Source organism: Thyridium curvatum, assembly GCF_004353045.1.
Source record: "Thyridium curvatum strain D216 chromosome Unknown NODE_7_length_750237_cov_83.650653, whole genome shotgun sequence".
NCBI lineage: Eukaryota > Fungi > Ascomycota > Sordariomycetes > Thyridiales > Thyridiaceae > Thyridium > Thyridium curvatum.
In genome coordinates this window covers 36,619-103,368 of record NW_022156762.1, presented here as the reverse complement: position 1 = coordinate 103,368, position 66,750 = coordinate 36,619, and the positions used below count along the sequence as shown (strand labels likewise).

Genomic DNA, 66,750 nt, shown 5'->3' with positions numbered 1-66,750 from the left:
GGGCGTGCGAGGTGCGCAGCTGGAGGGCGCGTCGACGAGGGTGTGCGCCGAACGATGGGAAAGAATTCCAAGACGGCAGGCAGAGGAGTCTTGTCTGTATCTTGGGGGTGGGTGTTGTCTCTTGCGCGGCGACGGAAAACGCGTGGCTGTCAGGATTGAAGCCAGTGAGTTTTGCTTCTGCGGTCTGTCTGGGGAAGAAGACAATTAATGGTAGGGTTGCTTGTTGTATGAATCGAGAAGGCTTTTTGGGCCGGCGGCGCAGAAAAGACAGCAGCAGATGGTGCGGGATCTGTGTCAAAGGACCACGGAGTAATGGAACGCACTTGGATGACTTTTATGTCAAGTCGTGTGTTTCGACGACCTTGGACAGACTGCTGGCAGGTGAAGGTGGGTTTGATGCTGGGTGGAGGTCACTTGAAGATGGGTCGCAGGTGAGGTAGGTACTTCCACGGAAAGATTCCTCCCCATATTTTGGACATGGCCGACTGGATTACCACATTACCTGGCAGGTAAGCAAGGTCCAAGTAAATATGATGGCAGCATTACTTTGTACCTTACTCCGTGCTTTACTTTGAAATGTCTGGGAAGGAACCCCGAAGTATCCCCTCCTCGCGCGGCTGGTGGCGCAAGGGAGATGGGGATGGCCTAAACAGGCACGGCGCATGTCAGTACCTTCAGCAACCAAGCACAGTAGTAGTTAGACATAGACAATGTACAAGTAGCTATCCTGCGAGGCATCTCCGAACGCGACAGTCAAACTTGAAATTCTATCTACTTGTACTGTAGGTGAGTTGCCAAACATGCGGAGCCAATGCAGGTGGGCCCTCTGGGTCATGATGGGCTTGTGACGTTAGAAGTCCAAGCGATTGCCAGGGGAATTCCCAACGACGCACGACTCTTGCTGGGCGGGCTGCTGGGCGATCCAAGAGGCGAAAAGACGATTGAGCCAACAGCAGAGCGAGGAGCGCCGCGCCCGCGAGGTTCCAGGCCTGGACGTTATTTGATGTGCAGGGCTGACCACCGTTGCTTGCCGAACGACTCTCTGCTCTCCACCTACAGGTACCTTACTATGTACTACTTGTAGTACCTAGTAAGTAGGCTCGTAGGGTGCGACACAACAGCCGGTAGATACATTCCTATTGTCCTACTGACCACGTCGCCTACCAGCATCCGATCCGCCTCTAGATCCATTCTGGCTGCCTGCATTCGTCCTCACAAAGGAGGGCGGGCGTGCGTAATGGGGAGGCGATAAATGTCGGGTACCTACCTCTAGTGGCTGGACGGAACTGTGCTGTTGTTGTTTTCCCAAGGTTAGGTGCTCCGCGAGAGAAGGGAATGGATGGGCCAAGGATGCATTCTGCTATGCTAAGAGGAGCCACTAGCCGAACTCACTCAATCACGGGACTCTTTTGCGTTGATTGAGCAGAGAGGATGGGTAAGCCAATCTCGATGGCCGCAAATTGGCTTTCCCAGAGCTGGCCGTGCCTTTCAGTTGTCGACAAAGTTCCCAGGTTGCCCAAATGTACGGGAGGGAACACTTGGAAGTTTGTTATTTTAGCGGGGAATGAGGGCCACTCGGCAGGCGGAGGGTGTTCCCTCCCAGCTGTGATTGGCACCCAGCCCCCAGTGGGGCGTGCACTTGCAGTGGGGACTAGGCCCTGCCGGGCAAGGCATGCCTTGGACAGAAACGCTATTTGGCCACCATCTCGGTCAGTCTGGTCCAAGCTTGCGAGCTGCGAGACAGGCTCGCGAGAGATATCAGCTGAGCTTGAAGCTTGGGAGAGATAGAGTGAGAAAGAAAGACAGATAGATAGAACTTTCTAAACTGTCAGTCCATAGCCAGCCAGCCACCCTTGCCACCCATAGAACAGTTAGATGCCAGGCCGTTCTGTTCGACAATGTCGGAGGGAACGGTCAAATCTGTTTGTCGATGCGATCAGAAACCATCCAAAACAACAATCAAAACAGCAGCGAAGAAGCAGCTCCGCGAGGTCGAGGCGGAGCTTTTGCTCCAGCCTGAGCCACGAACTGACTGAGGCACCAGCCAGGCCAGTAAGCTCTTAGCGCCTTACCTGCCGGACACGCTAAAACCCCCACTTTTGGCTGAGGTACAAGGGGCAAAGAGGCACCCGTGGACCTTCACTATCAGACTATCCAAGGTCCCGGGGCCACTCACCACACACCATACCCCGGCGTTGTGCCCGTCGCGTCTCACTGGAGACTGGCAAAAGAGTTGCATCCATTGCCATCCTGCACCCGCGAAACAACAGTGATCGGCGACAAGCATCTCCCTGTTCTTGCTCTTCGCAGTGCGGCAGCCAATCTCCACGACAGGATGAGACATCCGAGAAAAACCTATCTTTGATGACTGGACTCGTCAATGTCGTCATAACGCTTGAGCTGGCTGTTGTCCGATACATGCCCGGCAATGACGGACGGATTCAAGTAGATCTGAGACTTTGCCTGTCTACTTCCTATCCCTATCTGCTAAGACCATCCAATTGAAGTGAAAATACCCCGTTGCGCCTGGCCTTCTCGTCGGCATAGTTACCGTTCTTCCTCATTGGCCGGACCACAGTGGCATTACGACATGCCCTCTCCGAGGCCCGCATCAAGAAAAGGGTCTACAAGTACAATTCGAGTCCGGCAATGCGATTATTCCCGTCCTGAGCTTGACTATCGAATGGCCATCAGTACAGTCGCTCAACCTCGACAGGCTTACCGGCGCGAGGCCCGCACTGCTTGCCCGTTACTAGCCGTTGATTAGTGCACCGCCTCCCCGAAGCTGCGTTGTTCAACCCTTGCCAGCTCTTCTATTTGACTTCACGCTCCAAAAGCATGTGCCTTGCCTCTGTTGTTCTAGGCCAGCCCCCGCGCTTACACTGAAGAACGTAATCCTCCCTCATCCGCACCATGGGCGGAAAGCCTCCTGAATTGTCTGAGTATGGAGGGGCGCAACCATGCCGAAATCACATGGCTGTATCGGTGGCAAGCACGAGGTATTGTGATTAGCCCAGGCTGGGAGTACCTTCAAACATGCTCTTGATGCCCTATTTACTTGCTGAACTAGAGATGCTTGCCTAAGGTAGCTCCGTATTATCAACCTGACCTCCGAACCTCGAATGCGCTGCATAGACGCCGCCAAGTTCATCCAATGCCGCTTTATATATTGACTAATCCTTCAAGCTTTGAAATCGGAGTTGAGGATCTTGCCTGATAACACAAAACTCTGCGAGGACTCTCACGCCTTTATATCTGGGTTCAACATCGTTCCCCTGTGCAGTTCCACCGTGACAGCCTGTTCCGAGCTGGGTAGCTTTCGGACTGTCCTGGGGAATTACTGGTTTCAATAGACTATCCGTAACAACTTTGAAAGCACACGGCGGCAGCTTTTGCCCGAATATACACAGCCATGTATAACTTGTATCCAGCACTTGCTGTTGAGCAATTCTATAGCGAAAGCCGGCAGGCGCACTCACTTACACCCCGATGTTGGCGTCTTTGAACCCCATGCTGACCCATCCCCACATTAAAAGAATCCTTATCGCGAAACCAATTAAAGCCCCGCGACGCGCTGATACGCTCCGAATCGCGTCTCCCTCACTTCCAAGCCCATCAAGTCACATCATCATCGTCGTCCTCGTCACCGAATCGCCATTGCCTTGTTCGATCCGCTCGCCTCGAAGAAGTATTTCCCACCACAAGTAAACAAAACACACTCTCCACCATCATGGACCAGGTCACCCCGCGGATCACCAGCCGCTACCTCGACTCCTTCGTGGGCCAGGTCGTCATGATCGTCGGCAAGGTCGCGCAGCTGCGCGGCGACACGGCCGTCGTCGACTCGGACGGCAACATCACGGCCCAGCTCAACCGGGTATGTTTCGGACGGCGGTTTCCTCGTTTCACCTCTCTCTCTCTCTCTCTCCCCGCTCTCTTTTACTCCTTTGCAGAAACAAGACAAAGACAAAGACAAGACACACCTTGCTTACCTAGTATTTGACTGACGTCCTTGCTCCCAGGAATCCCACCTCACCACCGGCAACGCCGTGCAGCTCATCGGCAAGGTCAACCCGGACCTCTCGGTCAAGGTGATGGACTCGCTCGACCTCGGGTCCGGAGCCGCCGTCGGTAAGTTTGAAATATTATATATGCCCCCTTGTCTTCACACACACAGCCCCCCCCCCCCCCACCTTGTCGGGTAGTGTAGTGTGTAGCCTGCTGCGCAGAATGGCGACAAAGAGTTTTGGAGAACTGACCTTTTCGATTTCGATCGGCGGCGGGCGCAGATATGGGCGTCTACCAGGCCCTCGTGGAGGCTTCGCACCGCGTGAGGGAGATCCACTTCTAGACCAGACCACATCCATACATACATACGTACATACGTATCCCGATCGAAGCCAGCTTAAAAAGTCGCTTATCAAAAACGCCGCCTTGTTTAAACAACAACAAAAAGGGGGCACGTTATCGCCATTTCACTACTGTATCGAGAAGCGCGGTGGAGAAAGTCTCAAGGGACATTTGCCCGTCTGAGCATCTGGGCCGGGCACGTTGTCGTGGATGTTCTGCTTGTGGCCTGCTAGACACCGGGGCCGACCGTGGCCGATAGAGGGAACAGGGACGGCGTTTGGCGTCCGGATGATGAAATGTCAGGCTGGCTACGGACGGATCGGCAAGGGAAAGGCTGTAATTTGGTAGTAGCCATTGTGGGCAAGAGACCTATCAACCCGAAGCTATCTATCCAGGGTACCTAGGGTAGCCCAGGTAGTGTTCAATTCCAAGAGCCAATCCAATAACATAACCATGTAATGAAGCATTTTCCTGCTCTGGACATGTTCCTCAGACAGCTTACCAGGGTTGTCAACTGTGTGGAAAGGACGGCTGTCCTCCCACAAATCACAAATCAGCATCTGCGTCACACTCCTCCGAAAGTCTGGGTCTGGTTCAACCGCCGGGCCAGGCGAATCTCTTCGTATTACAGCGACGAATAATATTCTCATGTCTATTGAGTTGTCTGGGCTTTTTTTTTTTTTGCACCAAACAACCTGCACAGAATAGACAGGTATCTAAGCTAACTGTAAGTGCGAACAACGCAGAAATCCCTTCATGGCCCGGCCTGTCATATGTTCCCCAATGACCTCCTCGGAGTGTGTGTAATGCAGGAATCAACACACTCCAATGGTATCTATGCACACACTCAGTCGCAAACAAAACCACCATGATCATGACCAAACATGTACCATCATAATCCGAGACAAATAGCCTCTTCTGCACAGGCTCTTACTTCTTTGCTCTTCCAAATCTCAAAACAACGCCATAATGCACGCTCTTTTCCCTCTCCTCGCTCAAACAAAAGCAGCAAACAATCCACCCCGGGACCGACGCTTTCGCTCACAGTGAAAATGCATTCGAGGACATAAAACCAAACAACAACAACAACAGCAGCAACAACAGCAGGAACATCCCTCTCTCCATTCTACATCTGCCCATGGATCGCCCCCACATCCGTCTGCAGATCGATATGCGCCCACAGATGCGAACCGTCATCGCCCAGGCCGTCCGCACTAAACGACACGTGCTGGTGGTGGTGGTGGTGGTGCAGACGGCCACCGCCGCTGCCGCCGCCGGGCGACGAGCTCGGCATGACCATGTCGGTGCTCAGGTACTGCCCAAAGTCCATCGCCGCCACGCCGGCGCCGCCCATCGCGGCGGCGGCGTCGCTGTCCAGGTTCGGCAGGCTCGCGAGGTCAAAGTCGATGAGGCCGTGCGCCGAGGAGCCCTCGGTGAAGTCGTTGGCCTCGGAGACGAGCAGGTCGATGGTCGCCGTGAAGGGCGAGTCGAGGCAGCTGGGCGCGAAGTGGGCGTGCAGGCCCTGCAGGTGCTGGTGGCGGCCCGGGGTCCGGCGGCTCTTGGACGACGCGCTGCCTGCCCCCATCATCATGCCGCCGCCGCCAGAGCCCGAGGTACCAGACCGCGGCGTCTTGGACGGCGTCCTCTGCAGCTGGAGCAGGGCCTGGCTCGGCGACTTGGGGATGGAGCGGACGGACCGGATCGACTTGGAGATGCTACGCGTGATCGGGCGGTGCGAGGGCGTGGCCCGCGTCGGCGTCTTGAACGCGTTGGGGTTCGAGCTTCCCGACTTGGGTGGCGGCGTGGAGGGGCGGGCAGTGGGCGGTGTCCCAAACAGATCGGCCATGTCGTCGTTAACAACTCGCATGCCGGGCGTGACGGGCACCGGTGGGAGCTCCTCTCCCACGTTCTCCTTGCCCACAGGCTGCTGCTGCTTGGCGGCTCTGTTGGTAGGGGAGTTCTTGGCCGTGTTGACCGAAACATCGCTCAGAACTTTTGGCTCGCCGTCTTTTCTCGGGGAGGGGAAGAGCAGCCTCCGCGTGCCGCCGAGATCGTCCTCTATGGCGATCGGGCTGTCGGCGGTGCCGCTCCCCCTTGAGTGGGTAGATCCCGGCCCGTTCCGGTTCGGGGATCCCCGGGGTTCAGGTGCCTGGTTAGACCCTGATGGAAAAGACTGGCTGGCTGAGTCGTTGTTGCTGTTGCCGGAATCACCTCCCGCCATGCCGTTGCCGGCAGCAGCTTCAAGGTCGAAAGGCGAAGGCACCGCGTCGGCCGGCCCGATTGGGTCCGTGGTGAAATAAGCCTCAGACGTCAACTGCAGCTGCGGGTCGCTCTTGGTGCGCGACTTCTTGGACCGTGAGTTGCCAGCGCCGCTCTTGGGCTCGCGCTTTCGTCGCGGCTGGTTGAGCCTCGATGAATCCTTTTCCCATCGGTCCTTGGGACGATGGCTCTTGAACTTCCCCAGCCAGATACCACAGGCTAGAAGGGGGGTCAGAATGATGGCTAGGGGATGGACATTGATTCAAACTCACGATTGCACAGGAGCATTTCAGTCCACTTGCTCTTGTCCTCCATGGGGCCAAGGGTCTTCTTGACTAGCCGGTACCGCTGGGGCCTGCCATCCGCATCCCGGTCCAGGATATCGATAGCCGTCACAAAACCAGGTTTTTCAGAGTACTCGTAGTAACCGGGCACTCCCTCGTGATCCTGAGTCCACATCTTGCGCCATGTCGGGGTCTCGATCGCGCCGCAGTTCATACAGTATGGAGGCATCTCGCCGCTCTCTATGGCCTTCTCCAGACGCTCCTTGATCGTGTTCTTCTTCACGAGGTTCTTGTTCATCCGCGCAGTGGGCTGGTCGATGTCGCTGGGCGGGCACGGAGCTTCGGAAAAGGACGTGGGCAGCGGGGGAGGCGGCAGTGTCAGCGCGTGGACGACCGGGGGATCGCTGGCTGGCACGGCGCTCGTTGACGCTGCTCTAGCAAGCTGGCGTGGTAGCGGCTGTAGTTGAGGTTCTGGTTGAGGGGCAGGGAGTTGTTCGACTTCCTCAATGTCTGCTGGGGCATCCTCGATCTTAACGGGAGGCTGGTCCACAACCTGTGGGGTCTGGGACTCCCTACGGGTTGGCATTTCTCGAGACTCCTGGGCCATGGCCAATAGCCTCAGGTTCTCGACATCTGCCTGTGTAGGGTCTTCTTGAGTTTGTTGTTGGGTTGGCATTTGAGGCGCCCCTTGGGGTGCCATAGTTGGCGCGGGTGCTGAATGCATCTCGTTGCTTTCAGGTCTCGGGGTGGGCTCGGTCTGAGAGCGTTGAAGTTGGGGCGGTGCAGGCGGAGGCTGGCCAACTTTAGTGGACCTGGCGTTCAGACTCTTTTGGTTTGGGGGGTTATAGATGCTCGTAGCAGGGAGAAGTTCCGGCGGGCCTGGATTCTCCATCTGAAAGTTGAAGCTGTCGCTTTGCGGCGCGTTGTTCTTCTTCCGGCCGCCCTTGGTCGCACGACGGGGCTGAGCCGGGGCCTCGTCCTGGACGGGTTGTTGAGGTAGTGTTTGCGGGAGGTCCTCATCATCGAACATTACATCGTCAATGCCCCCGCTCATGAAGCCAGAGTCAGGCTGGTGTCTGGGCATGGGCGGCAGGATCGGACTCGAGGGCGGCGGGCTGGACCGCAGGTATGGCGTCGTCCGGGGAACAGGCGGTGATGATCCGAGATCGGCAGGACTGTCCTCTGGCGTGTAGATACCTGGAGAGTTTCCGAATGACTCGGTTGGGGAACGGGCATCGTGGCCGTGCATATGCATATCGGAATACGTATTCGCGTACATTAGCTGGCCATCAAAGCTAGCCACCGACCCCTGTCTTGATCCCTGAGGGATAGGTCGCTTCCGCTGCTGACCAAAAGGATGACCCTGCGGGACGGGAGTTGGTACCCGGGGTGCTTCTTGCAGGTGGCTGGCGCCAGGTCCTTCGCCTCCAGCCGCGACCGGCCGCATCGTGCGTAGAGACCCCGAAATACTAGCAGCGACCCTGAGGGAGTCGGGGACCGAGTCCAGCGGGTTCCTCACCGGATAGTCTGCCTTGGTGGTCTTGGCCCGCTTCTTCTTGGGCCCTTCGTCGGCATCGGTCGGTTGCTCCTCCGCAGCTGAAGTGTTTCCATCGCCAAGCGGCTTCTTGCGTGGCCGGCCCCTAGGTCGTCCGGTGGGAGCTTTTGATCTAGATGCTCTTGATGATGGCCGCGACGCTTTAGCGGGTTCCTTGTGCATCTCGACTGGTGTTGACGTTGGCGCCGAGGCAGGCTCCTCACTGGGGCCCATTTGCATAGGCGCAGGAGCCGTGGGTGGCCGCTGGGGTGGTGCCGGGGCTGCAGACGAAGGCCTGGACATGGGCCTGGACATAGGCCTGGAGTCCATGGACATGTTCATGTTCATGTTCGTAGGCATCTCGGCTCGGTACGGACCCAGATTGGGAGAAGGTACCGAAGCGACGTTGGCGGAGCGGCCAAGAGCCGGGTTCGACTGGATGAATGAGTTCCACTCGGTGGTGTCGGTCGGCGTCGGTGCATTTTTCATGGGTGCCTGTTGCATGTCGCTCATGCTGTTGTTTTGAGGCTCGGCGCGTTGCATTACCCTCGGCACGGCGGTAAGCTTGAGCTTCACCTCTAGCGTCTCCCTGATGCCGTTCCCGAAGATGGCCAGCAGATTCTTGGTGACGCGACCCGTGACCCATTTCGGCTCGTCCGCCGCACCCGCCATCTCCAAGGCCCATGACAGCATGCCCTGTCCGACCAGCGGCATGTCGGGCTCCGAGTAGTCGTAGGCATAGACGGTGTAGTCGGTGTCGGGCTGGCCGACAATCTCAGGGCTGCATTGGGCGAGGGCCTGGAGGCACAACTTGAGGTCGACGACGCCGATCCAATTCCTCTCGTCGAGAGGAATGGCTTGGATCTGTAATATTTGTGGCCAACGAGCCAGGCAGTTCACCTGGCTGTCTCTGTCGAAGGTATAGTGAACCTTGACTGCGAAGGAGAGAGAAACATGTCCTAGGTCAGCAAACAGCCAAGATCGAGGGCAAGGTGATCGAGGTGGGCCAGGCGGTACTCACGTCCCATGGGCCTGACCTGGAGCCCATACTCGTCCGAGTCGTTGGCAGGCGGTGCCGAGTGCGAATGGCCGCCTGCCCATTGCTGGTTGTGGGAACCCATCGTGAGAGGCGAAGCCATGGCGCACTCGGGGGGATCGGAGAGCGTGTCGCACGGCGTGAGCTGTCGTCTCGGCGGGAGATGAGGAGGAAGAGAAAAAGAGAAAGCGGTGATCAAGGGCCGAAATAATAATTGTTAGAGGGGAGAAGACATCAGGCAAGTACAAGCAAGGAATTGGAGATCAAGGTAGTCCCGGGCCACAATTGAACCTTGCCAGTGTTTTGGCGGCGGCAGTCAATTAGAGAGGCTGGTGGGCTGGCTCGTGTGTGTGATACAGCGCGTTTTGGTCGCGTCGGTGGAGCTCCCGACGATGCGAGAAACGGGCGGCGCCTCGACCGTCGACCTCAACAGCCGGTTCCGCTTCTTTTCTCTGCAGACACTTTAAGAAAAACCGGGCCCGGTTTGCCCAATTGATTCAAGGCAAAGTCGAGAAATGAGCCGCTAGAAAAGAGGAAGGGAAAAAAAAACGATATGATAAAGGTACAATATGGAGTGCAAATGGCCTTCTCTGTTGTTGAAGACTTATGGTTCCGTCTGTGGTGTGTGTGTGTGTGTGTGTCTCGGTATCTGCGTCGCGGGCGGGAACGCGTGCAGAAAAAGGGCCGGCACGACGACGTCAGTTCAGGCTCGAGGGGGCCCGGACGGGATCGTTAGCTGGCGTTTTGGCGTTGCAACAGCGGGCGGGTACAGGCATCCAGGGCACCTGACGCGCCTAGAACGACACGTGCACGGGCCAGGGCCAAACACTCCTGGCCTGAAGCCGACCTCGAGTACAAGTACTGAGGGCTAGTGGGTAGCTCGGCTGTTACTGGCTGGGCTCGAGCTTCTCAGTCAGCTCTCTGCAACAGCAAAAAAAGAGAAGCTCCCCACCCAACCAACCACATCGAGGCCTCACCCTCCAGACCACCACAATGACTGCACGCTGCCCACCAGAATGCCGTGCGCCTTCTTTGCTCTTGTTGGTTCTTCTTCTCCTTCTCCGCCGCTTTTCCCACACACCGATCCGGCTTTAGCGTTTGGACGTTTGGACAACTCCGGAGCCCGCCGCGGGAAGCTCTCGAGGCAGCAACTGCTCCTGGTTTCGACTCGACAGAATTGCTGAGAGATCCTGGGAAAGGTTTCCAGTCGACCTTTGCCCGGGAGAGGAGATGGGGCCTGCCCCCTTTTATATGTTGTCCGAGAGATGATGCCTCGATCCTCGCCGTCTCTCTCTCTCTCCAGAGTCTCTCTCTTCCCACTCTGTTCCCCCACCCACACACCCATCTACCTACTTCTACCTATCCATCCATCGTTCCATCGTTCCATCATCTCCCATCTCCCGGCCACCCAAGATCCATGCCCTGCTTGTCGTGCTTATTGCCCCTCTTCTTGCTCCGAATCCATCCCATCCCATCCCATCCCATCTCCCAACTATCTCCATGACTCAACCAGGCATCTACGCCCGCTAGTAAGCCCGGCAAAAATGACTGCCCACCACACATAAAATTGAAGCATTCCATTTCCCTTCTAAGCCCTTTTCAGATCTCGCTCACAACACACCGTACGCCATCCCGTATTTGGTCCACCAGAGAGCCTCCCCGCCAATCACATAACACCATTTCTCCCATCCCCGTCCCAAACCAGTCGAATGTGAACAATGCTCATGACGCTATTCCGAACTGACTTTTACCTTGCCCAAAATGACCCCGCGATAGCACATTTCGTGCACGCATGATTTTCGGTTCCCAAAATGTCTCGGGGCCCAAACACAACCAGAACGACAGCACAATACAAGTAGAAGTATCTTTTCCTTGCGTGATAAGAAAAATATATGACGATATAATACAATAAAGTCTATTGACAGTATCCCTCTCTGACAAAGCGATTGCATTTTAATCCTCGCGAATCCAGACAGCCTTGCCTTGCTCGTTCTTGGTCGTCTTCCTCGCCACAATCTCCTCCACCACCTCCTTGACGCCCTGCTTGCCCCGCGTCTTGCCCACCAGCTGGTTGACCACCTCGCGCTGCGACTTGGTGCCCTCCACCACCAGCTCCTCCACCTCGCGCTCCGTGGGCAGGCCGAACTCCCTGAAGGGGTACTCGGCGTAGTCGCGGTCGTTGAGCAGCTCGATCGCGCCCCCGTCGTCGTCCTTGGGCTTGGCGAAGAAGGGCTCCGTCACCTTGTCGTCGGGCCCGATGTCCTCGAGCGTCTGCGGCTTCCACTCGGGCTTGGTCGACGGCTTGTTGATCAGCAGCGCCGAGACGCCCTCGGTAAAGTCCGGGTGCTGCATGAACTTGGAGGCGATCTGGTGCTCGCGCCTGAACGTCTCGGCGATGGTCCACTTGCCGCCGATGCGCATCTGCCGCAGGCTCACGTGCACCGCCGTGGGCGACCGCTGGTGCAGCGTCTGCAGCGTCTTCTCGGCCCACTGCTTGGTGGCGCCCTCCTCGGCCTTGAGCGCCGCGATGATGTCGGCCACGCTGTCCTTGCTGAAGCACCTGTCGATCGCCTTGCGCAGCTCGCCGCCCAGCAGGATGGGCTGGTCGTGCGGCAGCCCCGTGCAGTACTCCTCGATGGTGCTGCCGATGACGGCCAGCCTCTTCTGCAGGCTGTCAAAGTCCTTGAAGCGGAGCTCCGCCAGCCGGGACTCGAGGGCGGGCAGGCTGGAGGAATGGAGGTAGTGGGTGGCGACACCCGAGTAGAAGACGTTGGCGCCCTTGAGCCTCTCGCTGGTCAGGGCGAGGTAGGTCCCCACGGCGCCCGACATCCTGGGCAGGAAGAAGGACGCGCCGACGTCGGGGAAGAAGCCGATGGTCGTCTCGGGCATGGCAAACACGGTCCGCTCGGTCGCGATGCGGAAGGGGGCGTGGATGCTGAGGCCGACGCCGCCGCCCATCGTGATGCCGTCCATGAAGGAGATGTACGGCTTCTGGTACGTCGCGATCAGGTGGTCGAGCTTGTACTCCAGCGCAAAGTAGTCGGCCGACGCCTGCTGGCCCTCGGGCCCTTGCTTGTTGGACTGCGCCAGGGCGGTCACGTCGCCGCCGGCGCAGAAGGCCTTGTCGCCCGCGCCCTTCATCACGATGACGTTGGCCATGTCCGACTTCTCCCACTCGAGCAGGCGCGGCGCGATCTTGCGGATCATGGACCCGTCCAGCGAGTTGAGCTTCTTGGGCCGGTTGAGCTCGATCGTCCGCAGGCCGTACAGGCTGTTGAAGAGGACGTCCTCGGGTTCGTCGCCGGGCAGCTCCTTGAAGAGCTCCATGGCCGCTTTGGTAGACATCTGACGGGGTTGACAATGGGCTCGAGTTAGCAAAATCTAGATGTGCGGGTCACGAGCCCAGAGCTGTTCTCATCTCTTCCGTACCTGAGCGCCCGCAGCACCTTGCTGCGAGAGGATCTTTGCGCGGAGAGGCATGGCAAAGGGAGAGCCTCCAAGACGGGCCGTGCAGCCGCGTGATGCCGCGATGGCTGCTGGGCCGGCGCGACTGAGGAGCGCCTTGCAGAACATCTATATCGTCGGGGGGCCGCCGTGAGAACTGTGGTCAATTGGAGTCGCGCATCCAAAAGGCTCGGGAGAGGTTGGGTGCGGCAGCTCCAAAGGCGTTTCTCGTATCTCGAAAGGGCATCCGTCGACAGACAGCTGTGAGGTCGGCAATGGTTTTCCACTTTCCTCCACCTGGGTGCATTCGTACAGCTTTAGCTCCAAACCCGAGGTTTCGATTTTCTTTCCTCGGGACCCCTGGTCAAATTGGGCGGCCTAAGACGGCTCCTGACGGGGCGTCGCTCTCGGTACTTTAGCGTGCTCTTGGTCACTGTCGCCTTGCTGTAGTTAGTGGTCACATCAAGTGCACTGTGAGTGCTGTGTGCGCTGCTGGAAGTATTTTTGGCCGGAGTAGAATAATGCCGCTCCGCCATAGCGACTCCACCTTTGAATAAGCACCGTCCAATCACACTACATCGCACGAGGTACGTACCTCCACGACCGCCAAACACCAAATCCCAATCAATCCATCGCCTTGGGAGCCATCTCGAAAACTTCCAGCCTTGCTCGACACCACACAGACCCGCGACCGCGACCACATCACACCCACCATGGCGGACGCAAAGATCCAGTGAGTCTATTACGCGTGTATAGCAAATATATGTATCGAGACTGACTGGCGTCTTCAGGGAACTCCTCACCAAGCCTCGCAATGAGCTCACGTACGAAGCTTCCCTCCCCCCCGGCCCGCACGGGATACAGCCGCGACGATACGCAATGCTGACCGACACCATTTAGGGAGTACGAGATTTCGCAACTAGAGGAGCATGAGTTCAGTGCAGGACCTCGTACGTTTCCACAGTCCACCAAGCTTGCCGCCCCGCTGCGCGCGCCACAACCGTTGACTGACCGCATCGCAACGTGTAGTATCTATCCTTCAGACCGCCGTGCGCACCCACAACCAGGTCCTGATCTCTTGCCGGAACAACCGCAAGCTTCTCGCCCGGGTAAAGGCCTTCGATCGTCACTTCAACATGGTCCTCGAGAACGTGAAGGAGATGTGGACAGAAACGCCCAAGCTGGCTGGTGGGAAGAAGGGCCGGCCGATCAACAAGGACAGGTTTATCAGCAAGATGTATGTGTTCCTGCCGAATGAAACCGGTTTTTTTTGGCGTTTCTACTCCACGATGGGCAAGTTTACTGACGGTGGGCTATACAGGTTCCTGAGAGGAGACTCGGTCATCCTGGTGCTGCTGAGCTGAGCGAAAGAATCTACTGTGCTTTGTTTTTCTCTGCGGGTTTTCTGGGCTACGACCATAGTTATGCTCTAGACGTGGTTATATCAGGGGGTATGGTTCGTTCATCATCAGGACTATGGCGTTATAAAACTTCGAGAGTTGTGTATTCACTGGTCATCATCACGGCATAATCCACCAATCTCACGAGAAGAGCATACCTCCTCTTCTCAGCATTATTGGCAATTATCTGCCCCCCTTTTTTGGTGAAATTATTCATTGACAAATCAGCGCTGATTCGATGACTATCCCGCTCGTTTTTCAACCTTTTACTTCTGCACGACAAGTATTACTCATTACAATCACATAGGTCAACCCCTCCGCAGAAATTGCTGACTGCTCAGACAGTCTCCCACCCGTCCTCGACCGGCTTCAGCCCGGTCAGGCCCAGGAAGAAGCTCGCCAGGCCGTACGCCCCCGGGTCGGGCACCTTCTCGAAGCCGGAGCCGCCGACGTAGACGGCGCGGCCCAGGCTGGCGTGCATGCCCTTGGTGCCGTCGGCGCCCCTCTTGGCCGCCTCGGCCGCGCCGCGCACGTCGCCCGACGCGGCCAGGGTCTCGACGAAGGGGTACAGCGCGTCGACGAGGGTGCGGTCGCCGGGGCGGGCGGGCGTGTAGCGCGACAGGGCGTCGCAGCTCTGCCGCAGCGCGGCGGCCCAGGTCTTGGGAGAGGCGTCGCCGCTGCCCTGCGTCCGCAGGGCGTGGACGAGCGAGTTCATGAAGATGGCGTACAGGGCGCCCGAGGTGCCGTCCATGGTGTTCTCGATGACGGGCACGAGGCCGGCCACGTCGACGACGACGTCGCCCGTCAGCTTGGTCTGGGAGAGGTGCTTGAGGATGGCTATGTTTGAGACAAAACAATGTCAGCGCGCTTTTCTTGTCTCTTTTTCAAATGGCAGTGACTGTCACGCTACGAACGTACCCTCGGCGCCTCTCTTGAGGCCGATACCGCAGTCGCCGTCGCCGACAATGGTGTCGTATCGCGTGACCTCGGGCTCGACCGAGATGACGCTCTTGAGCCCGGCCTCGAGCTTCGACCTGAACTCGTCCGGGTCCGTCTTGAGCCCGCTGGGCTTGGCCTGCTCCTCGCCGCCGGCCTTGGCCTCCCTCGTGGCCGCGTTCTTCTCCTCCCAGGTCTGCTTGGCGACGGGCGCCGACCAGCCCGTCGCCTCGGCCGGGTCGTCGAGCAGCTCGACCATGCTCGGCCCGCCGATGTCCGTGTTGACGACGTTGAGCAGGGTGATGCTGAAGCCGAGGCCGTTGAGGCTCGTCATGTAGGTCCCGCTAAGGACGCGCACGGGCTCGATCCTCCAGTCCCGCGCGAGCTGGTCCACGACCTCGGCCGTGATGCCGCCGAGCTCGAGCACGCTCACGCCGCCGAGGTTGTTGACCAGCAGCACGACCTCGTTGGAGTTGACGTTCAGGAAGGCGCGGTCCGCGTCGCCCTGGTCGAGCATCTGCGCCAGCATGCGGCCGACGAGGGCGGGCAGCTCGACCTTTTCCCGGCCGGACCCGGACTCGTTGTGGATGCCCATGCCGATCTCGACCTCGCCCGGCGCGAGGGCGTCCTCGGTGGGGGCGACGGCCCGGCCGGGCACGTGGACGCGCTCGAGGCTGGCGCCGACGCTGACGAGGTTCTGCGCCGCGAGGCGCGCGACGCGCGCGACCTCGTCCAGAGACCGGCCCCGCGCGGCCAGAGCGCCGGCGATCTTGTGCACGAGGACGGTGCCCGCGATGCCCCGGCGGCCGACCTTGCCGGCCTTCTCCCGGCCGACGCCGACGTCGTCGCCGACGACGACCATCTCGACGGGGACGCCGGCGGCGCGGGCCTTCTCGACGGCCATGCCGAAGTTGAGGACGTCGCCCGTGTAGTTCATGACGGTGACGAGCACGCCTCCGCCGCCGCCGCCGCCGCCGTGGTGGTGGTGGTGGTCGACGCGCGCCTGGATGGCGACGCGGACCTGCTCGGCCGAGGGGCTGGCGAAGATGGTGCCCGCGACGGCTGCGTCGAGCATGCCGCGCCCGACCATGGCGGCGAAGGAGGGCTCGTGGCCGGAGCCGCCGCCGGAGAGAATCGAGACCTTCTTGCCGGCGTCGTGGGCGGCGTGGGGCCGGCGGTAGACGACCTTGTTGTCGGCGTCGAGGGCGAGGGCCGGGTTGGTCAGGGTCGCGGCGCGGAGGGCCGAGTTGACCAGGTGGGTCGGGTCGTTGATGAAGTGCTTTGCTGAGGAGGCCATGGTGGTTCTTTGTTTTTTGCCCTGGTCTCCGGGGTATCTATTCAAAGAATTGGGTGTTTGGGATATGGAATTGTCTCACTCGCTGCTGCTGGTGGATTTCAACGGAGGGTTCTTCCTTCCTGTCTCCTCAGTGCAGCGTGGTCGAATCTCGCTCAGTCAGTCAAGAGGCTCGCTCAGGTCACAATCTCACGGCCGCGGGTTTTCACAGCAAGGTTCCGGAGACGCGGAGAAGAAGGACTGTCAACTTTCCGGGTCGCAAGGCACCGGCAACTATGGAATAAGACCGTCCAGCGGTCTGGGGCCTGGGTGGAGGGTTCTTGTGTAATTTAAATCAACGAGAGAAGCGAGCAGCAGCCAGGCCCGGAGGCGTGGTCACACCTCTCTCTCTCTCCGCGCACACTCACTCGCGGGCGAAGCTCGGCGGGGTACAGACAGCTCTGCTCGCTCGCCTGCCCTCAGTCCACGCCCGGCCAAGAAAGAGTGCGGGGCAGTGGAGATGCAGCTTCGCTCCTTGGTCTGGCACTCTCCCACACGCGCATGCACGGCAATGGATGATCCTGCTACTGCTGGGTCGTCTACTTTATTTGGTGATTGGGGTCGGGCGGACCCCCTCCATCGGATCCAACGCTGTTGGACTGGGGCGGCGGTCCTGCGAGGGTCGAGAACCTGCCTGCCTGCACCAAAACGGATCATGCCTCCGCAAGCCGGGGGGGGGGGGGGACACCGAACTACTGAATTGACCCGTGGAGGATTTTCCCACCACCGAGGCATGCCCTTCGCTGCCACGAGACCCGGGATAATTAGTGCGGCCGCCATTTTCACGGCAGAGAGTGGCGCTTAGCATTTCTCCTTCCGGCAGTCGCAGCACTACAGAGTAGAAAGCCGTCTTGTTGGGGGAAATGATTGGCCTTTGCTTGGAGAGAAAGCTGGTACGTAGTGGTAGCAATCTTGGCCAAAAATTACACTCGAGTCCCTCTTTGCAAAACCTCCAAAGCGCTCTCGAGGCAATCGAGAACCCTAGGCTTTCCCCCCAAAGCTCATAGAGACCCTCGCTCTTCCCGCGGAAACCCTGCTTTCCAGAGGGAGAACAATCCAAGAAAGAAAAAGAAGAAAAACGCCGGTATGCGGGGAATATCCAAGGTGTCCTGACCTCCCTCCTGGTGGGGAGTAGAGACACCCCCTTTCCAAAAACACACACACTCACACACACATATGCAAAGAATAAAAAGAGACAACACACACAAGCGCCTGTCTGCCTCCCCCTCCCTCCTGACGACCCCAGAAAAGAGGTGTACGAAAACACCAAAAAAAAAAAAAAAAAAAAAAAAATCACAACATGACAAAGACGCTGCCGCCGATGACGCTAAAGACAATGGCCGTCGTCGCAAACGCGGCGGCGACCTTGTCGCCCGTCGTGATGGGCGCCAGCTCCTCCATCGGCGCCGCGATCTTCTGCCCGGCGTTCTCGTCGCCCTTGGAGGTGCCGCCCGTCGTCGACGTCACGGGCGCGGCCGACTGCTTGCTGACGAGCGAGTACATGATGGCGTCGAGCGCGTTCATCTGCGCGCCCACGCCGACGAGCCCGTCGAACCCGCCGGCCTCGGGCGTCCACTTGAAGCCGCAGGCCGTGCCGGGGGCGCCCTTGAACCCGCCCGCCGCGGTCGACCCCGTGCAGGCGGCCGCGGCGGCCACGGCGTTGCGCCGGATCAGCGGCATCATCTGGTCGAAGGTGTAGGGCGCCATCTGCGTCGTGCCCGCCATCCAGCGCGTCAGGTAGCCCTTGAAGCTCTGCTGGTCGACGTTGCACAGGTTGGCGGCCTCGCACGCGCGCTCGACCAGGATCGTCTTGTCGGCGCCGCCCGTGAAGAAGACGGACCGGGTCTCGTTCCACACGCCGTCGACGCGGGCCCTCCACCGGGGGTCCCCGCCCGTCAGGTTGTACATGACGGCCGCGCCGTGCAGGAAGATGCCCGCGTTGTAGCTCCACTGTATCGTGTCGTGCTTGGTGCAGTTGAGGTCGTTGTCCACGCCGGCGCCGTCAAAGACGCGGAACTCGCCGTCGATGAGCCCGACGCTCGCCTCCCAGTCCCACACCTTCTCGGCCCACTCGGCGTACGTCTGGTTGCCCGTGAAGCGCGCCAGCCGCGCCGCCAGGTTGAAGAAGCACCCGTTGCTGATCGAGTTCTTGTAGTTGAACCCCTGGTTGAAGGGGAAGATCTGCCACCGGAGCCCCCCGTTGCACTTCTCCGTGTCCCACCGGATCATGTACTCGTGCACGACGGCCTGGGCCAGCGCCAGCCACTGCGGCTTGTCCGCCGGCGGGTCCGGGAACTTGTTCTCGGCGGCGCTCATGGCGGCCATGGCCCAGAACCCCTGGTCGTCGTTGCCCTCCGTCCGCGTCTGGTTGCCCGGCATGAAGTCGTTGCTGTCGCCGACCTGGTGCTGCAGCGCCTGCATGATGGTGTCGCTGTACGACGTGTCCCCCGTCAGGAACTGGTAGTCGATCATGGTGCCGAACATGGCTCCTGCCTCCCACCCTGCAGTGTTCCACCGGGGAGGTTAGTCCGCGCCCCTAATATCAAAATGGCATGTGTGTGTGTGTGTGTGTGTGTGTGTGTGTGTGTGGCTGCTGGGGGAGCAACTTACAAAAGTACGGATCCGGTAGGTTTCCCGGTACATCGCCGGTGTTGTTGCCCGTATAAAACTTGAGCAGCCCAAAGGCTACCGTTGCGGCGGCATTCTTGATCGAGTCTGTGACACGCAAAACTTGAACATTAGAACATCCGGACAACGTCTTTGGAATTTCCCACGTGGCAGGAGCCGATCCGTACCTGTGCTGTCTATTGATAATTGCACTGCGCTGGCTGCTTGTGAGAACAGGCAAAGAGTGCCAGCAGTTCGGAGGAATCCCCTCATGATACCACCCCCCGAGAAAGAAACAAGTAAAGAAGAAAAGAACCAAGACGGTCGGCTCGAGAGAGATCGGCGAGGGGACGTCTAGTGCGTCTGGATGCGAGGTTGCTCAAGTTACTCAGTCGACCTCATCTCGTGTAAGTCGGGTCGCTGCCAACGCCGGCAAAGGAACGCAGGCCTTTGCAGTTGTCACAGTAGCCGGTGTCTGGAATTAACTTCAGACGCTCGAACCAGTGCTATAAATCGTGCCAGATGGGGGGGGAATCCGTCAAATACTGTAAAGTGTCGCCGGGACTGTCGAAAGAAACAGATCGTTTTGAAAAAGAAAGGCGTTTGACTCGACCTGGAGTGCAGCGGTTCGAAAAAAAAAAAAAAAAAAAAAAGACACAATTGCGAAGAGATCGAATGAAAGGTAATAAAAATGCCGCCCAGGGCAATGATCTCGACCAGCGCGAGGAGAAGAAAGGAATGAAGAATCGAAATGGAATTTCGATGATGTTTGGAAAGCTCCAAATTACGGATACCCTACAGAAGAGAGAGAAAGGAAACGAAAGAAGGAGAGACAACAAGAGTATGCAATGTGTGGTTGGAGGCATCTCTCAGCCAAGAGGTTTGGAGACTCTGCCCAGTGCCCAGCAAACACCAAGATCCAATGTCCAACATGCCCCTGCGAATGATGGATCCCCGGCCCCGCGTACACGTAACTACTTGTCACTATTGCCCGCCCGGCACTCAAAGAGGGGAGGGCCACATACAACAGCAAAGTCTCGTCCTGACCACCAGAGAGAGGGGGGGGGCAATGGCAATTCTCGTTGCATCATTTCTTGATGCGTCGCTGGACCCTTGGGCGGGTAAAACTCCAGATCTGTGGCGAGGCTGTGCCCTGCGGGAAGTCCAAAGCTGAAACGCTTCGAGTTGGACGTGGTGGGCGCCATCGTCTCAAGAGTGCGGAGGCGACCCTGGTCCGGGCCTCGCCCCCCCTCAGACCGGATTGCCCCGTCCGTTCAGAAACAACAAAAATAACAAGCTGCAAAATGGGAGGGTGTTTGTCGATCCTTTTAAGACGAAAGAGGCCACTTTTACTGCTTCGGACCGGAGTCTGTTCTGTCTGGTGTATCAGCAACAAGACAGGCAGTGAGGGCATCATCTCACAAGACATGTTGGGGACCACGATGCAACCCACAATTCGCGTTCTCGGTAACATCGCAGACTTTGTACAAGACCTAGTTAGTTGGGTCATCACCCCTGTCTCGCCTGTCCCATGTGGCAGTCTCATGTCCCGCAAGTAAGGAAGAGAGAGAGAGGGGGGGGGGGGGGGTGGGGGGCGGGATGGGCAACCTGGACAGTCACCTCATCAACCCTGATGTCGAGATCAGTCCCTTGTACACCGTAAGGTAGTTAGTGACCGACTGATCCTGGCAATTGTACCGGTCTGTGCGAGGCCGGCCAAGCCTTTCCGAGATCTGGTTCGCATCGCCACCAAGGGCCTTTTTGATCCTTTGATGTGCCTGCAAAACAAAGTGTGCCAGCGCATTGCATAAGATCTGATCTAAGCCGATCCCCCAATTTCCCTCTGATCTGGACTCATCTTGTCCCCGTCTTGTCCTGTCCTGTCTTGTCTTGTGTGTAAGCCAGTGCCCAAAGGCAGCAACTCTCCAAGGATGCTTGCTCACATGCTTCTTTCACTTTGGAACCGGCCGCGATCGAGTCCAACTGCTCGAGCAATCTTCAAATCAAGTCTATGGTAAAGGTATCTCAGCCGGGAATTGTATACACACAATCTCTTTTATCTACAACACGCCAAAGAAATCCCATCAATTCCTCACGCCTTGCGCTTCTTAGGCGCCGGCGCATCCTCGTCACCCTCCTCGTTCTCGCTCGCGTCATTGCTCGCGATGTCCATGCCCTCCTCGTCCGACTCAAAGTCGACATCGCTCATCATATCATCCTCCTGAGCTTGAGCTGTAGAGTTGCAGGTCATTAGCCAAACGAGAACCTGGCATCGGCTCAGAGGGAGAAAAACATCCCCGACATTGGGTAAACTTACTAAAGTACTTGAGCGCACTAGGCCACAGGTCCTCCGAGATGGCGATGGCGAGGGAGTCGCCCTCGGGGAAGATCTCGAGCTCTTCCTCGGTGACCTCGTCGTCATCCTCGTCCTCGTCCTCCTCTTCTTCTTCGTCCTCGTCCTTGGGCTCGACCTTCTTGCCCTCGGCCCGCAGGCGGCGGTTCTCGCGCTCCTTCTCGGTCGCGATCCTGCTCTCCTCGGCCGTGATCCTGGGCCCGCAGTAGCCGAACCAGGCAAAGAAGCTCATGCCGCCGATGCCGGTGCCGTCGAGCTTCTCCTTGAGCGCCTTCTCCTCGGGCGTGAAGTCCTTCTCCGTCCGGGGCTTCTTCTTCTTGTCCTTGTCGGCGCCAGAAGCGGCGCCGTTCTTGGCGGCGGCGGCCTGCTGCTGGTCCCAGACCTTCTTGGCCATGCCCAGCAGGCCCTCGGTCAGGTCCTTGCCCTGGCACCACTTGATCTCGACGGGCTCGCTGACGAGGCCCGCCCAGCCGTCCTCGTCGCGGCGGTACCAGAACTTCTTCTCGAGCACCTTGTCTTCAAAGTAGTCGTTGTCCTCGAACTCGAACCGGATGGCGACGCTGCGCGGGTCGCCGCCCTTGCTGCCGCCCTCGCCCTCGCCCTCGCCCTCGATCTCGAAGCGCGAGACCGACAGCGACTTGAGCGAGGTGAGCAGCACGTTGGAGTCGGTGGGCTGGATGAACTCGTCGATGTCGGGCGGCGCCTGCTCGAAGACGAGGGACCAGAAGACGGGGATCTGGGCGATGAGCTTCTCGCGCTTCGCGTACAGGTCGCGGGTCATCTGGACCTGCTGGCGGACTGCCAGGGGAGGTGGTTTCTTGTCAGTAGGCGGTTTCATCTTGCGACGCCGTTTGGCACATCGCGGCGCCACAGCCGGTAGATGCGAAACGGCGGGCGCGCGCGCGAGAGAGAGAGCAGGACTCACTGATCTCGGTCTCGACATCCTCAAAGTCCTTCTCGAGGTCGGCCAGCTGCTCGTAGGTGACCTGGAGCTCTTCCGGGATGGCAGTCATGTTGATTTGTCGTCTGTGATTTGCCAGTGAAGAAAAGTGAGGTGAGGTTGTTCCTTGCAAGATTCTTCAATGCGACGTGAGCTCGATCTGGTGGGATAAATATTTTTTTTTTTTCCACTGATATTCCAGGGTCCTTCCTATTACAGCGCGGAAGTGGAAACCAAAGCTCCAGAAGTTTGGGGTAATCGCAAAGAGCTTGCAGAGCTTTGGGAAGTCGCCAATAGTGGGGTTTCTGACAGTTCTCTTTTCTGTCCCTCATGTGCCAAACAAGGCACTCAAGATGCACACAAACATTGAAGGCTTCTGCTCTCCGTTCGCAAAAGGAACTGCATGGCCATGATAGTTATATTTTTCTGTGGACCGCATGAAGAGCTTTCAAGTAGTTTGAGGCATGCTTCTTTGGTATAAGAAGACAGGTCATGGTGAGTGAAAGTTGTTCAAGCACAACCATTCTTCATAGAGAATGAATCACAAGCCGAAGGAGCTTGCTCTTAGAAGTGAGAACATAAAATAAACTTACAGATAAATTCAAAGAACCTGGGTATATGTGATGTGCCAAAAATATACACATCCGTCATTGACTTTCATATGTCTGTCATCGGATTGGCTCTGCACCCTGCAGCCTTTCGTACGGCAAGTGATATTGGAAAAGGGGTAAGCATTTCTCGATGACTAGAAGCCACTAATAACAGCCATGTTGTCAGATCTCACCTCGAAGAAAAAGAGGTGTTGGCTTCAGCTCCCCATCATCCATCCACCCAACCATGCTTGTTCCAGTTGCAGCCCTCCTAGTCGAACTGGGGGCTTGACTAGCTTCCAGCTGAAAGGACCTGATATCCTGCAACCCCTGGAATAGCGAGGTTCTGGTCCCTACCTAGTCTGCAGGGTTTCCGTGGAACATCCTCCTACCGAGTATGGCTGCGAGGGAAATTTCAAGATCTTCACGCACAAGCAAGCGAAAGAACGCATCGTTCAGTAATCCTCGTGTGGCTTCCGGGCTGGCTGGCTTGGCTGGCTAGCCCTCAAGGCAAGGGGAATGCCGCCACATTTTGCCATCTTCACCGGTCCATACACCATGTCTCAAACCAATCATCTGGAGCTGGAATGCGGTCTGTCTCAGGGCAGTTCATCTGCCGGGGGGAAGGGGAGGGGGAGGGGTGAGTCCGGAGCAAAACTTCCCCCCTTCCATCGAGACGCCACACACAAGGGCAAAGGACAGACAAGCGGCGGTGAACACGTCTCTCGACATTCTTTGGAGACAATTCGACGTTTGGGCATGCCACTTTCATCAAAAGCGCTTATTACCTACCTTAGGTAGTCTGAAGCGTGTGTGGTGTGGGATAGATTAGCTGAACAAGATGCAACTTTTGCTTTTCCCCTCTGTCCAGCACACCTCACACGCCTGGCCCAGTTCCTTGGCCTGGCCGGGGAAGTGAGACAGCCTGACTCGGCCAGCCAGGAGAAAGGCGCCCTATTTTGTCTCTGGGTGGTTCATGCCAAGAGCGCCACATTCGCGAGATCGAGACATCTCCAGAGGCAAGGCAGGTACCGTCAAGTATCTCTCAAGGGATGGGTACCTCACGTATTTTGTCCTCAGAGCAGCCCTTTCCGACGCGGTCATCTCTCGTTAAGGCCCGGAGGGAGGATTGCATTTTGCAAATGCTTGAGTCTGGAATTCGTTATGCCTCGCTGGGCGCCGTGCAACTGGATCTATGGATATAGATTCTGGTTGTCACAGAGTCTGTCTATGGAACTCGCTCTCAACTCCAAGTATTGAAACAAAAAAAAAATCAAAAAAATCTCGTGAATGGCTTCTTTCATCGAAGCATCCTGCCCCGGACACTTGAATGTTTTCTTCTCCTGGGGACTTCCCCCGGTGATAATGCAATTCGCCATGCCACAAGTCTCTCGTCAACACACCCAAGGTGTATCACAATCCAACCCCTCCCCCCCCTTTCGCTCCATTATGAACGCCGTGAAAATGTCCCTTCTCCTTAAAGCTATGCAAGCAGAAAATCTCTCTATACAAACGCCCAACCAATCCAGCCTTTGTAACGTGTGTCACAGTGTGTGATAAACACCTCCATGGGTGCGGGCAGAAAGAGGGTGTGTGTGTGCGCAATCACGGGCTCCTGCCAGCCACCTTGGCCATCGTGTCGTCGAACGTGATGCCCACGACGAGCATGCCCACGATGAGCAGGGCCATCGCGGCGATGAGCGTCTTGCGCACGAGGGGCGACAGGCGGGTCTCGTCCAGGCGCGGCGAGTCCATGACGCCGCGGGCCCAGGTCGACGCGCCCTGGACGTGCTCCCACTTCAGGCTGTCCGAGTAGAACAGGAGGCCGCCGAGGGCGACGGCATAGCCGAGGAACTGCAGGGCGGTGATGTGCGTGTGCCAGATGAGGACCGAGACGAAGATGAGGAGGACGTTCTTGAGGATGCCGGTCAGGGTCAGGACGAGGCCCGAGGTCTTGCCGATCTGAAGCACACAAAGACAAAGTTAGTGCATTGAATTTCTTTGCTTCTTCCCAGGACCAATGCTGCCAATCTTGTGTGATGATCTGATCGGGTTGCCTGGCTGGGTATGTGTGTGTGAGAGAGAAAAGCTTACCAGGAAGACGCTGGACACGTTCAGCATAAAGGCAACGCCCGCATTGAGCAGCAGCATGCCCAGCCCCGTGTTCCACATGTCCTCCGACTTGAAGGTGCTGAACTCGGTCGCGGCGGCGACAAAGAAGTTCATGACGGCGCAGACGGGCGCGTAGTAGTAGAGGCTGACGAGGGGGTCCATCTTCTGCAGGTCTCCCTCGCCGCGGAGCAGGACCTCGATCATGACGACGCGCATGGCCTCGAAGACGATGCCGCCGAGCTGGAAGACGAAGCCGAGCCAGTTGAAGTCGATCTCGCCGAGGCTGGCGAGGATGACCCCCGAGACGATGATGAGGATGTTCCAGAAGGAGCGCCACGAGGGCTCCTTGACGCGCCAGACCCACGAGGCGAAGAGGACGGCGACGGGGGCGGCGGCCTTGAGCATCTGGATGAAGGCGACCGAGAGGTAGAGGTAGACGAGGTTGGAGCAGACGAGGGAGCCCGAGTAGAGGACGCCGATGGGGACGACGGCGCGCAGGTAGATGCGGCCCGTCATGCGCACGTTTTTCCTCGAGTCGAGCAGGTGAGTCGTCTTAGCCAGCACCTGCGTGGCCAGGGTCGCAAAGACGAGATGCCAGCATGTTAGAATGACGGCTAGAAGGCCACAACAAATGTTAGTTGAAGGTGTTCTCTACCACCAGGAGCCGAGGGGAAAGTCGCGTACGGTACTCTATAGAAGGCAATGTCAGTAGGTGTTTCGACACTGTTAGTTGTAAAAAAATACTCACTAAACCCTGCCGTATCCAACAGCCACTTGTTGAACAAGATGGTCAGATTTGAGAAGAAGATCCAGCTCCTGTTTGCTCCATGATTAGACACCACGCCACAGATGTGATAGGGTCAGCAGCAGCGTCACTCACGCAATGTAGAAGGCGGGATGCAGAGCAGGGCCAAGCCGCGGGGCTGGTTTCTCGGTGATGGGGATCACCGGAGCGGAGGAAGACGAGGAAGACATGGCTGACTGGGGAAGAGATTGTGACAAAAGAGTGACGATGAAGATGTGGCCGGACAGAGTGTCCCGCAGTGAGTACCGAAACTGCACAGGAGCTGGTGGGTTACCAAACGAACGAAAGAGCAGCAGTACGAGACACCACCTAATGGTGTGTGATTGTGGCTGAGAAGACCTATGGACGGTGCATGATAAAATGGAACGGGGAAGTAAAAGCCAAAGAGCGTGATGGTGATGTGATGTTGTGGGATATCGGAGGGTGTCGCCGCGCGAGGAAAACCTACAGAAAGAACAACTGGTTGGTGACCGGACCTGTCTAACCAGGAATGAATGGCCCCGGCAGGATAATTTTGGTGTGGTGAAAAGGAAGGCAAAGGAGGGAGAGGAGAAGTGAGAGCAAAACCATGTACGGAGTATGTTCTACCTACCTACCTTACCTTACTCTGGGAAGGGAGTGAAGCTAGGAAGGCGGCCGACACGAGACTTGGCATGCGCAGACCAGGCCAGACGGGAACGAGAGGGACCCAGGGGTGTCCGTCTGGCTACTTGTAGATTCTTAGGTCTGGAAGTGTAGGTAGGTACCTTACTACCTGTGAGGTATAGGTAGCTTTGAATCAAGACGATCAGTAGCCGAGTGAGGCTGGCTGACCTAGCGGCAAACGGACAACAGGACGGACGGCGATTTGCTGGCACTGGGGAGCAGACCTTGACGAGGGTGCGCATGCGAGAAGAGGCACACAACACGCCCGACATCACATAGTAGCACAGCCCTTGCCTACAGCTGCAACGAACTACCTATGTATGCTTCTCAGATCTGTTCTCCTTCGAGGCCCTAGATCTCCCTCCATCTGCACAGCATCTTGCTTGGCCTTGCAAAAGCTGAGAGTCAAGCTTTCCATTTTCAAGGTCTCCCTTCTGAGCAAGGAGCCATGAGATGAGTGGGGGGTGTGGATGTGGGAGTAAGTGCTAATAAAGCGACCCCGAAAGACAGGGTATCGAGTGAGTTACTTGTACAAAAGAGGACGGGTTTGGCATCAACTGGCATGGTGCCATGGGAGATGGGATTCGCCGTTTTAGGCCGGCACGCCAATGGTTTGCATGCACAGACGCACGGAAATGGCCAAGCTAAAAAAGAAAGCCCTGTCCTCGAGGTCCCTTAGTGTCACATCCAGACTTCTGTCCCAAAGGGGCGGTGGCCTGTGCGATATTTACAAGTAGTTCTGATTGCTTTCTCGTGTTTGCATGCATGGGTGTGTGCGGTCAGGGCAGCGGCCGCGGAAAGAATCGAAATGCACGAACCAACTACCCAGGTACATACCCAACTTGACACACTACCGAGTAATGAGGAGCTGCAGGATTTGTCTAGGAGGGTTGTGGCTGATCCTCAATCAGCTAGCAGCCAGCCCATTACACCCTTTGCAGGCTCCTCCCGATCGGCGGCTAGCAGCAGCCAGCGTAAGATATGAAATTTGCACAACAGGACACGAGGTGGTGGACTTTTGGTGGAGAATGGATCGCAAGGCTACCCGTACTACCCGACGATGGCGATGGCGATGGCGATGACGACTGAAGACGTGGGAAACGCGGATGGCTGAGTGAGGGGCAGTACATACCTATCTACCTACGTAAGTTCCCCCCGCGCAAGGTCCCCTCATCCTCCTCATGGTTGCACAGATGCAGGTGCTGCCTGGGATGGCATGTTTGCCAAGGTGTTGTCCGTCCTCGGGGTCGGTCAGATACGAAGTTCAAGATTGGAACCGTGTAGGTATGTTGTAAGCTTTGACAACATGATGCATCAGCCACGCTGCCCCCATGCCAGACTTACGTACCCTCTACCCTGTAGGGTCCAGAAGAGCGAGCAGAGAGCGAGCCAATGGGCGGCCGACAGACCAGCTCGTTGATAAGAGGGGGGGGGGGGGGGTCCCTGGGACAATCCCCATCGTGCTGACTTGGACACCCCCTGCAGACCCTATTGCAAGAGGTACACACCGACCAGGAAGACGGATCTGCCAACCCTCCGCGTCGGGTTCTAGCGTCTCTTCTCTTCTCTTCTTGGGAGAACGAGAACCCTGGGTAGGTATTCCATCAACAACCTCTGCCACCCCCCGTTGCCAATTGTGGTGCTCGTCTCATCTCCCATCTCATCTCATCTCATCGCCTGCCCATCCACGATCTAATCTGAGCCGTCAGACTGGCTGGCAGCGGTATGACATCTGCATGCAACCACCAAGGCCGATGAAAGACAAGATTGGCGAGTGCAAGGGACAGTGAGCGGTGGTTCGCAACTGTCAACCCTGTCGACCGCACTCCTGTTCCCTCCTCTGCTGTAAAAAAAAAAAAGGAGGGAAGGGAGAAAAAAGAGGGTGTCCCAAATAGGATGGGGGGGGCGACGGGGAGACCCAAGGTACTTGCTGCAACTAACTACAAGTAGATGTAGGTACAAGTAATCCCCATTAGCCTACCACGCCCGGCTAGTTAGATTGTTCGGATTTGTACCTACGTACTTATGGCCCCCCATGAATAGAATTAAGGTTCCCGGCGACGCGCCGAATGCGACCTGTACACGCTAAAAGAACGCGCCGCGCAGACGAGGGGCAAGACTAGAAACACTAGCCGCAAAGCCTGGGAGCACTAAGACCGCAAATGATGATCGCACTTCCCGCTAGATCCGCCCGCCTGCTTTTTTGTATCACCGCAAATTCCACCGGACACTTTGTTTCGAAATGCTTCAATTTTTTTCTCTCTCTTCTCTCTCCCGGCCTCTCAGCCCCTCCGAAATTGCCACGAATGCTGGCGTCTCTGTGGCTTGGTCTAGTGCAGCCTCCAGATCTCGGTCGGCAGGCAATAGTCTTGTGGATGTTTATTAAATGCCCGTCTAGCTCTATCTCGAAGCCAATCCCAATCAAAGTGATGATGGTTGGCATTGCCTCTAGTTAAGTATAGTCAAATGCACTCCGTAGAGCAAACCTGGACGAGAGGAGCCCCTTTTTTTTTCATATAGGGGAGAAGAGAAAAACAAGAGTCTGTTGGAATTGATAGGCATTCTCAACCGAAACCCCCCAAGACAAGACAGTCGGCTGGTCGTGCAACGTCAGACGGGTACAACTCCAAGATTGACACGGATTCTTGCCTCAACGAGACAGAGCTATCAGCCCTTCTCTGCTGTCAGTCCAGTGCAATGTACCTAAATAACCGGGACTGGGGGAGTGCTGCCATCCATCCCTGGGCTTAGGTACCAGGTCTTGGCTCTCGTGCCTTGCCTGCTTCTGTCTTATCTCTCCCAAGGTTGTCTCTAGCGTCTGGGCCCGGCTCCTTTAGGGGAAAGGCGGAAAAGAGAAAAAATTTGTCTGCTGCGAGGGTTGGATGGTCCAAAGCACAGTAGTTTGCGGTCTGGATACGAATATTCATGCCAGATGGCGCTATCCGTGCAGAGTGGCTGACGAATGCCGTGCTTATTGGGCGACGATGGCGGGCTGGAATACCAATTTGGTCTAGATATCCCATCGTGGAAGCCCTCAGACCCTGGTGCATGTTGCACATCACCCAATAGGTACCCCTGGGTCTCGATGGGCTCATGGGTACTTAGATGATTACCCTCGAGGCAAAAAAAAAATAAAAAATAGAGTACTCCGTAGAGAGACATGATCATGCTCGGGTCTCCCGCCTCAACCCCTTGTCATCTCGCACTCTGACCGGGCCCGCTGCTCACTCTCAACCTCCCGTCATCCTTCGTCTCCACGAGGGCGAAAGGGACCAGGCTCACCCACCTTGACTAGCGGACAGCCCTATCGTCGCCTCAAACCTCCTCCCTCTCTGTCTACCTAGTAGGTAGTTCCTCCGTACGCCGTAGAAAGCTGCATGTTGTAGCCGACCTCCCTCGGCCCCCTTCCCTGCTCTCCAATCCTCCCATCCTCCCATCCTCCCTCTCCACCCCTTTGTGACAAGGCCTGGCCATTCCCCTGATATGCTTGATTCACCCTAATAACGCGATCTACCCTTCCTGGTGGCATTCCCACACCCCCAAAAACTCTCCTCCCACACGGCAGACTGGCATCCACAGCCACTCCGCGCCCCACGCCACGAGAGCGAGCGTCCGCGCTTAATTATACCACTCTCACGCCCTCCTCCTCCTCCTCGGCGTTGACTCGCTCGCCCACCTGGTCTGCCCTCTTCTTTCTGCTCTGCTTGTCTCCTGCTGGCTGTTTTGCCTTCTTCATCCTTTTGGTCGATTCACACACATTCATTCCAACCGGGCCTCTCCCTCCCAAGCTTCACGAGTAACAGTCCCGTCTGTCTCGAAAGAAAAACCGTTCGCTCTTACATTCTTTGCCTGGTACTTCCTTCAGCGGCATCGTCTCGCCCGTAATTCATATCCCAAAAGTAATAATCATCACGAATTTGCCTGCCGGGGTCCAACTTTCTTTTTTTTTGTGTTCTCCCCCATTCTCAATATCGAATACCACGGCCCCTTCTCTTCTGGTCATCCTCGCCTCACTCTCAGAAGAGAAATAATAATATGTTTGCCGCCTCCAAGATGGGATCCTCAAATCACCACATCAAGTTCCTGGCCCTGGCCACCTTTGTCGTCTTCTTCTGGTTCGTCTACCGCCTCGGCCTGCACCACGACGTCCAGGACCGGATAGACGAGATCGTCAAGGGCGGCGGGCACAAGGCGGCGGCGGCGGCCAACTACGAGCCGGCGCACTACACGCCGAGCACGTCCGTCTCCTCCGCGGACGACAAGCCCACGGCCGCCAAGCTGGCGCCCGGCGTGCACCCGGACGTGCTGGGCGAGCGGGCCGCCGCGCAGTTCTGCTCCTTCTTCCGGCTCGACGCCCTGGCCCGCCCCGAGGCCTCGAGCCGCAAGATCTACGACCTGCTGCTCGTCAACACCGAGCTCGAGCTGCTCGAGCTGCGCATGGGCCAGATGGCGCCCGCCGTCGACTACTTTGTCATCCTCGAGTCGGACAAGACCTTCACCGACAAGCCCAAGCCGCTGCACGTGCAGGAGAACTGGGGCCGCTTCGCGCAGCACCACGCCAAGATGATCCGCCGCACCATGGACCTGACGACGGGCGACTTCGCCAACAGCTGGGCCCGCGAGGGCGCCTCGCGCGACGCCATGTACACCCAGGTCATCCCCTACCTGTCGGGCGAGGAGGAGGCGCGCGTCGGCGACGTGCTGCTCGTCGCCGACGTCGACGAGCTCTTCAAGCCCGAGGCCCTCAAGGTGCTGCGCAACTGCGCCCTGCCGAGCAAGATGACCTTCAGCTCGCGCGCCTTCTACTACTCGTACCAGTGGCTCGTCGACTCGACCTGGATGCACCCGCAGGCCACGACCTACCAGCTCAACGACACCGTCCGGCCCAACGCCCTGCGCGAGCACAGCAACGAGCACAAGATCTTTGTCGAGGCCGGCTGGCACTGCAGCTACTGCTTCAGCTCCCTCGCCGAGATGATCAAGAAGATCACCAGCTTCTCCCACACCGAGATGGACCAGCCCCAGTTCAAGGACCCGCTCAAGATCCTGCACCGCGTGAGCCACGGCATCGACATGTAAGTTTTCTTGTCACACACACACACACATCTCCTTTTCCCATCTGAATTCTCGTTGGTCCCTTGTGTGCGATCTTGTCCTCCCTCACGCCATGCCATGCGGGGGGGCTCGGCGTACGGCAGTCCCGTGAGATGCAAGATCAAGTTGTACAAAAGGGGAAAAAGACCAGGGGGGAAATAGGGGGGACAGATTTGCCAAGGAAAAAAAAAGGGCCAACAACCACATGCACCAAAAAAACAGGCAAGAAAGAAAGAAGGAGAATCGTTTCACTGACCATGCTTTGTGTATGATAGGTTCGACCGCAGCAACGCCACCCGCATCGACCGCAACTTTGACGTCCCGGACTACCTCAAGGCCAACCCCAAACAGTATGGCTACATGCTGAACCGCGACGGCGACGACGCCGGCTTCAAGGACTGGGACCCCGTCACCCAGTCGGTCATCCCCGCCAAGGACGACCACTCCACCGAGGCAAAGACCGCGTAAACCAAGGGAGCCACAAGCGAGTCCCCCGGGCTGTACAAGCGAAGCGCTCCCCCGTCGATTTCCTTCCGAGCACATCACTTGTCCCGAGTCCGGTCCCAACCTTGGTGTGCCCTTTTCACGTCTTTCTCCCCCCATTGCACCATTTTCGTGCGCACCAAGGGTTCCTTTTGTTGTTTCAAAGCGTCGCCCGTCGATGTTTCACGACTACCCCCCCCAAATTCTCTTCGACAAAAACTTCCCTTCTGTATCACCATACCGCGTTTGTGTAGACTTCTGTTTTCTGTCCGCGGGACCTTTTGAAGGGGGGGAGGTCTCCTTTTCTTGTGCGCACTTCTATGTGCGGCGGTCAGCATGGCGTTTTGAGTTGAAACCAGGGATGAGGGAGGAATCTTTAATCAGCATCGACACATTGACAGGAGTTTGTGTTTCAAAGGGGAAAATCCAGAAGATCAAAGACCATGATGAGGAGCGTTTAGAATTGCGGCGGGCGAGGAGGACATGAGAAAGAACATGTGAGATCTCCGAATCTCAAGCCGGGACCTATGGAGTTGCGGAGAAGGGGGTTGTCGAGAGATTCACGAATGTGTGTATGTGTGTGGGTGTTGCATTGTGTCAAGGAGTCAGAGAACCACCAGGAACCAAATTCTTGAAGCAACTATGCCTCATGGAATATCCTTGCTTGTGAAAACTCTCCAGACCTGTCTATTTGTGATATTGTGTGTGCGTTGTGCATGTCCAATTCGAAACCAAGAAACACCAGAGCAGGGGCTCAGAAACTCAAAGCCTCTTTCCCTCCTCAAAGTCCATATATACCAGGGCTGTCCATGCTTAACGCCTTGCTGATGCAAATAGAGTTTTGTACCTCCCTAGAATCCTAGCCTGATGATCAAAGCCGGGGTACTCATAAGATATTCAACCGCGCTCTTGAGCCTCCGCAGGCTCTTCTAGAATAGTGGGTTCAGCCTGAGACGACTTGACCGGCTCAAGGGAACTTCTGACCGCCGCCTTGGTCTCGCTGGATGCTACAGAGATGGAAGAATCCAACGCTGCTATATCGCTTCGGGCCGCAGCTTTGGTCTCGCCAGATGCCACTTCGATAGAGGGCAGATGCGGTGGAGCGATGGCGCTCCTCGAGGCGGGTTTGACATCGCCCGGCGCAACTTCAATAGAGGAGTCGAGAGGCTGTCGCGAAGCGGCTTTGATGTCGCTTGGAGCGACTTCGATAGAGGCGGAATGTTGCGCAGAGAGCGGAGCCCTGGATGCAGCTTTGACATCGCCTGGCGCCACCTCAATAGACGTTGGCAGTTCCTCTCGCGAAGCAGCCTTGACCTGAGCCGATGCAACCTCAATAGACGATGCGAGAGGATCTCTCGATGCCGCTTTGACCTCACCAGATGCAACCTGGATCGATGAAGGTAGTGGATCCCTCTCGGCTGCCTTGACATCGCCTTGCGCAACGTCTATCGACGTCTCGAGCCCCTTCCTCGATGCCGCTCTGATCTCGCTCGGCGCGACCTCGATTGTTGTTACCCCGGGCTGGATCACGCTCCTAACCGCAGCCTTGAGCCCGCCGTTACCAACCACAATCTCGTCCTTGATCAAAGGCCCGTCATCCGTTGGCGTCATGACCCCCGACACCTCCTCAACGCCCACAAGTGTCTCGTCATCATCAGTCTTGTCATCTACACGAGACTCCTCGTCTGCAACAAGCACCGAGTTCGGGTCGATGCGATCGTAGAAGAGCATGAAAACGCCTCCTTGAGCCATGACTGTCGCTTCCTCCACCTTGGTGACGTCCTGATCGCTGATGCGCCACCAATGGGATTGCGTCTCGCCAATGAGGGTGTCATCAGACTCTTTTGCGTCCTCGTCCGCGATTGGAGTATCTTCCACATCATCACCGGAAGCCTCTGAAGCTAGATTTGCTGGCTCATCTTTGTGCTTTTCGTTCAGAGTATGGTCGACATCTGGTATATTGACCGGATGCTTGCGGTAGCATATGTAATGTCCGTTCTCATGGCGGCCATAGTGAGTTAACACGGCTCGCAGCTCGTAGAAAGGTCCGGTGATGTGAGTTCTCCTCATGGAGCCTGCAACAATTGACAGGCTAGGCGGTAGTTGCCATTGCTCTTTGCTCGCGCTCGCATCGTTCTTCTCCTTCTCGGAGACTCCAGTAGCTAGCATGGACTGGGCACTACCCAAACACCAAGGCCCAAGATCTAGCAGCTTGGGAAAACGGACAGCAGCTGGGTTCTTGTAGAAGTGTCCGCTATACTCGTCGAACTTGGAGCGGTTAATGTAGAAGGCGATGCTCGGCGGCGCTCGAGCTATGGCCATCTGTTTCGACTTTGTCGATTCTATCCGCTGATCCTTGGGAATTTTGCACTTGTCCACCATGGTCTTTTCTTCAAAGTCGTCCTCCTCAAGCGCCGTCTCGATGGTCTCCAACCGTTCAAAGGGCTGGGGATGCTGCGCCCTGAGGTCTTCATCGTTCTTGCCTGAGCTCTCTCGAAGCCTGTCCAGAAGAATCCGGATGCGATCGCGGAATTTGAGCAGCGTACAATTTGCGCACTGCACACCCTCGATCGCCTCGATCTCCGTGAAGTCGTCCAACATGTTCTCGAGGGTATATTCTTGGCGATTTCTCTCGAGGCCGAGCGTGACACACTGAAACTGGCTCATCGACAGTCCAGATGAGTAACCGCAGGTCAAGCAGGCGACACGCTGGGCCGTCAAACCCTCTAGAGGAAACCTGTAATCATTGAGTTCGGAAACTGCCTTTGAGATGGCCGAGCTTGTTTGGTAGCCACTGTCGTCGCTGTGTTGACTACCACTCGTTCCATCATTGCTGGATTCCAAGCCGTACCCAGGCTTCTTGCGGTTTGCTTTCAAGTCTTTCTCGATTTCTTCTTGCATTTCGTTGAGCAGCTTCGAGAAGTACTCCTGAGCATCCTGCTGTTGGAACGTGCTCATATTCTTCAGCATCGGCGGTGCCCAGAGTGTCTGTCCATTCTTTGATGGGCTGTACAAGTCTTGTATCAAGATGCCGAGAGCTCTGGTGACGTAGATTCTCGGGAGCGTCCCTTCCTCGTCAGAGGCGATCCTGGCGAGATACTCTCGGACGGGCTTGAGTGCCGTCAGCCCTTGTAGAATGCTGTTCTGGTAACAGGAGTTGCTGCTATTGCCCAGGCCGGCAGGCGCATCCGGTCTCCCCTTGGTCATGAGCTTGGAGAGGCCCGTCTTGCCGGCGTGCGACACCGATGCGACAATGCCGCCATGCCTGTCCCTTCCCAGTATCCTTGCTAGAGCCTCGCTTTTGGCTTGATGGCTAGAGAGCCGCGGGACCAGCATGGAGCGAGGAAAGGGATTCATCCAGTCGTCGACCACATATAGCAGCTTCGCCGGAAGCACAGAAACGGTGGTGTCCCAGAGGCGCTGTCGGATGGGCGTGGACTCTGGTGCGCGACCCCAGGAGGAGCTATAGACGATGCTAAGAAGGAGGAGGATGACGGGGACGGCTATGCTGGGCTCGCGCAGTCTGTCGGGAAGGCTGCCAAGATAGGTAGGATGCTGGTAGATGTTGGGGTTGTAGTAAGCTGGGTATCTCGACTCGGGAGCGTTCATCATGGATGACGATTCGTAGCGCCGTGTGCGCAAGGTCAAGATCGCAGAAGCAAGGCGAAGAGACTGGCGATACTAGGACGGGATCGATCTCACAAAGGCCACCTTGAACATGCGAGCCATATCCAGCGTTGGCCTTTATGGCAGAGACAGCGCTCAATTGTTTTCCTTGCGTTGCAGAGCGACTCGAGAGATGGGACAGTGGAGTTCGGCGTCGAGGATTGCTGGAATGTTTTGGTGCATGTGAAGAACGGGTCTGGTTGCTAAGCGCAAACAAGCATCCATCGTCGTTGGTCTGTTTTGTTCTGTCCGTCTTGTAGTTGTAGTGGAGGCTGTGCCCAGACCACCTGTCACTGCCAGTCTCTGTACGGTAGATGGCGTGTAAATTACAGTACTTGTATTGTACTCCGTAGGCAGGGAAGATGGGCGGGGCTCTCCCATGCGCGGGCTGCCCTTCCTTCCAAATGGCTTATTATTATCAATCACCAGGTTGTGTTCATCCTCGTGCACTTACGGAGTACATACAAGTAGGTAATGCAAGGTACCTACTCCGTCCTTACTCCGTACTTTAGGTTGTTGCCTCTACTCATCTGCTCGCGGCCATCAAGCTCAGCATATGAACAGTCTGCAGACCTTCCTCTTTACTTTTGCTACCAAAAGACAGCTTGTCTTTACAGGCCTTGAAAGTGCCTTCCTTGTCTTTTATCACTTGGCAGGCTCCTCGTTATGCATGCCGTTTGCTTGGGTGCAGCTTTCACTTACTTAGACACAAGCCTCCCAGCGATTTGTCAATTGCCGAGCCCTGAGCCAGGGCCTGATCTAGCCATCCAGAGGACGGACCCAGGACTTGCAACTCTTTTCCAACTTGATCGAAGATCTTGGTTGGGGAAGCCCTTGCTAGACGCACATCATTGACTGAAGCATCCCATCGTTCCCACACAACCCCTCATCCTGCGTCTTTTCTCCACATGCTCTCTTGCTCTGGCTCTCCACACTTGCTGGGCGTCGCTGGGCGATGCCCGTCATGGCATGCATACAGGACGTACGTCAAAGAGTTAATTCAGAGATGCTGCTGGCCTTCTTGCCGTCCTCTCGCTGGCTGTGGAGCATCGGATACACGGCTCGATGCAGACCACCTTCACAACATGTGAATGCGACACGGGGGGAGTCGCCCCTCCGAAGCCACAAACCTTTCTATTCCTGTTCAATCGATCGTTCTCGTTCTAAATGTTGGGATACTTGCCCGCAGACCTACCATTACCCACCATCGCCCTTCACGTTGACTGGTGCGATCCCCCGCCTGGCTGGGAATGCCCTCATGCAGGTGTCCCAGTTTTCTATCGGCTCCCCCCCAATTTTTCGCTGCCGCTCGGCGGCTGGCTCGCGTGCCTAACCGGTTGACACTTTCTTCCCACCTTCGGCTAAGAAAGATGGGGCCGTCCCACCTCCGTTCTTTGAGTTGTTCAGTTTAAATTGCGCAGTTTGGGAGCCTTTCTCTCTCGCTGCCAGTTCGTAGCGCAATGTCTTCCTTTCTCTTCATTTCTCCTCCAAAATGGCTGTTGTGCCGGGGTTGTGCCCGCGAATCGACTCCGGGTTTGAGCCTTCGGAGCCGTCGCGGACCAGGACCGGGAGCCTAGAGAAGCTCAGGCTTCGGCTCATCTCGTACGAGGATCTCCCAGCCTGGTACCAGGATAACAAGTTCCTCCGGCACGGCTATCGGTCGGTATCGGACTCGACCAAGAGCTGCTTCGCCAGCTGGTTCTACATGCACAACGAGACCATCAACATCTACAGCCACGGCATCCCCGCCATCATCTTTCTCTTGGGCGAGTTCTACATCTGCGCATACCTCCGTCTGAAATACCCGCAAGCCTCTGTCGGGGACTACTTGGTTCTTGCGTGCTTCCTCCTCACCGCAGCCATATGCCTGGGCTTGTCCACGAGCTATCACACCCTCATGAACCACTCGCAACATGTCTCGGAGCTGTGGCTGCGCCTTGACTTTGTTGGCATCATCGTGCTCATCCTCGGCCACTTCTTTTCGGGCATCTACGTTGTATTTTGGTGTGATATGACCCTGCGTGCAGCCTACTGGGGCATGGTAAGTCCCTGCAGCCTCCGAATGACAGTTAAATGCATGCCTGACTGTTGTGACCCGAACAGATAGCTGCATTAGGCGCGCTATCCATTATAGTTCTGGTCTTGCCCAAGTTTCAGGGTCTGGAGTGGCGCACGTTCCGGCTCTGCTGTTTTGTTGGTACCGGCTTCTCTGGCTTGGTCCCAATCATCCATGGCATCAAAGCATATGGGATCAACAGGATGATCCAGATGTCCGGCTTGCCCTACTACTTTGGAGAGGGTGGTCTGTTTCTGCTTGGCGTCATCATATACTCGGTAAGTATCCGGTACCGAAGCTTTTGCCGTAGTTGCATACGTGCTAATGCCCGGGCCCAGACGAGGTTCCCTGAGTGCATCAAGCCCGGGATGTTTGACATTTACGGCTCTTCACACCAGCTATTTCACATACTGGTTGTTTTTGCCATGGCCGTTCATCTCACTGGAGTCCTGATTGCCTATGACAAGAATTACAACTCACAGGTGTGCTGAGAGGAGATGAATGCAATCAAGAGGATAGAGGAGAAGGAGCTATTAAATAAACGGAAAACCTTCTTTGCGAAGGTCTAATGTCTTAGACAGGGTCTGCCAGTGTCCCTGAGTGTCGCTTGACGGTACCTCGGCAAGGTGTCGGCACCACGAAGGGGCCACGAATTACGTGTTACGATATATGCAAAAGTACATAGTCAGATGTCTAACAAACTCGATCATAAAATCTCGATAAAAAGAAATTCACCAGTCCTTGTGAAAAATGGCCTGGAGACTTGATACGGAAGGAACGGCCGATGTGGGGCCGCAACGGCGCCGAAAATACGGGAGCGAGCCGGAGTGTTGACATCATCAGATCTATCAGATCAATGATAATCGATTCATTTCCCTCTGCATGGAATATTTCAAAAGTTCCTTTCACCTCTAGTTCTCTCAATCGAAGCACCCATATTCTGCAAACGTTTTGTCATCATCAACAACAGGGCTCACCGCACCTGCTTGCTTGGCGGCCGCTATCGATAATGGAAAATTTTAGCGGTGAAATCTGGCAGAATCAATCTCCCCGCCATAGAAACTATAGAAATATGCGGTCAGGAACTACCTATACCTATCTTTAGAAAAACCAAGCCTCAATAACATACACAAGAAGGGTATTTTACGAAAATGGCCAAGAAACGTAAGTCTCTCAAGCAGTATACAATACTGCAGGCACATGTAATGCCACAGCAATGTTCACGCGAGAGACTGACCGCACACACAGCGCCCTCCAAGCACTCCCGCGCCGCCCGCCGCGCCACCTCCCCCTCCATCAACACGGACAAGTCCCTCAAGAACGTGCAGGCGCCGGCCCCCTCGACCGACCACCGCCCCTCCATCCTGGGCCTCCACCAGGCCGCGGGCGTGACCAAGAAGACGCGCAAGCAAGGGCGCAAGGCCGCGCCCTCGGCCCGCGCCCGCCGGCGCGCCGACAGGGGCGCCGACCGCGCGGAGCAGATCATGGACCGCACGCAGGCGAAGGTGCAGCGCAGCAAGGCCGCCAGCCGCGCGATACAGAGCCGCTCCCGGGGGTGGGACGAGATCAACGGGGAGGTCGACGCCGCGGCCGCGGCGGCCGAGGCGGTCGAGTCGGCGAGCAGGGCTAAGCGGCGGGACGCCGGCGCGCAGAGGGTGCAGAGGGCGAGGGACGCGGAGCAGGAGGCCGTGGACCGGTTCTATGCCGACACGGACGAGGAGATGGATGAGGTCGCGGAGGAGGATGGCAAGGCCGCCGAGGGTGTCAGGAATGGGACCGTTGTCGGGCCCGATGCGGACGACGGTGATGATCTGTGAGACGAGCTTCGACTGGGATTTTTCACGACGTTGCAAGGCATTCAAAAAGATGGGTATACATATAGACGGCGTTAAAGGGTGTTTCTGCTTGATACCACAACTGTCCACGGCTCAAAGCTACCGTGAAACACGAAATCAGACATTTGCGAGAGGAAAACCTAGCACATTGGGTCTCGTATCTCTGCCGCCTCGTTCGGGCCTTTTTATACTATGTCTGTACATTCATTATCATTTCCCATCCTGTTGTGTGTCGCCCAAAGACTATGTGCCACGGAATCCTTACTACAAAAACCAAAACGCCGGGCCATGCTTTGCACAACTGAGGTACCTTTTATCCCAACCTAGAGCTACTCTTCGTCGCTGCTGTCAAGCACAAAACCGCTCTTCACCCGTCTCCTCGCGGGCGCCGTGGCAATCACATCGTCCTCATCGTCATCCATGTCAACGTCGACGTCGGCGGCAGCCCCAGCGCCCTTTGAAAGGGAGGAGGTATCGGCGGTCTTGCTGGGGGCGCCTCTGCTATCATCATGCGGGCTCGACGACATGGGCGTGTCCTCGGCATCCCCGCCATCGTCCGAAGCACCACCACCACCGGTCCGACGCTTCGCGGCACTGAGCTGGCTCGAGACAGCAGCCACGTCGTCGTCGTCCTCGTCTCCTTCATCGCTGCTGTCAACAAAGGGACCCCGCTGCTTCTGCTGCAGTCTCCTTGCCGCCGGCCTGGCAGAACTGGACAGGGCATCCGCGCCCCCTTCTTCGTCACTGCTGTCGGCGGCAGACGCAGCAGCAGCAGCTCTCGACTTGCGCTTCTTCCTCCTCGCCCGGGAAGAGTCGCTACCGGCGCCATCCGAGGCATTCTCCACGTCTTCTTCTTCGTCATCGCTATCGTCCAGAAGCACGGTAGACTTCCTCTTCTTCTTCGGCTGCTGCTGCTGCGACAGCAACAGCGACGGCTGCGAGTTGAGCTCCGCGTCGTCGAGCTCGCCCAGGATCGTCTTGACGTTCTTGCGCCGCAGGGCCTCCTCGCGCCGGAAGAACTCGCGGTCGCGCTCGTCGTCCGTCTCGTCGTCGCTCGGGTTGACGTAGACCTGGCTCTTGATCTTGAGCGCCTTCTCGCGCTCCTTGTCCCGGCGCCGGCGCGCCCGCTCGTCGAGCTGCTCCTCCGTCAGCTCCTCCTCCGCGCCGTCCTCGCTGCCCTTCCTCCTGCGCCTGCGCTTCTTGGCGGGCTTGCCGCCGTCGTCGATGAAGCCGTCGGCGACCTTGCTCATGGCCGGCCCGACGGGGAAGTGCAGGTCGTCGTCGTCATCGAGTTCCTCGCCGTCGTTGTCGTCGTCAAAGGCGGCCTTCTTGCGGACGGCGGACTTGCGGCGCAGCTGATCCTCGGCCGACTCGTCGTTGTCAAAGGTCGGGGGGTCGAACTCGGCCTTGTTGATGAGATCGAGGGACTCCTTGAGTTCGTCGGCGGTGACACTGCCGGGGACACACCAGAGGTCATAGGGGTCCTCGTCCACGACAGTGGAGAACCGCTCAAAGCCTACGAGCTTCATGAGCAGACGCAGATGCGAGTTCTTGAAGATCGCAGTACGGCGAGCGTCGTCAGCGGTTTCGCCGGAACGAATAGCTGAGAATGGTTAGCAAAAAGTTGACGGGGCAGGGGCAGGGCAAGAACCATCGACTTACTTATTACGGGCACCTCCTTGACCTGTGGGGGGGCCGATACGTCTCCCTCTGCCGGCGCCTCGCTTCCCTCCACCGAGGGCAATGCATTCTCGCGCTCCTTCTCGCGCTCCTCAAATCCGCGCCGTTCACTCTCGGCTGCAGCGAGCTGCTCCTTGACCCAGTCTATGTGATCATTCTGGCCCTTGTCAAGCAACACACCAACAGCCACCGCAATCTGTCGATCTCTCTCCAGGATATGCCGAAATACGAGCTCCGCTCCGGGCTTTGGGTTGGTTTTGATGGTCTGCTTCTCGAAGCCATATTCCAGATAATGGGCAGTGCTGTTGATCTTGGAGAAGAGCAGCTCGATAATCAGGGCCGGCCGCTCCTCGATCTTTCGCACGCACTTCCTGATGATCTGCTTCACCAACTCCTCCCAGTCCTTGTACACACCAGAGCTTTTGTCAAGAGGCTCCGGCCCCTTGATCATGTTGTATAGGAGGTGGATGATGTCTACCCTGAAGAGCATGACGCTCATGTCTTGCTTGAAGGCTACCCGGTAGAAATACCGGTGTGCTCTCTTCAGCTGCGAGTCGTTGAGGTCCTTGTAGAACCTAGTGAACTTAACAAAGGTGTCTACCACGCCCTGCGGTACGAAGCGGTTGGCAAACCGCTTGAAATCGAATTTGCGCTCGCTCGTTGTGCGCTGTGCGTCTGCCTCGTCATTGGCAGAGTCATCGTCTGCATCCTCTTGGTCGCCTTCCTCTTTCTCGCCGGCGGCGGCCTTGGCAGCCTTCTTCTTCTTCCGTGTTCGCCGCCTCGTACGGACCTGGAGGTCGGCATTCTGTTTAGAGTAGGCCTCGAGGATGCGGAGATATGTGTGGGTGAGCTCGGTGCACGCGTCGAGATACTCAAACCCCTGGTCTTTGTATGTCCTCACAATGTTGGCCACAGCATCATGCGTCGACTCCTCGTAGAACAGTCGGTTGAGAATATTCTCGGCAATGTCCTGGTCGTCTTCGTTGCTCGATTCCGACATCTCTTGCACGGTCAGGAGAATCTGGGTAAAGCAGCGCATGACCGTTGTCAGCTCCTGCCAGTCCTTCTCGTTGTAAGACCGGTCAATGGCTCGGTTCAAGCTGATAAACATCTCTTGGTTGAGGACACCTGCAACAAGGTTGAAGCTATTAACATCGTCCTGCTTGGAAGGGTTTGAGCCCTTCTTGCTCTTCCTCCGAGCTCGCTCCGCCTCCAAGAACCATGCTACGAGGTAGAAGAACTGTGCTCTGTGGTAGTGGAGCACGTGTGGTGCTTCCCGGTCGAGAGACTTGCGCACCTGCTGGAAGAGCGGGTTGAAGCCAGAGTCGAGGAACTCTTCGACGAACCCACGAAGTTGGTCGTTCGCTCTCGGGTTCAGAGAGACTGGCGGGCCCAGGTCCTTGGGCTCCATATCGTCCCTCCTGGCCCTGCGCGGCGGTCGGAAGGTTTTGGAGTTATCCATTTTCAATTCGCGAGAGGCAGCGTCAGCAAGCGCGTCTTGCCCAGACAGCGACTTCATCTTGCCGTCATCTCTCTTCACCCAGACCATGGTACCGAATCGATTGTGTCGGGTCGGCGCCTTGCGATTATAGGCCCGAAGCATGGCGGCTTCCTTATTCATGACCGCGGTCAGCTCGTGTGCCTTCGCTTTGTTGAGTTGTTGCTCGTTGAGAAACATTTTGTCGACCTCGACTCGCTTGACGAGATGGAAGATGATCTCCATGACGATTACATCCTCGGACCGGAAGTCGTCGCCCATGTTGGATGCGATGGTCAACAGCGTCAGGAGGATGTCTTGGTAAGAGAAGGCATCTATCGTGGCGGAGCGCGATATCTGGGACTCGTCGCCGTCGTACTTGACTCCGGGGGGTGGCGCGACCATCGCCATGTTCCTGAGAAAGAACAGCACGAGGCGGATGATGCCCTGGTCTCTCGCACTCCGGTCGCCGATCGGCATGGCCATGGACGGTAGAGCGACCCGGACGGCGGTGTGCAAGATCTGCGCCCCGTCATAGTTGATGATGTCTCGTTTGTAGCCCAGCTGCGCGAGCTGGAGAACCGGTAGGTGTCTGTGGTGGTTGATAGTCATCTTCTCCGGGTCTTTCTCGATGGGCCAGGTCAGGGGAGCCATAATCTCGTAGCAGGCCAAGGCCAGCCTCGCCTTGAGCCTGTTTTCGGTAGCATTCTCGGGCCAGAGCGCGATGATCTGAAGCAGATCGCCGCCGATGAGGTTGGCTTCCGCTAGACACCGGGCAACATCCATACGGTTGGTCTTCTCGTCGTAGAATCGGATCCATTTCTTTATGTCACGCAGGACTTCCAGGGCGTCGTCTCCCAGCTTGTACTGTCCATCGTCGTCTGCACTGTTGCCGCCGAGCTGTAGCAGGTGGAGAATGTTAGCATGTGCGATCGCCCATAGAGAACAATGAGGGCTGTCGGGAGGATCGAGCAACGTACAGCAGACACCAAGCTGTTGATGTGAGCCCGAACTTCGGGATGGACAGTGTCGTTGGCAACGTCGTTCAGCTCCATCGTGAGCGACGGACGGGTAGCAACACGTCCTCTAGAAGCCGATTGAGGTGGTTTGAAGTCGCCTTACAGTCGCAAAGTTTTTGACGATGTTGACATGCGCATAGTGGCACCAGTAAGTGGAAGCGAGCACATCCATAGTTGAGAGACGCGTCGGGACGCGTTAGCGGCCTGTGGTAGCGCGTGTACTTCAATTTAGCAACCCAGACCCACTAACACGGCGCTCACTGTACCTAGTCTGTAGGGTACCTAAGTACCTAAAGGTGGGCCTCCACAGGTTGTACACGCCTCGGTATCTACCCCAATCGATAGTGATTGCGGAGAGTTAAGCTCGTTAAACCGTCAAAACGCCGAGGTTAGCCGTTCGGCTTACCAGCAACTGTCTCATCAACTTGTGATACACAGCTCCCGTCTTCATCCCTCCATCTTTCTTCCCTCATCCGCACAACCAACATGGCAGCATTCATGGCATCACGACAGGCCGTACGGCTCCCAGCCCAATTGAGGTGTTTTAGCACCTCTCCAGCACACAATGCTGCCCAGGTCAAGCGCCTGGGTGTCATCGGCGCGGGGCAGATGGTGAGTAGCACTGATGCGCCTTCGCATGTGAAAGCCGTGTGTTTCTATTGCTTACAGCAGCAACTACAATAGGGTCTCGGTATTGCTCTCGTAGCAGCGCAGAAGGCGCAGGTCCCGGTGACTCTGGTCGACACTTTCCAAAAGTCTTTGGACAAGGGGGTCGCTTTTGCAGGTAGGTGGCGCAAGATTGCCTGGATCAGGATCAGGGAGACATGCTCTAACTTGGAGAAACAGAGAAACTGCTGGCCAAGGATGTATCCAAGTCCCGCATCACTCAGGAGCAGGCCGACAAAGCCCGGTCTCTCCTCACCCCTACTACTTCGTTGGACGACTTGTCAAACGTTGACTTTGTCATTGAGGCCGTCCCCGAGATCCCCGACCTGAAGTTTGAGCTGTTTAGCAAGCTCGCCCAGATCTGCCCCAAGCACGCCATCCTGGCGACCAACACGTCGTCCATCTCCATCACGCGGATAGCTGCCTCGACGACCAAGGACCCCACGGACACCCAGGCCAGCTCGCGCGTCGTCTCCACGCACTTTATGAACCCCGTGCCGGTGCAGAAGGGCGTCGAGATCATCAGCGGCCTCCAGACCAGCGCCGAGACCCTCGAGACTGCCGTCGCCTTCTGCAAGGCCATGGGCAAGATCACCTCCGTCTCTGCCGACTCGCCTGGTTTCCTGGCCAACCGCATCCTGATGCCCTACATCAACGAGGCCATCATCTGCCTCGAGACCAACGTGGGCGACAGGGACTCGATCGATGCCATCATGAAGAACGGCACCAACGTCCCCATGGGCCCTCTGCAGCTGGCCGACTTTATCGGTCTTGACACGTGTCTGGCTATCATGAAAGTGCTGCACACGGAGACGGGTGACTCCAAGTACAGACCCAGTGTCCTGCTGCAGAAGATGGTGGACGCTGGCTGGCTGGGCAAGAAGAGCGGCAAGGGCTTCTATGACTACTAGAGTGATATATACCTAGCTGGCTGCACCCTGGTGCTGGTAGGGTTGATCTATTCCATGGACAAGAAAACTGAAGATAGATGGCGTCCATCGGGACCGCCATGTGAACGGCGTTTTGGATTTGAACTTGACCCCTAGAAGGAGACAATAAACACCCGGTTCTTCCCATGAAATGCCCAACTCAGCATAGAGCCTCTTTCGAAACAGGATGCACCCATCAAGCATGAAGGGTGCTTTGTCGGGTATCTCCCTGCGATCGCCATAGAACCTGCGGTTATGCATGCATCTGCAGTGACGGGCTCCGGGCTCGCCCCGACTGCGGCGACGGATTGAAGCCGGATTGGGCTGGTATCACGCCCGAAAGTGCAAGGGCCAAAAACCTCTCTGACCTTTGTGGATCCACCAAAGTCAGTTTCTCCACTTCCTCACATACTCCATGCCTAGAATTGTGCAAACCGCTCTCGATGAACATAGAGAAAAGTGGTCCTTCGACCCAGGCTTACGTCAAAGCCGTGGCCCGTTTGGCAAAATGACGCCCTCAACTGGCGCGGTGCGGGAGGCAAGTGGCGCTATCCTTTTTGCAGGTAGTCAACGGCGCCCGCCACTGCGTCAGTATCTCTGTTCAGTCTCTTCTCCTCTCAACGTTTTCATCACGCTCGACAGAACGGCCATCCGTGCCAATTGATCTCGTTGACAACATCGAGAACATGCTGCGTTTCTCACACGCATCCTCAAACCTCTAATCTCGCCTTGCGTCCGAGTCAAAACCCCGCGAGGCTCTTCCAGACCCAAACTCGGCCCCTCTCATCATCCACGTTTTACCCCAGACCGTATCATGACCGGCCCCACAGCCTCGTCGGCCGGAGAGAGCCTTTCTCTGCCCGGAGCTCATGGCGGCCACAGAACCGGGCCCGAACGAGGCTCCGGGCTCAACTTCAGAAGCTGGTCTGCCTCCCTTCGCAATGAGGCCGGCAGCCTCCGAGACCGCCTGGCAGGGGGTTCCTCACAGCGGGCCCAGTCGGCGAGTTGGTGGAAGATCCGATTCTTTCGCGGCATGATTAACGATCTCCGTCGGAGAACTCCTTACTACTGGAGCGATTGGACAGATGCATGGGACTACCGAGTCGTACCGGCGACTATCTACATGTATTTTGCAAAGTGAGACCAACCCCATGTCAGCCAGCATAGAGACAGTCTGACTGACACTGGCACAGCATCCTCCCAGCCCTGGCATTCTCGCTTGATATGTTCACCAAGACGCACGAAAATTACGGCGTGAATGAGGTGCTACTATCCTCCGTCCTCGGCGCCGTCGTCTTTGCCTTCTTCGCCTGTCAACCTCTGGTCATCGTGGGCGTGACGGGACCCATCACTGTCTTTAACTAGTATGTGCATCCCTTAGCACAGCACAGGATACGGGTGCGTATGCTGATAACACTTGTTACTAGCACCGTCTACGACATTATGCAACCGACAGGCGTCAACTATCTTGCATTCATGTGTTGGATCGGTCTTTGGTCGCTTGTCTTCCACTGGATCCTGGCCGTTACCAACTCTTGTAACTGGCTGCGATATGTCACCCGGTTCCCATGCGACATCTTTGGCTTCTACGTCGCCTTCATCTATCTCCAGAAGGGAATCCAGGTGCTCGAGCGCCTCGGCTCTGAGGAGCCGTTCTATCTCTCCATCTTCATTGCCATCATGGTCTTCATGGTGGCGTATGTCTGCGGTGAGCTTGGCAGCAGTAGCCTCTTCAAACACCCCATCCGAGTCTTCCTCAAAGACTACGGTACTCCCCTGACACTCATTTTCTTCACCGGCTTCGTCCACATTGGACGGATGAAGAACGTGCAGCTGGAGGTGCTGCCGACTTCCAAGGCCTTCTTTCCGACCGTGGACCGCGGCTGGCTTGTCGACTTTTGGAACATCGGAGTTGGCGATGTCTTTCTGGCCATCCCTTTCGCGATCCTACTTACCATTCTCTTCTACTTCGATCACAATGGTGAGTGCTTTCCCTTATTGCATGCTCCGTCCGATCATCACTGACCCCAGCCGACAGTCTCATCCCTCATCGCCCAGGGCACCGAGTTTCCCCTCAAGAAGCCAGCCGGCTTCCACTGGGATCTCTTCCTCCTGGGCCTCACCACGGGCGTCGGCGGCATCCTCGGCCTCCCCTTCCCCAACGGCCTCATCCCCCAAGCGCCCTTCCACACCGAGTCGCTCTGCGTGACGCGCATGGTCCAGGACGAGGACGAAGGCGGCGAGAACAAGGGCCACTTCCGGCCCAAGGCCACCCACGTCGTCGAGCAGCGCGTCTCCAACCTCGCCCAGGGCCTCCTGACCCTCGGCACCATGACGGGGCCCCTCCTGCACGTCCTGCACCTCATACCCCAGGGCGTCCTGGCGGGCCTCTTCTTCGTCATGGGCGTCCAGGCCCTCGAGGCCAACGGCATCACGGCCAAGCTGCTCTTCCTCGCCCGCGACGCGCCCCTGACCCCGGCCTCGCACCCGCTGCGCCGCCTGCCCCGCCGCGGCGCCCTCTGGGCCTTTGTCGCCGTCGAGCTCGTCGCCTTCGGCGCCACCTTTGCCATCACGCAGACCGTCGCCGCCGTCGGGTTCCCCGTCTTCATCCTCGCGCTCATCCCCGTGCGCGCCGTGCTGCTGCCCCGCTGGTTCGGCGCCCGCGAGCTGGCGCTGCTCGACGCGCCGACGGCGAGCCCGTTTACCATGGAGAGCGTGGGCGGTGCGTTTGGCGGCGGCGGCGTGCTCGACGCCGACGAGGGCGTGGGAGGGTCCGGCGGCGAGAACGACGGCAGCGACGGCAAGTCTGACCGTAGTGGGCCGCGCGGAGGAGGTCTGTTCAGGAGCGGCGAGACGACGGCGTCGGCGAGCGAGATGGCGCTCGGAGGAGGAGAACGGGTGGAGGGCAGCGGGAGGCGCAGCGAGGAGGAGTTGGCGGAGCTGGGCGAGAACAGGAACATGCTTTCGTCACCGCCTGGCGCATCCGGGGGTTCGGGCACGACAACGAGGAGGAGGGCCAGCGCTGCTGGGCGGGACGCGAGGGCCGAGGGCGTCGCGATCGAGATGCAGAGGATGGGCGTCAATAGACGGGGTCAGCCGTCGAGACCGTAAGGGAGATCTGAAGGGCCTGCGTGACGGATGTCAGACTGTTATTTGGAGAGGGACTTGCTTTTTCTCTTGGTAGAGCACGGCTAGACGACAACGGAGGGGGACAGCCCCCCGCGGGCTCTCATGGACGCGAGAGAGAGCCAAAAAGGGCTATTTTGCGAAGGCATCGCCAGTCACAACGGCACCATGAGGCAGCCACTTTGCGGTCCAGGTCATCATCAACTACAATAGAAAAAGAGACTAGAAGACCAGAGAATGATTAGGACAGGTTCTTTCTTCTTTACTTTTATCTTGACTAGTAGTTCCCAGTCCTTCCTGGTTTTTCCTCCTTCAACAGCGAGTCCAGCGAGTCCCCAACACGGCGGGTTTCAACTCGTTTATCCATACAACTCAATCTTGCGAGACATGTATTAATCACCGTGCCCAGACAATATCGCTTGATTAACATGATATGAAACATGTCATCACCACGAAAATATGTCAATATGGGCGAGGTTAACAAGTCAATATCTGGCATTATCTGTTGGCTCGTCGGCCATGATGTTGGCGAGTCCCCGAAATACAAGTTGACTCTACGGTCTGCCTTGGGGGGGATTCCCACTCCCCCCTTTCCCCTATCCTGTTGTTAGATGTAGGAGCGAAGTTTGTTGGGCCGGTCTTCGCAAGCTCTGCCCTCCTCCGGACCAACGCCCGCGACCCCTGGCTTGGGCTGGGCTCTGGGCGGGGAGAACTTGTTTGACCTTGCCAGCGGCAGGCTGGTCGGCATTTCGGTCCCAACCCTCCTCCACCTGCACGCAGTAGTGGATAGATTCCTCCTCCTCCTTCTCCTCCTCTTGAACTTAAAGAAGTCTAAACACGAGCGGTGTCAGGCAGGCCCGGCTGATACGTTGCCGGCGTCGGTGCTCGCGGATCAAAGAGATCCCCCTCCAACCTCGCCATGCTCCAAAGTTGTAGGCGGGTCGCGTAGAGCATGCGTCGTGCATATGCCAGCCATCTGCATCTATCAACGGTCTGTATATGAAATAATAAGCAGGCAGACTCGGCAGTCAGTAAAGCACCGCTGAGGTGGTCAGCCGTCCAGCCTGCCGTCCGGGCAGGGATATGAGGTATTTGGGACACAATCCTTGGTATGCCAGCATACCACTTCACGGGAAGCGGTGAATGGTTGACACTGCTCCGATGTGAAGAAGCTCGAGTTCCATATGGGCGTCGATACCCTTGATGAGGAGCGAATGCACTTCAGAACAACACGATCCTTTCCTAAGCTTGCGATTTTAGAATGCAATACGAATGAATACATAGCATCAAGTCACAATAGGATAGAGAAAGAGGGGTATTGGATCTACGTCTGTTGGCAGTAGGCCTTCCTTGGGAGTCTCGGTGACATGGTGAGTTCCAGCCAAGCAGCCGTGGGTGTCGAGAACTCTCATGCCCTGTCACTTGGCTGGCAAAGCTCGCTGCTGCATCAGCCAGGGTGCTTACATTAGGGGGACTTCATTTACTCCCGCGCGGGCTCGTGGGTCACTCAAGACTTTCTGTACAATCATGTAGGTGAGACCCGGTGGACGGACGAATGTGAGTGCATGTATGTCGGCGTTGACCATCCTGGCTGGTGACTGGAGGCGAGATGTTCAACCCAACTAGGGAGGAACACACCCCTCTACCCACTCGATGTACTAGTACATATCAGACATTTAGGTGAATTGTTTTGCGTCATGACCGAGTCAACGAGCAAGACGTCTGGTCATGGATTCCTTGCTCCTGGCTGACAGAGATATCATACCGCTGGGAGAGCAAACTAGCCCCGATTCCCCAACACATAATACGTATTCATTGTGCTACGAACATCGACAAGGAAGATTTCTCATCTGTAGGAAGCAAAGATCCGGACTTACTACTTTGACTTGTAAGTGATCGTGGTGTAGCGCTGCCGGGCCACAGTTAGTACGGTTGGAGCGTGTGCCAAAAGCTCCACGGGTCAAGACGATTGGGGAATTCCCCGGCTGGTGACTTCCAGTCCTGGATACACGGCTCTTTGAGAAATCCGGGCTGAGATAGATTGAGCTTGAGCAGGGGTCTCGAGGAAAGACATCGCGCAACTCCGTCCAGCCACCGTAGGTTTAGGCAAAATGTGTGCACAGAGCCCGGTTTCTCTCAATCTGCTGCACTCGCTGTCAGCAAAGGCCAAGACAGTCGACAAAAAACAGGTAAAATCCGCAGACGAGTAGATTGTCGGCCCCCGGGTTTTGGATGTATCTCGTTCTTCGGCACTTTTTGGGTTCGGGTAATGGCTGGAGTTGGCCCAAGGTCACGGCGGCGTGTGGATTTGTCCGCAATGTCAGATATGTACAACCCCGTGTTGAAAGAACGTGCTTCAGTCAGGAGAAAATTGTTGTTCTAGGCTCTGCTTGTCTTGACGATGGTCCGGGTCCCAGGAAGATACTGGATGGGAGGAGACTCTGACAGCAGGCTGAACACGTGTGGTGCAGTTGTTACGATATCGCGGTGGTTAGCCACAGAGCATGCCAATGTAGTTGCTTTCCTCTCGCTTCTTGATGCCAGGACATCTGCCAAGTAAGGTCAGGGCTTTGCTGTATGCTCAGTGGCTTGGGCAGTGCGATTGGTTCCCTTCCTATTCAGTGATTTGCTTTCTTGACTCTAATGAGAGTGGCGGGAAGCCGTCCCTCTAATCGAGCTTACTCGTGCTTAGGACAGAAGAGCACTAGTCTGGCTCTTTTTACCTCCAACAGTGATGTTATCAAAGACATTCGGATGCCCTGGACGAGTACGTTACCTCATTGGGTACGGAGGGTGCAGTTTATCGTCGTCCAGGATGTATTCCAAAGCACCCGCCTCGCCTTTTCTGCACCTCTTTTAGCCACTGGTTCGTCATTCAAACCGCGCGGCAGTGGTTCCAATAGCGAGCTCTCGGGCTGGAACCAGCTTCTATGCTGAGTTGCTGAGTTGCTGAGTGATGCCACTCTGCCAGGAACGCGAACCCATGGACCTCTGCAACGCTGTGCAAACTCCATCATCAGACCCTAACATGTTACCGCGATCTTGAAGCTCCTTTCCCCCCCCCCCTTTTCTTGATATGCTCACCCCTCCCGAGTCTAGGTACCCGTTGACACGAGATACAAGACTTGTCCGCCAACTTCGGCTTCTTGCATCTTTGCTCGACCAAAAGGTTGTCTCGGCCGGCTGCGTACATCTTCACTCGTTACAACAACCCGACGTAAGATTTTTCATCCCGACTCATCGGTGTTCGGTTTCCTTCACAGCCTCACATACCATGCGGCCACCCCTTAGCCTCATGGCTAGGCATCACAGGGGCGCCGGACCAGGGCCTATGTTTTGAACTGTCCTGTGTAAGCTTGGCAAGGCGGGCCCCGTTGTAGAAGCTCCGAATCTGTTTCTCTCTTGTCGGCAACGAGTAAACAGGTTCGATCGACAGTCGGGCCTCGCCGAGCGTGTGGCGTACTTGACCAGTCAAGAACAGAGTAGTCAGTCATTCTGGCGTGCACCATATCATGATCTTCACAGAAGAGACGACGCGATAATACCAAACGTTTCTATCGGACAGTACTGTCCGAGGCCCTGTGTTGCGGGACAGACATATCATTTGTGTGCCCGCATGTGTCAAAGGTGGCAAGAGTATCATACGCGGACGCGAGCTTTCGTCCACCTCCCTGCCCATCAAAAAAAGACTTGTCCAAAGCCCCTTGCATTTGCGAACGGAGCCCGCCACCTGGTAGCAGTCAGGAGCCAGTCGTATATGGGCAGGCTCTCGGCGAAACAGACCCAAACCATCGCACAGAGCTGCTGTGCCACTGGCTTACGAGCCACGACGTGCGATACGTCTGAGTTCCACAGAGTCATCTCAGTCCCAAGATAGATCTTCCGCAAGGCAAGACATGGGGCTGTGGCCTTGGGGGGGCACACATGCTGCGTACCCGGCCTCCCTCCCTCCACGCGTTACAAAGGCATGAGCCTATTCGAAATACAGTCCGCGGGGGGAAGGGAGAGAAAGAGCATGCCTCGCCCCTGTCCCCCCTTCGGCAAAGTCGTACCAAAGCACAAGCCACTTGTCACAACGTGAGCACAACAAAGTCTGCCGGCACATTTTGAGCGGACAAGATGGATCGAACCCCTCTTCTCACCTGCCCAACCCTTGCAGCTTGCTCCTGGAACTCGCGTAACACGCAGCCTCCTCCTCCGCGAGGGCATATGGCCCCAGGCGTGTCCGCCATGCGATATGGCACCGTGCAGCGGCCTAGCAGTGATCAGCATGCGGGTCGCCATCCCTCGAGCTTGTCAAGCGTGCGTTTCCTCTATCGTGGGCAACCTTGCTCTGAAGCAAGAAGGGCACGCGATGGCCTGGCCCGTATTCCAAACCATGATGCTGTGGAAGACGTAGCTACAACTGCCTGGCCGTGACTCTCGGCTTCCAATTGTAGCCGCCGGTTCTTCTCATTCTCAGATGTGATCCAGTCCTCTCGTGAAAGACTGGAAAGTGATAGCATGGGCCTAGATATCGTAGAGCGGTGTGCAGAAGGCCCGTCCAAGCTCGCATCGCGAACGGTGGTTGAGCCTATCCCCACTCGCCTTGAATTCCGCAGATCCTTCCCAAGATGCAAGCGAGAGAAAGTAGCACCAAAGCTTCCTCTGCAACTAGCAGCGCAAGTCAAGGTGAGGAAGAAAGTACGTATGGAGACAAGAGAGGGCGAAGGGTCGCATTCGCCAAGACATCTTTCGCTTTGCAGATCCTTCTCGATGGACGGTACCAAACACCCTCGGGGTTGATTTTATGTCACCGACACAGCAGCCAAAGGCCAGTTCCGCTCCCAGTGTCCAGAGACGCAGCAGGAGTGGAGGGACCCTGGTATTTCGTTCCGGCTTGCTACCTCAGCAGCAGCAGCCAAGAAGGTTGCGGTCTGCTTAACCTACGCATTTTCCCCCGGATGATCGACCCCATCCTTTCCTCATCTCGCCATGGTCAGGGGGGGGGCCAGCGAACCGAAAGAGCCGGGCCGGCGACGCTTGAATTTCCCGGTCTGGGTAACGTAGGGTAACATAGCTTCGAGAAGCGTCCACCGGGCGCACCATGGTTCACTCGTAGAAGAGCCTGTCAAAGGCGAGCCGACTACCAAGAAAAGGGACGAGCGAGACGCCAGGAGTCGGACTCGCCTGTTTATTACGGCTGGTGTGTGGTGTGGTGGTGGATCGACGAGTTGAGTCTCCCAGTTCAAGCTCGATCGAGACGTGATTATCTCGTGCCGATTCTTCTTCCAGTTAGCGAAAAACGGGGTCTTGGTAGATGCCGAAGAAGCCCATGCGGTTTTGGGCGTTTGTGTGTCGTGGCTCGCCAAAGACCCAAAGTTTGGGTGTCGGGAGATTGAGCGACGGCCAAACCTCCCACGACCGAGATGAAGCCGGCGCCAGCCGCAGCCAACCATAACGCAACGGACAACGTTGAAAACGGTCACAATACGACCAAGAAACCCAAGCCTGCCAGAACATTGTAATGAGACCGAGATTGACCAGACCACTTGGCTGGTATCGGGGAGGCAAATGAAAGCTTGAGGCTTATTCTTTATCGCTTCTGGGTCGGCGGGAGTCCCATACCATCACCCCTGCGTCCTTGGGCTAAGACTGGACCAAGCATGCAGGCCTGCTTGTTAGTTATCTGGTGCAGAGGGCACTGACCGTCTTGATGACCAGATCGGGCCGCTTGCACAGCTAGCCACATGACACAATGGCAGTCTACGGAGTCCTGAAAGCGCGAACAGACAAACGACTTCCTATCGCCTGGGAGGCGGAGTCTCCAAGTGCTGTCAAACGGTACGTAGGTCTCGATTGATTGATAAAATGCCTCTCTGCAGCAAGCTGGTGTACAACTTGCAGGAAATGGTCCCACAGCAGAGGAGACAAACGACTTGCATGCACGCGCGGGAAGGGAGAAGGCTCATAGAGTTTAGACCGATTCACTCATCGTCCCCAGCCTTCGGCCAGCCCGCTGCGCTCGCTCGACCTTCCTGTGAGATCATGCAGCCCGTGCAGGCCGACTGACTGACTGGACAATGCTGCTTAGTCCCATGCTCGGCATGCCTTCCCTGCGTTGCCGATACAGGCCTCGTAGAATTTCGCTCCTATGTACATCTAGATCCACCTCTCGCCGTTCTACTGGCCCCTCGCTTTGCCCATCTGCATCGGCCCACCGACGCTGCCCAAGAGTGTGGTGTTTCTGTCGACATCAACAAGCGAGGTTGCTTGTGGTTCCCTTGCTTCCTTTTCCGCTCTCTCCCCCAAGAAATCAAAGTAGAGCGCTTGACACAAGTCGCCTGTGAGCTTGCCAAAAAGGACGTCATCTCGTTTCCCAATATTATCCACGGTAGAAATGATAAGAGTAGGAACTGTGAGGCTGCGACTGGGTTTGTTCATTGTTTTGATTCGTGTATTCGCCCCCAATATATCGTTCTGTAAATCTGTCATATCCGTCTCTCATGACCCTGAATAGTCAATATATCTCGGTACAAAAAAGGGTTCTGGTTCTGGTTTTCGGTGTATCAAGGTGAAGCGCCAAAGCTTTTTCAAGAAGTGAAGAGAAGAAGATGGGTGAGAAGAAAAAGGTACAAGCGCGCCGCGAGGTTGACAAATGTAAAGATGAATGGTAGGACACAAATATATCGGCTTGGCGATCACCTCGATGATCAACGGGGTGGTAGAAAGAAAAATGGGAGAAGGAGAAGAAGAGACAAAAAAAAGACAACCATCATTGGGTATTTCCATAGACTCGAGAAGTGAAGATATCACCCTTGTAAAAGCCAAAAAAACCAAAGACCAATTTCCATTTCCCTACCCGCCCGTATAAGTCGCCTAAACACACAAGATAAACTGAGTGACATAAGGAAAGAACAAGTCATCATTTCTTTCTCCTTGGAGAAGACCTCGCTCGATTACCCGAATCGGTAACGTGGTAGTCCGAACAGGACTAGGCGAGGAATCAGACCGGTATGCAACCCAAAGGGGCGCACAGACAAAAAACTCCTCATGCAGAGGCAGGCAGGCAAGCGCGCTTGCAACAGCACCCTACGTCGCACTGCCGTACGTCGGCCCAGAGTTCGACGCAGACGCAGATCCCGCCCCTGCTGCTCCTGCCGAGGTCCCGCCCAGCAGCCCGCTCTGCGGCAGAGTGAAGCTCCTCTTCCGCTTGAGGCCCGCACCCAGGCTGTCCTGGGAGAAGTCGTCGCCACCGCGGTCTCCGGTCGACGAGGTGCTACCGCCGCCCCCAAACGTGTCGCGCATCGGCGTCCTGGCGGTGCTCGAGGACCCGGACATGCTCGCCTGGAAGGCCTGGGAGAAGTCGTTCGGCGGCGCGATGGGCGCGCTCATCTGGGGCATGGTATAGTCCTGCCCAGAAGACCTGAAGCCCGGGGTCCGGGGCAGCGAGAAATCGTGCGGCGCCGTCAGAGGAGCAGACGGGAAGCTGGCCGTGTAGCTTGATGTCACTCCGAGCTGAGACGTTGACGTTGGCCTGCTCGTAGGCGAGTGAGCCGAAGATGGCATCCCGTGCCCTGCCCCCACTGAGCGAAACTGGGTTCGGATATCGAGGCCGAGAGGAAGAGTGGCCGATGCGGCGCGTAGTCTCGAGCGTCCTTGAGGGCTTTGTTGTAGCCCAGTGGACTGGAAGCCAGGGTAGTTGATATGCGTGGGTGACTGTACGGTCGAACCTACATAAATGATGTCAATATTTGCTTTTTTTGAGCCAACATTGAGAAAATAATTCTGGGAACTCACCAGAATAGGTGCTTGACTCGTAGCCACCAATACTGGTTGGCGTATGGCCAAGACCTTCAGCTGAATACAGCGAGTGTTGCCGACCGCCAAGCTGAGGACTCCCACCCCCTGCCTGGTAGGTAGTGTAGTCAATAGAATCCCCCTTCCAAGACATGCTGGACCTCAGGGGTGACTGAAGGTTGTCAGATCTTGATCTGGACATTGTTTCCCTCAGTTGAAGCGGCTGTAAAGGGCGTATCTGTTGGCCACGATGAGGATTGTGCATCGAAATCCCTGTATCGAGGCTATTTTGCCGAGCAAAAGGATTCGAGGTTCGCGATCCTCCGAGAGGGTTCGATAAGTGATTCGAGTATCCGTACCGATCATTGGAAGTGGGGGAAAGCGGAGAAAGAATGTCGGGATTGCTCATCGTCGCAGACGGATTGAATCCTATGCTCCCAAAGGCTGGACTTAGACCAGTCGGCGACAGATGCTCGTCACCGTCGGACCGCCTGACATCCACCATCAGCGGTCTCATCATGTGGTCTGTGTAGGATGAAGCTCCAAAATCTATGGGTGAAGTCAATGGCGTCCCGAGTCCGTGCACGGCACCGTACGGAGAATGTAGCGCTTGCACATTGTCGAAATCGTCCGGCACAGCTCGCATTTTGATCATGCGATCCCGGTCGTCCGCTGTCAAACGCTTGATCTTGGCCCGGCTACATCAAGGTTTAGAAAGCTGAGCATGACGCACCTAAGCGTGGGAGGGAGACTTACCGATTTTGGAACCAGACCTGGACTTGCCGTGGGCTCAACCCGGGAATTTCGCGAGACAGGCGCTCTCTATGTGCCGCGTCCGGATGCGGTTGCTTGGCGAATTCGCTCATGAGAAAACGGGTTTGTTGGTGCGTGAGTCTGAACCGCTTCATCTTTCTTCGCTGAGCGGTGCGCTCTGCGGCAGTCTGGGGTTGGGCAGTGACATCGCCCTCTCCTTCGACCATATCCTCGTCATCGATCACGTCCTCGTCTTCCTCCTTTCCCAGGATATCACCACCTCCATGATTTGAGGACATGTCTGGACCTTGGCCCGCCGAGGAGACGGAACTGAGTGGGTTTGAGGTGAGGGACAACCCAGGGGTGTCCGAAGACAGCAGAGACTCCTCGTGGACAGATTCGGCAGCCTTCTGAGCGAAGGCCTCGCCGTGGGACTGAGACTGGTCCTGAATCGGCGTCGGTGGCTTCTGCTGGCGCAGTCCAAGCGGATCGAGGCTGCGCCGATGACTGAGACCCTCGTTCTTGACCTCGATATCCAATCCACCATCGACAGCCGCCGATCGCGGCTGCGCCTGATTGTTGTCACCGGACGAGGTTACATGATCGTAGGACTGGGGGAATATGTTCTCTCCAGGTGGGAGGAACGAGTATTGCCCATGCCAATCGGGCTGTGTCGACAACGGGGTCTCAAAGCTGTTCGACATGCGTGGACTGGATGTGGACTTGTGCTGGTAAGTGGCCTCAAACTTGTTGATGGACCAAAGACTCTGCTCGCTTTCGCTGTGCCTGGAAACAAGCATTGGAAAGGGTGTTATCAGCGAGTAGCGTCTGGCTGTGGTCAAGAAGCTGCAACGACGTATCGTTCAGAGATGGAACCGACGGTTCGGCACCCTAAATTCGACTCCGAGAGCTGTTGGACTGACGACTTCAGGAAAACCTCTGTCACCGCATTGAAGGGCGTTTCAAGAACTTCGAGTGTTTCTTCAATGAAGATGACAGCGCTTGTTGGGGCTCCCGTGGTGGCTCGTAGGTTTCAGTGCAGATCTTTGACCTTGGCCGCGACCAGTCCCTTAACTTCTTTTCAGCCGCAGAGTTAGGAGGAGATGCTAGTTGCTAGGAACAACAATGAGGAAGTCGCCCAGGTTGGTGTTGGCAGTTGTCGTCTACGTGCTTGGAAGCGTATAATCACCGCGCTTGGTTGAACGTTTCGAGATAGACGGCACTCCAAGACCTGTAGGTACCCAGCCTTTGAAGCAGGAAGAAGCAGGAGGCTGTGAATAGAACACGACGAAGACGACTGTTGATCCCCTGTCGTTCTGGAAAGAAAATCGACGTGTCCAGCAGTGTCGTTAACAAGGTCTACCCCTCTGGGAGGCGAGTTGATCAGGACAAGGTCTGGCTCGCTTCAGGCCCCGGGGACACCAGCTATATGGTCCAGATCTCAGGGCGTGGAAGGACGTTTGAGTAAGGCCGATGGATCTTAGATGCTCTCCAGTACCCAGGAGCCTTATTAAGTACAAGACGTGAAGGGTAGCTGTAGCGGGTGCAAGACCGCCTTCGAACCCTGCCTTTTAGTACGACAGAGGTGGAATTAATACCGATCGGTACCGCCCATCCAAGCGGAGAAATGTCGACTTAGCATCCGAATACAGACCATGGCCTGCACGGGCGATCGCAGAGAGGTGATAGGCCTACTGAGGACCAAATACAGGAAACGGTTCGTACCTGGTACCTGACCTGGGATGGTGTATAGCGACGAGGTGCCGCTCTGGGAAAGGGCCTTAAGGCTTGTCGCATGAGGAAAAGCCGCAACGTGAGATCCAGCGACATATAGCAATATCAGACTTTCCAAGCAGGGAAATGCTGAGCCACAAGCACCGTTTCTGTAGGGTGCGAATTGAGAAGGCAGAGAGGTATATGACAGAAACCTGGGCCATAGGCTTCTCGGCTGAATGGCTAATGCCGTGTCATGGGAGGGTCACAGAACCAACACTGACACCTGCTAGCCCCCCCCCCCCCGCCAGATCGACGATACAACGTGCGAACCAGGCCGAGATATATGGGTGGGCAGCGATTTGAGAAACCATCCCCCAGCAATGCTATGGCCCGGCAAGTGTCCGCAGAGAGCATTATGCCCTGGACCTGAACATGATGAAGGGAAGCCTGATGGAGAACCAATGAGACCGGGGCAAGCATCCGACCTGGGACCAGCTCGAGACTGGGTCTCATAGAACCACAAGGCCGTGAGCAGGCCCGATGGTGGACCAGGTACTTCGGCCAAAGTCTCAGTCGACCCATGTCACCCAGCCGCCAGTCTCGATGGGCTATCCCCTGGTTGCCGCTGGTGCAAGAGAAGATGAAGTTCGGAGGGTGGAGAGAAACAGGGTAACAGCATTGCAGGTCGGCTGGGATATCTGGGTCCTGCTCATTGGCTGTTTCTTACATTAGCTTTGTGTGTTGACTCCACGGATGAAAGCATGACCGTTGTCGAGACTGCTCCAGACACAGGCCAATGGGAAACGGCACACTTCGGCAAAGGGTGTGTCGCTCTCTGCGACGGTAGGGAGGTGTGAGTAGTCAGTCCTCTCTGGTATGGGGTGTACTCCGTGGGAGAAAAGCCTATACGCAGGTGGCCGTGCGATATCGACAGGGGTGAGCCACTGCCGCAAGCTCGGGGTCAGGCCAGGCACGAAGCGCTGGCTGGGTAGGTACTGCCAGACTCTGACCATTGTCTTTCTCGAAGACCATAAGCGGAGCTTGTGAGAGATAGACTGCCATTGCCGCAAAGGGTATATGTGGGGGAGTGGGAAATCGGGCGAGGTTGCAAGTACTTTCCTACCAAACCCTGGCAGGGTGGTGGGCAGGGTGGTGGGCAGGGTGGTGACAGGGGGGATGATGGGAAGATCACTGGGCAGATCTTGCACCCCTGTCCAGGGCCAAGGGTAATGAGAAAGCTTGCAGTTGAACGGTCTAGGCACGACCTACCTACCTACCTACTCCGAATGCTACACCCTCGCGCGAGTCTGGCAATTCTAGCCGTAAGCTGGAAGCGAAATACCTACCACGTAGGCCCTGTCTGATTTTGCGCGCGCGGTGTCGTTGTCCTCGCTGACATCTGCTTCGGTATAACTCTGCAGCTAGCAGCAGACGCCTCTAAGTTTCTCTGTGTCCTCTAGGCACAGTAGAGTTTCACTGGGAGTCCCGAGAGACCAGTGTTGCGCCGGCCCTCGACCCTCCGGCTTGGAGTAGTAGATTGGGCATGTCAAGGCCTGACACATCACGGCCTACGTCTGACGGCTGGCCCCGAGGATGGGACGTGAGCTGGGAACGGCATCTGGAATAGTGTGGCACCATGTATGTCATCATATCACGGCGAACCCCAGAGGATTCAATACCGACTGGAGCGGTATATGGCTCAAAAGAGACAGCCATCGTGGCATCATCCGTCGAGTTGGCTGGTGTAGGGGTCGTGGGAAGCTGCGCCGACGGAGCCGTAGGCTGATATGGTGTGCGACCTGCTGGGCAGAAACGGGCAGGGCTAGGCTGTGGTGGGGTTTGGTGTCACTCCGGCATGGTCACTGTAGAGTTAAGACGGCAAGTCTTCTCTGGTGTGGGTAAGATGTGCCCAGGGGACGAGACTGATCCTACACTGGGTTGTCTAGTAATCTCTCAATCCCCCGAGAGATCTTGGCCGGGCTAGTGCTATCATGGCGCAGGCAAGGTGTCGTGCATCGCAAAGTTGCATCGTGCCAATTCTGCTTGCAGGCCGGCGATATAATTGCTGAGAGCCTGCAAGGGCCGAGCTGGCAGGATCAGCCGAGAATCAAGGCGGTGGCAGTCTTCTCCTCTTGGTGTCGGGTGCGTGTATGTAGAGCGCGAGATCTCATTTCTCGTGTGGCTTGACCACATGCGGCGCGGGAGATCTGATGGTGGCTCGCAGGTACGCATTGTCCATTCGCACTTTGCCTCGTCTCTGTGTGCCACATCCAGGTACGGGAAGTCGTTCCCCCAGACAGGGGCCATATGCGGCCCACTGTTTCATAAGTCGTCGTCGGTCTGTCTGCTTTGGGCTTCAGCGAGAGAGGTCATGGTTGTGAGAAAGATGTCCCAATCCAATGAATGGGCCACAGGGATTCCCCGAGCACATAAATACCCACTTTGCAACATGTCCAACGGCGACGCGGGATGGAAGACCCAATACGGTCTGGCCGGCAAGAAAGAAAGCAATCCGACTCGCTGCGTTTGATTTGTAGGGCGTGGAGAAGGTGCATCGTAATTATGGCAGGGGCAGCCCCAACCCACACTGGTACCGTTCTGCCCTACTGGTCAGTGATTGCACATTAGTGGCCCGTCTCATGAGATCAGACTAACGTTGCCTACCAGGTACGTCTGTACAGGTAATTTCGATGGACTCAGTGAGTGTATGTCTCCTCTCCTGGGCGGTCTGGTACGATAAGAGCTCGGGGTGCCTTGCAGGTCCGAAGATAATCTGTAACAACCCAACGGGTCTGCAGATGAGACCCACAATGTTCTCGAACAGCATGCCTTGGTTGTGGTGGAGGGCTGGCTTGTGCCCAGGTTCTTGATATTGGTTATTACCTCGTTGACTGGTGTTTCTTCAGGAGATCACGACCAGGCCCCTCCCGTTTACCACATTGCCCGTGATCGAGATTCTAGATTCATTGGAGCAGACCACCATGCGTGTATGGTATGGCCGGTGTAGCCGCTTTGTGCTAAGAGTGACATAACACCTGGATAGGTGCAAATTTGAGACAACCGGCTGTCGGAACTGGGGCAAAGCTCGATCTTGTTGTCATTGGCTTGCCAAAACGGTGCGTCCATCTCCAGCGAGGCATGAAAGGCCAAGAGAATCAAGTACGGACAATTGGCGGCCAGAAAAGCGCGGCACGGCGTAATTAGAGGATCGCGGCCAACCGAGAAACCCCCACATCATCAGACTCTCCTCAATCCTCGATTTCCCCATCTGGATGCTGTTCCTTGGAATCGGAGCTTTCACGGCTCTAGAGCTCCTACACATGTATATCATAGCTCTATGGACGCCCCAGGAGCAGCCGTAGTTATGCTGAAAACTCGAGAGAATCGTACACCGGACGTGCTGTGGCGTGCATGGTGCACAGCTTAGGGGAAGACGTCAGAATTGACTCTGTGCTCATGATGACTGTGGTGAGCACAAGGAGTCGACCGTGACGGACGTTAAATCCTGAAAAGCTTCCGTGTCACACCCAAGTGATGAACCCAGTGAAATTGTCAACGCTATCAACAGCTTGATGTCCGTACCAGACATGATGATGTGAGCCAAGTGAAGTGAAGCCATGTGCTTAGGCCTAGGTGCTGAAACTCTAGCAGCCGGGCCGCGAGAAGACTCGAGTTGCATCAGGTCCTGGAGGTGTAACTAGTTAAGGACATGTACCTATGCAGCTCAGTGTGTGTTTGTCCTGGCTGAACAGAGGCAGTTCTGTCCTACTAGCCAGGTGGTGATGAGCGTGACGGCCGGTCCTTGTCCTTGTCCGGCTGCTGTCCTGACCATGCATGCCATGGAGAGGCTAGGCGTGGTCGACCTGCGTTGGTGAGACACTGGTCCACGGGAGTCGTGAGATGAGGATGCAGGTACGCGGCATCTCTGGGTTGTACATGGCAAGCATTGCATGTTTTGCCCCGAGGACTCGTGTTCGCAGAATCAAAGCCACGAAGCCGGAGCGAGTCGACTGGGTCAAACAGGTCGAATTTCGCATCGCGATCTATTCCTGGCCGAGGCCAATTGAATGGGCCATGGCAGAGAAGAAACTCATCAGCGTTTCGTCTCGGAGATGTTGGTGGTGGACGGCTCTTTTTTTGGGTGGGTGTGTTGGAAGGAAATTAAAGGGTGATGCGAGGTTTGAGATCCTTCCTTGTCGACACCCATTTCCCTTGGAGGCCTTTTACAAGTACTTCCAGTCCTGGACCCGAACCCTGCCTCTAATTTTCCTTCTGACCAACCTTAAATTCTGCGGGGCGCTCAAATGAAGTAACTACCTCTTACATCTTGGAAGTCATTGAACGTACGACGTACGAGATACCTCCGGGGCTGTATGTAGCTACATTACTCAGGGCACATGTTTGAGCATCAACGCCTGCGACCAATGACACAAAGGACGAGGCAGGGTCGATCCGCCATGGTGAAACGGAGAAGCAGAAAACGCACACACTACGGCATTCTCGAGGTGGCAGGTGCATGCCTGATGTGGTGATTTGGGCCACTTGCCCAAAATGGCGTGTAAGTCTTCCCCTCAAAGTGACTGTGGTACTTGCCTGCCTCTTTCTCTCTTCTGCGCAGTAAGGCATGCATGCAGGAGGTCAGTCGAGGAAGGTACGCACTTTCCTGCCCGCTGCACATATGAGCACCAGTCTTGGGGGCGATACCATCCAGCCAGCCTTGAGTGAGGCAAAGCAGTTATACGGTATATACATGCACTGCAAGTCCGTCCTTTACATTCAGGTTTGTTGCAGAACGCTCGCTATTCTACTCTGTCGAGTCCGGTCTTCTTCGTTTTATATTTTGATGTTTTCTTTCCGCATTTTTCTGGTCTCACTCACAGAACTCGACAGGGTGATGCATTCAGCCGGACAGGAGGACGGCTCCCCCATGGGGATTGAGTCGGAGATCCTCAGGCTCGGTGCCGACTCAGGCGTTTCTTGTGGCGTCACTGCCACAATGCCGAGAGGCTTCTGACAATCGCACTTCCTCTCTCGGCTCCTTGCATGCATCGTGCCAAAGCTTGGACTGGCCCAGGTGCATGTTCACCTTCAAAGGTTGATAGCACAGACTCTCCAGGTCTGGGAATCTGTTCGAGGATCAGTCTTTCACTGATATGCAACCGCTGTGCTCGTCAACCCTCCACCCGCTGCCGATCTCTGGTACCAGTGTCGAACTGTGGGCGGCGATCCGGAGGATCTTCACATGTCGGCGGCTACCACCTGCAGCAACTGTACAGCTGCGACCAGGGAGTGCTCTTGTCGGCACCTGGAATCCCTGTGCTCATCCTGACTTCCCACTCTCTTGATATCTTTGGCATCCTCCGGTACCCTTCGCCGCTCACAATCAGCGGCATCTTCCCAGGATGGTTTTCTGCTCACTACGTTGACTCTGGCACAACTGCAATCCTTCATATTTGGTCCGAAGCAAGCTCTCCGAGATTTGCTTTCCTTTCCCGGTCAAGGCTGGATAATTACTCTGCTAGCAACACGGCGAGGAACTCGTTGAAACTCTTCATAGCCTCCGCTCCCCCCTACACCCGCTTTGCAGCCAGCCAATGTTTTTCCATATCCTTCACTAAGGCAAACCTCTTCGTGCAGTTCTACTTCAGCGGCCTCTGTGATCACAAATCATACGGTGTGATAAGACGGAATGCGCAAGCTCAAGATCCCGAACCCGATTCTGAGTCTGAGACGTTTATTGTTTGGCACCTCAAGACATGCCTTCAGCCTAGGTCGTCGGAATTCCTGATTCAGGATCTCCCGGTGCTCAGCCTCTTACAACTCGAACTCTATTCCTTGTCAACGCACTCTTTGTGGCAGACACAGTCACGGTTGATTTCAGTCACACGCACCAGCCTTGTCTCCCTTAGTCCACCTATACGCCTGAGTCTGCGCTGTCTTGAACCAAGCTGGCGCGTCGTAAGATGCTCGTGATGCATTGTATCTAGAAGCTAGACCAGATCCAAGGAAACAGGGGCCCTGCTATTTGATATTTGATATTGCTTTGCGAGCTGCCCCTTTCGCATCCGGGACGCCGGACACGAGATGGGATACAGCTTGTCTACTATTCAAAGCACCTATTCTCTAATGGTCTCCTATGGTACGAGGAACGGAGGGTCAAGCTTTTCATAGTTTCGAGGGTAAGTTCCCATTAGTTCCCTTCCCTCTATCTGATTCACATCAATGTTGCCTAGACTGGCGGGAGCACGTACGGCCCCCGATTCCAGTCTGTTCTCATTAATTGAACTCAGAAGCAGGAGACACAAAAATTATCGACACCAGAAAGACTGGGTAGCACTTCCAGAGCACCTCGTCCTGCCACCTGCCTCGCAAGTCACCGAGTCGGGTTTGGGTGGGATTCCCACTTGCTCGCGCTTCATGCAAGCGGCTGTTCCAACGGGGCAGAATATGATGCCCTCGTCGGCCATTCGGATTGGACTGCCCCCCTCCATCACGCAACATGCCGGCACAAAGCCGGCTCGGCAAACTGGCTATGGTCACACCACTGTCGCCGGAGGCACGTGTGGCAGCCAGAGCACTGGTCGCGATGTGTTTTGCTTACGATGCCCTGCTTTCGCCTGTAGGTACTTGCCTGCAGCGCATTTCTTTTGAACACCCAAGCGCTCCTGGCCGCAGCGGCAGGCCAAGCTCCTTTACTGGCCCGGACCAGGCTAGAGTCTCAGGTACATACAACATCACCATGCAGGGCGCGGCAGCAACGAAGCTTGCTCGACAGGCTTGACCTCACTCTGACACATACCACCCGTGCAATTGTATTCACGATCCGTCATGAGTCACCAAAACTCCAGCACGGCGGATAAGCAACCCAGCCGATTATGCTTGGTCCGTCGAACTGGCCGCAATATATCACTCCGCGTCTTGAGCCAATTAATTACGCCGAACGGCTCGATTTGCTTGCTGCCACCTAGTCCCCACACACAACGAACACCATGCACCAGGCAAGTTTTAATATCAAGCCGCGTTCAGAGCCAAGCGTGAAAGGTGACAGCCAGGGCTCTATCAACATTTGTCGGACTCGTTGCCAGGCGCCGCCAGAAGCTGGAGGGCATGACTTGATGGCATCCATTTCAGAAACTGCCCTTTGTGTACACTGCCTGGAAGTCTCGGCAGCTCATCTCAACGCTGACGTACGGTAGACTCTGCTCTACGGAACCGGCAGTGGCCTTGATCGGGAACGATGCTGATTATATCCCACGGCATGGCTAGTTAGCTTTGACTCAAGCTCCGATCCAATGCGGCCCTGGAAGGCTTTTCTGCATGCTTCAACTGTGACAACACTGGGAAGGACAAGCAGGGTGCCACATGACCAGTTCGCCATTGCGAGTCCTGGGACAACGATGTGAAGAAGCTTTCATCGACATAGATGAGAGCCAATTTGCTAGCATATACTGGCACGTGGTTCTCCGGGCTGAGGTCGGGGTTGTGCCGCATTTCCTGTCCTCGCCCGTCTCTACACCATCAGGAAACAACATTTCGGCCATACAGAACACTCGAGCAAAGGCCCACCACACTTGCAATATCTCGCCGATACTCACGAGATCATTAGAGACCACTATACTCAGCAAGCTATCCCGGGGAGCCGAGTGTCCCACCTTTTGCGAGGTGTGCAGGACCGCATATGCAAATCATGGCACATATCAAACGAGACAGCCATGTTCCAGCATGTTGCAGTGGTCCATTGCACACGAGGTATCAGGGAGCCTGATAGCTCTTGCTGTCGACTGTGCCAAGGCTCGTCTTCTTTGATGTGGAGAGCGTGTGCATTGCGACATGTTATCAAATT

The 66,750-nt window shown here is 56.4% G+C and overlaps 16 protein-coding genes across 16 annotated transcripts; 7 read left to right on the top strand and 9 right to left on the bottom strand.

Moving 5' to 3' along the window:
* Positions 1 to 3,730: 3,730 nt before the first annotated feature.
* Positions 3,731 to 4,533, top strand: E0L32_001754 (uncharacterized protein; the record flags this gene model as incomplete). Its single annotated transcript, XM_031135868.1, has 3 exons — positions 3,731 to 3,877; positions 4,023 to 4,131; positions 4,457 to 4,533. 3 exons carry the CDS (start codon positions 3,731 to 3,733, stop codon positions 4,531 to 4,533), a joined length of 333 nt encoding a protein of 110 aa, XP_030989890.1.
* Positions 4,534 to 5,476: 943 nt separating this feature from the next.
* On the bottom strand, positions 5,477 to 9,566 carry E0L32_001753 (uncharacterized protein; the record flags this gene model as incomplete). Its single annotated transcript, XM_031135867.1, has 3 exons — positions 5,477 to 6,828; positions 6,882 to 9,386; positions 9,449 to 9,566. The coding sequence occupies 3 exons, from the start codon at positions 9,564 to 9,566 to the stop codon at positions 5,477 to 5,479; spliced, it is 3,975 nt and encodes a 1,324-aa protein (XP_030989889.1).
* A 1,850-nt stretch (positions 9,567 to 11,416) lies between these two features.
* E0L32_001752 (uncharacterized protein) lies at positions 11,417 to 13,036 on the bottom strand (the record flags this gene model as incomplete). Its single annotated transcript, XM_031135865.1, has 2 exons — positions 11,417 to 12,844; positions 12,893 to 13,036. The coding sequence occupies 2 exons, from the start codon at positions 13,034 to 13,036 to the stop codon at positions 11,417 to 11,419; spliced, it is 1,572 nt and encodes a 523-aa protein (XP_030989888.1).
* Positions 13,037 to 13,620: 584 nt separating this feature from the next.
* E0L32_001751 (uncharacterized protein) lies at positions 13,621 to 15,154 on the top strand (the record flags this gene model as incomplete). Its single annotated transcript, XM_031135864.1, has 5 exons — positions 13,621 to 13,640; positions 13,699 to 13,731; positions 13,808 to 13,857; positions 13,937 to 14,144; positions 14,653 to 15,154. The coding sequence occupies 5 exons, from the start codon at positions 13,621 to 13,623 to the stop codon at positions 15,152 to 15,154; spliced, it is 813 nt and encodes a 270-aa protein (XP_030989887.1).
* Positions 15,155 to 15,208: 54 nt separating this feature from the next.
* On the bottom strand, positions 15,209 to 16,540 carry E0L32_001750 (uncharacterized protein; the record flags this gene model as incomplete). Its single annotated transcript, XM_031135863.1, has 1 exon — positions 15,209 to 16,540. The coding sequence occupies one exon, from the start codon at positions 16,538 to 16,540 to the stop codon at positions 15,209 to 15,211; it is 1,332 nt and encodes a 443-aa protein (XP_030989886.1).
* Positions 16,541 to 17,869: 1,329 nt separating this feature from the next.
* Positions 17,870 to 19,048, bottom strand: E0L32_001749 (uncharacterized protein; the record flags this gene model as incomplete). Its single annotated transcript, XM_031135862.1, has 1 exon — positions 17,870 to 19,048. The coding sequence occupies one exon, from the start codon at positions 19,046 to 19,048 to the stop codon at positions 17,870 to 17,872; it is 1,179 nt and encodes a 392-aa protein (XP_030989885.1).
* Positions 19,049 to 21,275: 2,227 nt separating this feature from the next.
* On the bottom strand, positions 21,276 to 22,549 carry E0L32_001748 (uncharacterized protein; the record flags this gene model as incomplete). Its single annotated transcript, XM_031135861.1, has 3 exons — positions 21,276 to 21,415; positions 21,501 to 22,334; positions 22,462 to 22,549. The coding sequence occupies 3 exons, from the start codon at positions 22,547 to 22,549 to the stop codon at positions 21,276 to 21,278; spliced, it is 1,062 nt and encodes a 353-aa protein (XP_030989884.1).
* A 2,122-nt stretch (positions 22,550 to 24,671) lies between these two features.
* On the bottom strand, positions 24,672 to 26,153 carry E0L32_001747 (uncharacterized protein; the record flags this gene model as incomplete). The annotated part of the gene is made up of 4 exons (XM_031135860.1): positions 24,672 to 25,028; positions 25,161 to 25,792; positions 25,834 to 25,901; positions 26,059 to 26,153. 4 exons carry the CDS (start codon positions 26,151 to 26,153, stop codon positions 24,672 to 24,674), a joined length of 1,152 nt encoding a protein of 383 aa, XP_030989883.1.
* A 4,528-nt stretch (positions 26,154 to 30,681) lies between these two features.
* E0L32_001746 (uncharacterized protein) lies at positions 30,682 to 32,190 on the top strand (the record flags this gene model as incomplete). The annotated part of the gene is made up of 2 exons (XM_031135859.1): positions 30,682 to 31,703; positions 31,998 to 32,190. 2 exons carry the CDS (start codon positions 30,682 to 30,684, stop codon positions 32,188 to 32,190), a joined length of 1,215 nt encoding a protein of 404 aa, XP_030989882.1.
* Positions 32,191 to 33,102: 912 nt separating this feature from the next.
* Positions 33,103 to 35,814, bottom strand: E0L32_001745 (uncharacterized protein; the record flags this gene model as incomplete). The annotated part of the gene is made up of 1 exon (XM_031135858.1): positions 33,103 to 35,814. The coding sequence occupies one exon, from the start codon at positions 35,812 to 35,814 to the stop codon at positions 33,103 to 33,105; it is 2,712 nt and encodes a 903-aa protein (XP_030989881.1).
* A 1,549-nt stretch (positions 35,815 to 37,363) lies between these two features.
* Positions 37,364 to 38,418, top strand: E0L32_001744 (uncharacterized protein; the record flags this gene model as incomplete). The annotated part of the gene is made up of 3 exons (XM_031135857.1): positions 37,364 to 37,912; positions 37,975 to 38,205; positions 38,266 to 38,418. The coding sequence occupies 3 exons, from the start codon at positions 37,364 to 37,366 to the stop codon at positions 38,416 to 38,418; spliced, it is 933 nt and encodes a 310-aa protein (XP_030989880.1).
* Positions 38,419 to 39,078: 660 nt separating this feature from the next.
* On the top strand, positions 39,079 to 39,744 carry E0L32_001743 (uncharacterized protein; the record flags this gene model as incomplete). Its single annotated transcript, XM_031135856.1, has 2 exons — positions 39,079 to 39,091; positions 39,176 to 39,744. The coding sequence occupies 2 exons, from the start codon at positions 39,079 to 39,081 to the stop codon at positions 39,742 to 39,744; spliced, it is 582 nt and encodes a 193-aa protein (XP_030989879.1).
* A 347-nt stretch (positions 39,745 to 40,091) lies between these two features.
* E0L32_001742 (uncharacterized protein) lies at positions 40,092 to 43,974 on the bottom strand (the record flags this gene model as incomplete). The annotated part of the gene is made up of 3 exons (XM_031135854.1): positions 40,092 to 41,365; positions 41,425 to 43,819; positions 43,900 to 43,974. 3 exons carry the CDS (start codon positions 43,972 to 43,974, stop codon positions 40,092 to 40,094), a joined length of 3,744 nt encoding a protein of 1,247 aa, XP_030989878.1.
* Positions 43,975 to 44,424: 450 nt separating this feature from the next.
* On the top strand, positions 44,425 to 45,515 carry E0L32_001741 (uncharacterized protein; the record flags this gene model as incomplete). The annotated part of the gene is made up of 3 exons (XM_031135853.1): positions 44,425 to 44,550; positions 44,623 to 44,722; positions 44,785 to 45,515. 3 exons carry the CDS (start codon positions 44,425 to 44,427, stop codon positions 45,513 to 45,515), a joined length of 957 nt encoding a protein of 318 aa, XP_030989877.1.
* An 832-nt stretch (positions 45,516 to 46,347) lies between these two features.
* Positions 46,348 to 48,644, top strand: E0L32_001740 (uncharacterized protein; the record flags this gene model as incomplete). Its single annotated transcript, XM_031135852.1, has 4 exons — positions 46,348 to 46,670; positions 46,727 to 46,897; positions 46,961 to 47,514; positions 47,572 to 48,644. 4 exons carry the CDS (start codon positions 46,348 to 46,350, stop codon positions 48,642 to 48,644), a joined length of 2,121 nt encoding a protein of 706 aa, XP_030989876.1.
* A 7,273-nt stretch (positions 48,645 to 55,917) lies between these two features.
* On the bottom strand, positions 55,918 to 57,991 carry E0L32_001739 (uncharacterized protein; the record flags this gene model as incomplete). The annotated part of the gene is made up of 3 exons (XM_031135851.1): positions 55,918 to 56,324; positions 56,439 to 57,136; positions 57,195 to 57,991. The coding sequence occupies 3 exons, from the start codon at positions 57,989 to 57,991 to the stop codon at positions 55,918 to 55,920; spliced, it is 1,902 nt and encodes a 633-aa protein (XP_030989875.1).
* Between the last annotated feature and the right edge of the window lie 8,759 nt (positions 57,992 to 66,750).